Genomic DNA, 72,089 nt, shown 5'->3' with positions numbered 1-72,089 from the left:
TGTTCAATGAGTGATCCCCTTCAATCGTCCCAATCAGAAACCCTCTATTCCTCATCATCACCACCACTGTCTATGCTCCCGGGGGAAGTTTCTATCATATCCAAACATCTAATTGCTTCCATGGCATCCTAGTTCCTGTTGCGCTCTAAAATCAATTCCTCTGTTCAAAATTAAGTACATTTAATTCTAATTTGGATAGAAATACATTTCTGTCCCCCAATAAGCCGCAGAGCCATGTGCAAGTAGAATCCGACTTGTCAGTCACGTTATACATTTGGACGTTTGTGTTATTCCACTCCGACTCTGGTGGCCTGGTCACGCTTTAACAATGGCTGAGGGTTGACTGACTCTAAAACACATAAACCAATGTGGTGGAATGTGTCTCGTGTTGTGCAGGGATCCGACGTTGAGCTAGCGCGCCAAAGAGGTGTCATGTTATTTAATTACATGCAGCTCCCAGCTCCCGTCTGCCCACAGGGCCACTCCTTGCCTCACATCTGTTTTGATATGGTTACTTTTGCAGAGAAAATATGAATATGAGCTTTTGTTTGCACTACTTTAATTGGCCCTTAATTAATATTGTCATCCCAAGACCAGGCCTCAAATCAGACTGGCAAATTAAGGAGACAGTGTGTGTGTGGAATGCGGCTCCATTTCAACACAAACTGAAGTGGGAGAGGGCCGACGGAGGAGGTGAAATCCTCTCATTATGAGAACAGAATGAAATGGATCCCAGCTTCACGTGTGGTATTGCTAACATGACAAGACAACATCTGTTTTCGCAGAGTCTCCAGGCTCAGCCTCAGGACGGAATTATGTTTTATTTAGGAACTAATATTTCCTCCTCAGTGATGTTGGAGCTGGAGAGGAGGTTTCCTGTTGCAGAAATTGAAACCGTTACTTGTTGAAATGGAGAGTTACCTTGGCGATGGCCTTGTCTTCGTCATTATAGAATTTACTGAAAGATGAAACCGTATCCTATTGAGGGAAGTCAGTATTTGCTTGTTGGAGAAATACCTCTGTTACCCTTGCTCCTTTGCAATTATCCCATCCTGCAGTGAAAGGACAGGCAATATGTGGTGAAGCAGCGGTGGGAAAGAAAGACAGCGTAAACTCCAGTAAATGTCAGGTTTGTAAGTAACTCCACGAGCTTGATTTTGGGTCGATGGCGTCTCACTGCCACCTCACATTCTCATTTCCAGACACACAAAACCAGAAGTAGTCTCGAGGGCTGAGTGAACACCACATGAAGGCCGTCTTTGTCCTCTGTGGCCGTGCTAATGTAGCTCACTGACACTGGAGCAGTGGCCTGCAAACAGCAGAGTGTCACCCAGGAGGTGTCGGTACCAACGTGCCTGTGACTGACATCAGTCTTGATTTGTTTTTTTACCACCAGTTTGTATTTTCTTGTATGTGTGTTTGTGTGTATACATGACTGTGTGTTGAGTTGTTTGGATGTAGATGATTGTTCTTGATTCGTGGAAGCACGGGAACCGCTTTTGGCTCCGATCAACTCAGAGAGGAGAGGATTATGTTTTTGACACTCACCCTACATAGTTTAAAAACAGAACGCAGAGAAGGCACTTCCTTTGTCAACACAAATATGTAGACGTGGAGTTTTCTACTTATTTGTTTGCCACATCATGGCTCTTACTCGCGTGTGCTTACGCTTACACACACATACAAACTTGCCCTACTTGCCGGTGGAATCATTATTTCCTAAGTTGCATGTTGTCTTAGCGCTTTTACTATTTCAGTCCTGCCAGTGTCATGCCTCTATAAAGCTGTCAGTGTCACTGCTGGCCCCTGGAAGTCTGCGGGTTTAAATCCCTCTAAAGGTAACAAGCCAGTGTTTCTTTGGACCTGTTTTATCAGCTCAGGTGAACTGTCACCTTGCTGGGTCACCTGAACGCTCAAGGCATGTTAACAGGGTGTAACATAGCAGTCTTATAATCTGCTAATCACCTCTTGTAATAGCTTATTAAAGATGATTGTCTATAGCTAACACAAAGCCACAAAGGAGTGGGGAAACCTGAATTTGAAGGCAGGAAAACTGTGTCAGACATTCAAGTATGAATTAACATAACCACCCTCTGCTAAAATTTCCTACCTTGTTTCGGAGCTTGTAATAGACTCAGTCTGTACCACGTTCTATCGCCCATGTCTCAGTCTGCCATGTGGACATAAGGCTGGTGGGAACCACTTTTTCCAGAAGTCACGTGACATGTTTCCAGACTGTTGGCAATGCCAAACCAAACGGTCAACCAACATACAGTCTACCCAGTACATGCAGCTGGTTCAGGTCCAAAGCATTCTGGGACTGGATCCACCACAAGTGTTGCGTGAATGTCCGTGTGTGTTAATCTGTGTGTGTGGCACAGCCCGTGTGCTTGTCATAATGAGCTTGTCTGAACCACGCCAAATTCCAGTGTCCACATCCACCTATCCAGCAAACTGTAGTGCAGTACACACGTCCCAGCCGGGCCAAACCAAACAGCTGCTCACCCTCCTATTCTCCCTCTGCCTCGGAGCCGAAGCAGCAGACAGGCACGCTCCATCTCTCAGAGAATCCAGAGGCCAAATACCACAGCGCACCTTGCTCACAGCAGTTTACCACAATGTACCACAGTGTGCTGGAAGCTTCATTTGGGTACTTTGGCCATTTGTTGGACGGTTTTATGAAGTAGAAGTAACACAAGTGCATTTTGTGTTTCAGCTTTGCCATTGGTGGTACAAGCGGGAATCAAACCCCTTGTTTTTGTTGCTTTTGCAAGTTGTTAATTACATACAACAGTTCCGACATTTACCACAGTTCACTATCATGATTGTTAAAAACCCACTGCGGAGTAAACAAGCATCATTTGTGGTACACAGAGAATCCAAAAGCAACGTCTATTTGGTTTCTTCTTATCAGTGTTTCTGCTCATTTAGTCATGATTTTGATTGAGTGTTCCCAAACAACTTTAACTCCAATTTGGGATCGATTAATACTAAATATTTAATGAAACCAGTAGCATGCATATGAAGAGGTCAAAAGTTTGGGTTCTCTCCTCAGTTACGGGGGGGAGCACGGGACAACTCTGACCTCCCCAGAGAGCGCGCCAAACACCTGACCTTCCCACAACATCCAGTGGGAGTTCAGTTCGTAAGGATTTATGGGAGAAGGTGAGAGGCTCTGGCACCGGCTCTGCCCCATGACCGGCCCCTCAGGGGTCCCGCTCTCCCTTGTGTGTTGACAGTGTTACTGCGCATGTGGACCCCTGAATGATTGGCAGTGCTTTTCTCCCAATTGTTAGGAGCGCTATAACCCGTGGCCTGGCTACCAACAGGCTTTTCCGCTCGCAATATCTCACCCTTAAATGGATCTCTCAGGTATTGGGGCCTCTCAGCGTGTACCGCCACTGGGCTACAGGAGCCCCAGGACTTGGTTCATTAACTCTGCATTGATTGCTCGAGTTTGAAAACGTCCGGCAACAGCAGGTATAATGTGACTCTATGAAAATGCACCGGGAGTCCCCGAAGAGTAATTATGGCACAGAGAAGTAGGTTTGTAAAGGTTTAATGTGCCTTGTATAAAATCTGCATTTCTCCAGTCTGCAGAATTGTGAGAAGTCCTGTTTGAGTAACGATTGCTATTACTGCTCCACATGATCATAAAGGAAAGTGTTTATTTAGCTTTTATTTGGCATTGCCACTAACTTTTCTTCATTCGTCAAACATACAAAACTTCCCTCGTTCTGGGAAATGACACAGAAGTTTTCTATTCACAGTGAATAGAAAACTTTGCCTTTGCATTGCAGCTGAATCCTTTCTTATCTACCACAACAATGACAGAACTTGAGGTCATATTTCGGGATCGTTCCCCTGTTTAATGCTGGGTCAGGCCTGTCCAATATCCCAAGCCTGTGGAAAAGGGGCTTAGGTGTGATTGATGAAGGCCCTAATGTTGTGAGCCGTCCCAGGTGAGCGGGCCCTCAGAAGTGTAGTGCTTCAGGGTGCTGTGCGATAACATTGGAGCTGTCCTCCCTGCCACCATCCTGCTAGGAGCCTCATTCATCATGGGTATGGGATACTGTTCGCTTCACAGCAAGGCTCCAATATGATTCGACCCGTCTCTGAATGGGTTATGAAGGAAACGCAGGATTTGCGTTGCTGACGTGACTCAGCTTTCAAAAAAGCATTCATTTTCACATGATCTGAATTCAGTGACTTTAATACCTTCTGAATTCACGAGTGAGGTACTTTTTAAAAAGATGGCCTTACCCTATCAGCTCTCCTAAAACTAATTTCTCTTGATGTTCAGTAACAGTCACCTGAGACTGATGCAACTTCCCCAAACCCCTAATTCCTCTTACGTTAACGCTGTGATCAGAACAGCAGCGGCTCCTGTCCGCAGGAGACCGTCAAGATATCCCCGGCTAATTACATTTGGAGGAGTTGAGGTGTGCTTGCTCCTGCCACCTCCGTCTCCATTGCTCCTGATTCCTGAGAAAGCAGTCTGGTTTCCAGCTCCTGATGGGCTTTCTGGCAGATGAGACTGAAACTCTCACTGAGAAACCTCTGTTCCCAAATGCTTACGGAGAGGCAGGAATTTACTGTGACCTCCCGATTGTTTTTGATTGGTGTTGAGCAGTTTACCCAAGGTATTCCCATGTAGTAATTATTGTGTGAATAGACTTATTATGGGTTTAAAGCTGCTGCAAAGTCAAAGAAACCCCACAGAGTCCCCTGTTGCTTCAGAAACGCACCTTTTGGCTGCGATGTATCATGAAGAAAATGTTCTTTCGCAAACTGCTGACGTAGTATTGCTTTAACTGGTTTAATGTTTTCAACTGTTGGTTTATCTGCAGTTTATTTTAATATGTTAATTTCAATGAATTCATGTTTTCTGAAATGTTAATATATACAACACATATTGGGAAATGGTTTAAGCGATGATTCTCATGTTGACTCTACAAGTCCTCATGTTTATTTCCCTGTTGAAGGACTATTAAATGCACTATAACTATCTTTTACATATAATATTTATAATTATCTTATTAAAGGTTCAGTGTTCAAGCTTTAGTTGAAAGGGATCCTTTGGCAGAAATTTAATATAAAATAATCCTAGAGATGTTTTCACTAGTGTGTTTCATCCAAATTGTGAATATTGATGTTTTCTTTAAGCTAGAACAGCCCTTTTATATTTTATTATAGTTTTTAAAAATGTTTTTATTGGGAGCAGGTCCTCTTGAGGCCGCCATGTTTTTTACATTCCTTCAAACTGGATAAACTAAACACCCTTTTGAATATTTATGACAACTGAAGGCTACCACAGACTCTCTTTCATATTTGGAAGGAAAGGGGAGGGGAGATATTAAGTTGCAAGTTGCAACTTTATCACTAGATGGCACTAAATTCTACACACTGAACCTTTAATCTTGTATTAGAATGACGGACAGAGAACAAGCCAAGTCAGAGTCAAGCAAATTTACAGATGATTGCAATGGAGGTTTATAGTTTTTCTAAAACATGACTGACAAATGAAACCTTTAATTTGAATGTTATTTGTAAAAATCACATTTTGGCTTTGTGTAATGTAGACACAAAGGTATCTGATGCCCCTTATAGTCAGGCTCAATGTTTTTCATAATGTATTTATTTCATTGACAGGATGTTTGATTTTATTCATAAAAAGTCCAACATAAACACAGCTTTTTAAAGTTTGTTATTTATTGGTGCAACATGACACCAAAAACAAAAGAAGGAACAAATTATATAAAATAATATTTTAAAATCTATATATCAACAGGACCTTTACTACACAGTTTTAAATTCAATGTCCTGTACTAATAATCAACCCTCTCTCGATTAAACACATGGTCCTCGGTAAACAATGAGATGGCTGTTGGGTGTTGAAACATGTGTTGATCTTGGTGATGTATTTGGTTGCTGCAGGCCTTTGTAAGAACAGGACACATGTTCCATATTCCTCCCCTTTAATTAGGCCAGACTGGAAAAACTGACCACACTCCTTGTTGTTTCGGTGCACGCCTGTGGAAAGGTGTGCGGTGGGCCTGAAAAATTAATACATGCACGGCATCTCCCTACCTGCAAGATTTATAACCAAGTATGCTGGACACACCGCAGTGGTCAGACGTTAAAAAAACCATGAGAAACAAGGCTTAATTTGAACGTCTGACAGTCGGGGCTACCGAGCCAGTTACCACCAATAAACAAACACACTCCTTTTCTTTCACCGTTTGAAAGGTCTTGAAAATGAACCAAAATATTCCTCAGTGGTGAATGCCCAGGTTTGAATGAGGCAGCTTATGTTTAACCAGCATCTACAATTCACAAGAAAATATGACTAAATTTGTTCTGCATTTATTAACGGAGCAGATATTTAGAGAAAATGTCCGAATAAGTGGGTGGTTGTGTCATGTGGTCCTCACCAATTTAATGCCATGCTTGACAGGATAAGTGCTGGTGGTTCAATTGGGTTAGATATTTTTAAAGGAGAGATTCAATCAGGATAAAGATACCTGACTACCAACGATGTTCGCTTCCACTTTATACAGATAATAGAACGACAAGTTACTGTTATGAGAGTATAACGGCTTGAAACATGTCGAGAAGGAGTCGTGTTATTGTCAAGTGAGTCAACATAACAACAAAACACCTGAACGGACTTCCAGTAAAAACAGAGATGGGCAGGGTTTCCCGTCTCGGAACCATTTCTTTTTTTTTTCTATTAAAAGAAATGGTAAGAATGAGTCCATTTATGAGGCCCTTGCTCCCTGTTTGTTTTCCCTCGAAATTCAATGAGAGTCAAGTTGTTAGAGCAAACAAGAAAGGCTGTAAACGTGGAAAGTAACAGGCTGTGGTAAACGAAAACAAACGGGGCAGCAGGGAAGATGCCGTGTTGAGTCATTCATGTCTTCACAGAGATGACCACTGTTCTTCTCTGTTCTCACTTTCTCCAGTTAAGGTAGGAGTCATCAGCTGATGCGAATCCCTGAGCAAAGCCATGTGCGTGTAATGCTTCTTACTTTCTTCAAACTCTAGGTGTGGCTATGCTGACAGTTTATCAGCCACTGCAAATCCACTTACTCTGCCCCATAAGTGGCCAATACTAATAATAATAATAATAATAACACAAACAAAAAGAAAAATCATATAAGACTGTGATTTTTTAAGGATATTTAATGTAGTCTGCTCTTATTTCAGCTGAAGATTGTGGTATCAGTCTTTTCAACATAGATCAGCCACCTTAAGTAGCACATGTCTCTGGTTTACATGGGTTTCAAAATAAATCATAAGTAAAATTCACATACTAAGCAAAAATATCAAAGATCTTCGATGGGGGGGTTAACGGAGGAATGTCTGGATGAACGGATCTCTGCAGATGCTCTTGTCGATCACTTTTCTGTACATCTTTTAAAAACAGTTAATAAAGTTTGTGATTGTCGATTTGAAAAGGGGTTAATAAAATATATATATAATATTTCAGTTACTGTTCCGTTTCAGCCATGCTCTTGAGTTGTTATTGCTGTATTTTACTACTTTAATATAATTATCCTATCTTTTCCCTGATAATAACTGTTTTTGAATTACCTTTCTTATACTGTACTGATAGTTTCACAAATGTCTCTGCAACCTGCTGTTTTGCCCCGTTGATTTAAAACAGAGGAGTAGATAATTTTTTGATTCTAAATAGTAAAACAGTGAGTTTATGGGTCTTTCGCTCTGATGATTTGATGTTTCACAGCCTCATTATAATCCACAAACATAGAAAGGGACACATGTATTGGATTTCCTCAAATAGAGACGGCGCAGGGGAGAGCTTGCCAACTATGTCCACCAAGTACAAATGTTTATTTTAAAAGTGATGTTTGAATATTGTTTTATTTCCATACACTAGTAGACTTTGCCGTCCGCGGGCATGATAAGAGAATCTGCTGTATCCAAGTAAAACAAGCAAAAGACTGGCATAATTTATTTTTGAACATGACCATGGGATATCGGGCCGGCGCATGTGGAAAAATACCACAGGTAAATTCAAATCCAGGGTGTCACCTTTTGGGAAAGTTTTGGGATATTCAAGTTTACTTTTCATTATGTTTATACAGGATTTTGTTTCACGTGCAATAAAACACCATTTGGGGGTACTCCAATAAAATATGAATTTCTTGAATGTACATTGCAGTCTGCTGGCTCCACTAAAGCCCCGACTTGATGTACGGTTGTACACCTGGAGTGAGGCTTTTAAATCAAGCTGCTACTGCTGATCAGCTATTCGACATCAGACCCAAAAAAATTATTATTTTCATTAAATCTGAATTATGGATATTTTTAAACTAAAAGAATTTGGGAAAGAAATCCAGGCTTCGTAGAAAGGAAACACGGTTATAAGACGTCAGCACAATTGCATGCCAAAAGAAAATCCACTTCTCAACAATCTGATATTGAAATAATTATTCAAACTATCAATACATCTATAATCTTTAGGGACAATCTAAGTCCAAGGTGTAACATAGCTACTGAAATCAATCATTGCATCAGGCTGGTAAAAGGCTGAGTGTGAGTTATGAAAGTGGTCTTGTGTCTGAACGCCATGGGAGGGACAATTTTCTATTCCTCCTTAAGTAAATACTACATATGCAGTGGGTATTAGGCTCCATCACAATCCCTGGTTATTTGGCAGGCTGCTGCTAATGGAAGCATGGTCCTGAATGGACGTCACAAGCACAGGGCTGAACAAAGAGGCCCTTTCTGTGGGCCCGAAGGTGCTGAAAGGCAGGGTGAGGGTGGCAGGCCAGTATGGAGCGCCACTATCATGCTGGGCGTCGTATACTAAAGCTCACAGACAAAAGGGGAGACATGTTATCCCCCCACACCGATGCCTGGGACCTCTTCTGTAGGTTCAGGTCAGTTAAAGAGTGCTGTTGCATGAAAGGTTGGAGATGACGAGGTGAAGGACAACGGACACCCTCAATCATAGTTTTCAGTGATTATATGCGTCTGACATCTCATTAAACATTTGCACCAAAAAAAAAAAAAAAAAAACATCCCTGCACACTGCAGAGTTTCCTGGATTGAATGATTGGATTCCGAAGCAGACGCGGCAAAGCTTCATACCTCATTGATTCGCTCTGCCACAGTGTTTTTGCATCATATAACGTAATTCAGACCACATGTGCCCACACGTCCCCTCTTGAAAACGAAGCCATGAATGTCACAATCTTTCAAAACACGGGGTTTCTACAGTTTAAGACTTAAGAAATAGATGGGGAGGTGATTCATGAGTGGTCTGTAATACGTTTTTTAAAATTTTTGTTCCGTGACGAAATAAATAGTAAGAGAGCGCGGCAGCAGTTCATTATTTAAAGAATGCATTAGCGCAACTGTACATAATTTTGGTATAAGTTGATGTCTTCTCTTTTTCGATTTAACAGCCTTATCGTTCTTTTTGGGGGCCTCAATAGTTTCACTAACTGATATTGTTTTACGATAGATTACGCACATCATTAGCCTATATTCTACTTCAGCTCAACACAATATATTAACTTCTAAGTGATGCACAAATTTAATGTTTCTCCATGCTAAAGAATTTCTTAAATAAATCATTAACCTAAAACACATGGTCCCCTGTAACCTTCAGTAATTCCTCAATGGCTTTTTTCGATCTGCTGCATTTGAACTGATCTACAAAGAAACGTTTTCCTGCAAAAGTAAGAACATGAAGAAAATAGTTTTGTTACGAGGATGGTTTCTCTGTTCCTGCGCCGGCGAGATGCAGCTATGAGACATAAATCGTCAGGGAGCACGACCTTTCCCTGACCTTTCCCATAACCTGATTAACCCCAGTAACTGGAGTACAGTGGGCACGTAAAGGTGCCGACTTTCATAATCACTGTTATTACTTCACAGCAGGTGGTATGCCTCTTTCTAATTACTCTCCGTGTAGCAGTTGCGTGTGTGTGTGTCGGCGAGCGGCGGAGCAATGGGTGGCCGGTACAGTGTGGCACGGGTCCGAGGCCGTGGACGGGTAGGGGCTGAGCGCGCTAACCAAAGGAAACCCTCAGGGCCACGCGACAGGAGCCGTGGAGCCACTGAAGTGACCCCCCCCCCCCCCCCCCCCAGCCGCTGCATACAGTCCGCCTTTTACCTCCTGGTGTGTGCACAAAGAGGAACTTATACGAGTCCCTGGCCCTCTCCCTTTCACCACCTCCACCTCCAATCCACCCCCCCCCCGCCCCCCCTCCCTTTGGTAATGAGACGGAGTCGGGTCTTGCCACCGCGTAATGAAAAACCTGCGTCCATCGCCAAACAATCACAGCAGGCCAGGAAGGAGAGAGCATCTCGGACCAAGCCAGAGGAGGGTGGATGACCTGAGAGAGCAAAGTGGAGCACGGAATAAGTGTGTGTGTGTGTGTGTCATTGTTTGGATGATTTACATTATAATGTCATTGTGTATGCTACATATCTGAGGTAATATCACAATCTAAACTTACACTGACACTCAGTAGAGTGAAATACCAGCATGGCCCAACAGTCCCATTAAATTCACCAAAGTTGCACCAAAATGCTCATATATATCAGTCTCCTGAAAACGCCTGAGATTTTCATCAAGATCTATTAATTAGTTAAATCCCCAATTTGACCCCAGATCCAGTCCAAAGCTTCCTTGGTGGTTTTCCTCGCACACGCCCCATCCTTCCACAACGTTTCATGGAAATCTGTTCAGTAGTTTTTGTATAATCTCGCTGACAAACAAACAAACAAACAAACCAACTGGGAGTGAAGTTACAATCATCAAATACCAGGTGGGAAAGACAATTAATAAATAATTAATACATTAACAAATAGTAGCTGTTCGATACCTTGATATCTTGTCATCATCAAACTCACATCCCAGAGAGAAGCCACCCTCATCTTCCTCATCGCAGCCACACCTAAACCCCGACCCCCCCCCCCCCGATCCCTCTCTCATTGTGTCTGAGCCCCGGCAGCCACGTGTGCTGGATCTGTCACCAGCAGAGAGTACTGTAAAATGTTACGTTTCCTCTGGCAGGGTCTTTAACAACACAGGGGCATGCAGGCCACACACGGCTCCCACAGATCCAGCGATGAGAATAAATAAACCAGGGGAGCCATCCCTGACACCATGTGTGGCTCCATACAGTGCAGACTGGTGGGAAAACAAAGCTGCGTCAAGCCTGATTACCTCCTCGCCCTTTTTTTCTCAGGATGCGCTGTCACGGTCGTGTGTGGCGGACACAGAGGTTTCATCTTATCACCTCCCTGTTAGGTCATAATTGAGCTTCACCAAAACAGGAGAAATCATGTTGTTTTTTCATATTCATGACCAATTAAAATACAATGATTGACTGTATTTTTATGTTTTGGAATCTATTACATATTACAACATGTAGAACTTTTATTGTTATTGTATGATCAGTGTCAAACAGTGTCTTTGCCATAGGCCGTTTTGCATTTCCAGAGCCCGCCAGCTGCCTCTACAGGCCAGGTAACAGTTCACATTTCACTTGTGCTATACGCATGTTAACATTTAAAGTCTATTTTTGTTTTGTTTCATGCAAATAAGAACCATGATGTGTGTGTGCCGGGCTCCGAGCGCTGCCCGAACACGTGTATGACCTACGCTCACACTCTGAACCTGAATGCATCCCATGTAGACACAGTCTAATTGAGAAAAATCACAAATATGCACAATATTTTCTCAAGCGAGACGAGAATTCGGGGAGAAGACATCTGTCAGACCTCCCCTCCTTCCTCAGCACCCTGATAATTACCTCAATAAATTAGGGAGGAATTCAGAGCCGGGCCTCCAGGCTCCATTAAGGCTCCGAGCTGTTTGTCTGACGTGTTTATGACCAGACTAACCTTCGCAATACAAGGGTGTCCTCAGTCTTGAATGCGCAACAGGGAGTGTGATATTTATCTTGCAAATTGTGCAATGGAAAAGATCAAGTATCTACTTGGGCAGCTCGGGACGCTCAGCCCGACAGCGACTTCTGACCATAACTTCATTATCTTCACGAGGCGCTGGCGTGCGTGCCAATCAAGACGAATTGTTTATCCAAGAAAATCCCGTAAACACGCACCTGAGCTTAGCTCCTCTGCAGGTTCTCAGTGAACGTCGAGGTGCCGAGGAGCATTGGCCTTACAGTAATCCAGAGCAAAACAAGCCGTCGTCACCGGGATCGAGTGTGACACTTTTCTGCGGGTATACACTGAAACACACACGCATAAATCCATATTCCCAAAGCAGGATTGGCCTCCAAATTGCCCCCCTTGCCTGTGGTCTTTCTGTTTGTTGTCGTCCACAGCGGCTCATAGACTTTAAATAAACACAGCTTTGATAAGCCAGGGGCCAGACAGTAACCTCTGACCCACAGCAGTTCCGATCGGGGTGCTGGGGCATGAGGTTCACCAGGCGACACAAGCGGAGCTCTAAATTAGCGGCCCTTACTCGACAGAGGGAGGTTTATAAACACTGCGAGTGGATGAGGGAGAGCTGGTAGGAAATTGACTTTGTCCAGAGTGTGTTGACCGGGAAGAGAGCAGAGGTTAAGAGGAGCAGGGCCCCAGAGGAGGGCTGGGATGTTGGGATGATTTTCACACCCAGCGGAAGTTCTTATAATTAAAAATCCTTTAATAAATACACTGAAAAATGTGATAACATCAGTTCCCATTAACCACAGAACATATAGGTTGAAATTCTATATTTGAAATAGTGTCATAATTGCAGTTTTCCTGTGTATTCAAGTTTTCTCACATAATTTCAATAAACACAGTCATGTTACTGTGCTGCCGATGAATTCGGCTTCTGCTTCTTTTATTTGTTCCTACTCTCACTGAAGTTATTCTATCGCTCCTTCAAACTGTGTTTATATATACGCACTATATAAAATTAAATCTGTTTCCTAACATGTCCCAAGATAAATTCAGGAAAATAACTTCATATTGTATAAATATTTCCCTCCGCAGAATAAGGGCCCTCGGCTTATTTGTAGTGGACGTGGCCGCGGATGCAGCCAGCCAGAGGCGGTGGCCGTCTGAGGCCTCTTTGTAGGACGTCGAACATGCACCAAACCACAAATTATCATTGGAGCAGGACAGGCCTCCTGCACCATCGCCCGGCCCACCCGTGCCTCCCCCGAAAGCTCTGGATTTATGGCATGTGTCCAAATAAACACGTCTGAACGTAGGGTCAGAGAGAATCCGTGGGTGAATCAGATCTCACACCTGTATGAGGGATGGATGCTGCTGTCAGGACCACATGCTTTGTCAAATAAATCTCAAAAGAATAATACATATCACATGTAATTTAGCTGAAGTTTACAATAGGTGCGTTGGACCATGAGGGTACAAACCCAGAGCAGCAAGAATCATGTGAGTACATTAGCTCAAAAGACATCCTTTTTTTTACCAGAGTTGACAGTGATTATTAGACATCGTCTTCTTAACCAAGGTGTAGTCGGAAGAGACATGTCTTTAGTCTGCGGCAGAAGATCTGTGGACCTGATGCTGTCCTGATATCAATAGGGAGCTCGTCCCACCCTTTAGGAGCCAGGACAGCAAACAGTTGTGATTTTGTTGCGTGGCTAGATGTCCCTCGCAGTGAGTGAGCAGCAAGCTGATTGGCCAAGGCCGATCGAAGTGGACGTGCCAGGGTGGAAGGTTTAGACTGGTCCCTAATCTGTTCGCATCACGGTACGCGAGTATGACTGTTTTGAAATGGATACGGCGCTGTAGTGTGAGAGAACTCTTGGTTGGTTGATGTCGAGCTGCTGCATTCTGGGATAGCTGCAGCGGTCGGATGGCACCATCAGCCAGACCAGCTAAGAGGGAAGTGCATTAGTCTATGCTGCAGATGACAAGAGTCTGGACTAGATCCTGTGCTGCCTTCAGTGTGAGAAGCACAGATCATTCATGGACGCATGCCTTCAGTATCTCTCTCTGTCTCTCGTTCAGTATCCTCTCTGCACTTTCCTCAGCTTTCCACTGCTACTTCCAGTCCTCACCATGTCCTCGCTTAATTCCCACATTTTTCTTCATGGTAAATGAGGTGTGCTGTTGAGTAAACATTGCTCAGGAATGTTTACTTTTGTCTCTTGTATAATTTCTGCTCCGTACAGTAGTCACACTTATGCAGTGCCGAGTGGAAATCTTTCCAGCAGCTCCTCGTCATTTGTAACCATCCACCCGGGTGGGATTGCTCCTTTTAATATTCCCCTGTCTGTTGAAGTAATGAGTTGCATTTGTCCATCTACTGTGGAGATGAAGTGTTTTTGCAGGATTTGCCAAATGTTAATGACAGGATGTCTGAGTGTACTCTGTGTATTAATCACTGTTTATGTATTTGTGTAATTTATGGCGTACTGATCAGTAAGGTTGGAAGTTTAAAATAAAAAACGAACATAAAGAAGAAACAAAATTTATATAAATGAGTAAATATAGAAAATGAATTTGTTTGTATAAATAAAACTTACAATATGTAACTTCGGCAGCTAGGGGTCCCTCAGTCAAAACAATAACAAAAGACCTAGTTTAATGGGATCATGGGAGTTGTTGTCTTCACCACCAAGGCAGATGTGACTAAGGTGCAAATCATGTTCACGAATGAGGTAATGTATTAAAGTTGTATTCATGTTAGACAGCAAATGACAGTGAATAATCATAAAAGCTTTTGCCGCACAAGTTTCAACAGAAAAGGGCAAAGCCACAGGTAGAAAGAAGAAGAAATAAAAGACGACTAAAATTAATTCGCTGGGTTTGAACATTGTTGGAAACATTTTGGATAAAGGACACAAGCCCAACAAATATTTAATTTTTTTTTTTTTAAACAATTTAGAGAAGAATTGTTACATATTATATCTTTTTAATATTTGCATCCTAGTAGTAAAAACACGGGGCCAAGCACTGAGGATATACAGTTTTGAATATCCCTGACCAAAGCTCCACGAGGGGAAAAACCTCCCATTAGAAGGAATAAGGATGCATGGATATTTACGAGCCTACATCAACAGACAGTATTGTGTTTATCTATCAGGGGCAATAAATTGAAATACAAAATGTTCTGCCCCTGGTCTAAGGTTTGCTCTTTTTACAACAAACTGTGGAGCGGTGGTTTTGTTCCATGCACCGGCCTATATGCTTAAGATTTGCATGTGGTGTTGATGACGTCAGTAATTTTGTCATTCTGCTGACAAGTTATGATTTATGGCTTTCTCCCATGCAGCAAAATATTCCCTCGCTGTTTCTTTATTACATTTAAAGCCTATTACTGCATAATAGGGAGATTACAGCATAATAAATGCTTGGAAAGAGCTGTGGGTTGAGCTAATACAGCGTGTTTGATACTAATAAAGTAGCATTGGCTTATGGGTAAATGTTTATGTTATTTTACAGCTCGCTTTGACGAGGGAAAAAAAAGAATTCCATTAATGACCACAGTGATGAATGTGAGTTACTAGCTTGTATTGTGAGCAATGAACTTCACCCCCCTCGAGCTTCACACTTTTAAAATGTGGATTTCCCACTCGTACATTCATGCTTAAAAGAAAGTTTGTATTTTTAATGGAGGCCCCTTGTTTGTCAGTTTGAGTTTTTTAATTGCTCCCGGTTGAGTTGTACAGATTCTTGATGCCTCAGAGTGTCGAGAAAGACACATGAAACTGATTTAGGTATAAAAGGATGTAAGTTCGATATCAAATGGACGTTTAAGTCTCAGTAATCACCCGAACTGGACAACCTGCAATGCAGCAGCTTTTGTATATTTGCCCAGCGAGTGATTTGCAGAAAGACATCCTTGTAAAGGCCACCGGCACTGCTCTCGGAGGGCGCTCCCGGTGCTGACACGTCGCGTCCATCAACTCCCGCGCAGCTGTCAGCACAGAGCACACCATCCGCTGCCAGCCAGGTTCTCCTCAGCCGCATATGGTACAGTACGGAGTGGGGAGGACCGAGGAGACAGGTAACTATAGAGTGAGCGAAGATGCCCGTTAGCTGTTGACACACAGTGTTTGATTGCGCTTAAGTGAAGTGCTGAGGGATCATCTCCACCTGGGGAGGTAAATAAAATAAACTCTGTACGCAGCTACACGTGGATCCTGCTCGAGGATGTTTGTGGGGATACTGAGTATTTACGTGAAAGCATGTTTCTGTGTTGAGGGAGGGATGTTCGGTGGCAGAGTCGTCTCAGGCAAGAGCGTTAACGGGAAACAAGAACGCAAAAGCAACACAACAGAAACAGGATCACAACAGAAGGGAGAATAGTTACTTATTGCAGTCAAGTCATGGATGTAAGTCAATATACTCTGCTCATTTCATGGTGAAAGTCTGCTGTCATTCACTTTGATAGTTGTTGTGTTTCCATTGTGAAGCTTAAGCATTTGTGTTTTCTGTGAATCCGCTTGTGTGTGATGTCTAGTCAGGAAACAACAAACCTTGAATGAACCTGAAAATTGAAGCAATCAGATTCTTTTAAAAAGGATTTCAAAACAGAACCTTCTTTTTTAGTATAAAAAAAAAACAAAACAGTAACACGGTCTAAGAGCTGATGGGAACGCTGGAAGTGGAGCCCTATAAAACCCTGATGGAGAGATTGAGTTGTACAGTTGTCAGCACCAGATTGATGAGGGTCGGGGGAGCGTCCGTGTTGACGCTGAAGGGGTTAATGTCGGCTCTGAGGCCAGAGGGAAGACTTTACTGGGAATCCCATCACAGTTGCCAGTGGAGGAGTTGTTAGAAGTGTTCATTAATCATAGTCCTAATTTGTTTATACTCCACAGCCCTGACATCGAATGAATATTATTATAGTGACAGTGGTGGAGGTGGGAATCTCAGTGACTACAGTTGTCATTGTAGTGTGTTATTAAATGTCCAAGCGGGTTCCCCACTGTTACATGTGATGGCAAGTACAGACACGTGTCTGTGTGAACCCTTGATAAATGGACGATTTAAAGAGGCCAATTGCCAATTTCAAAATTATAAAGTATAAATTCTACAAAGAATCAGTAACTCGTGAATATTATTGAGTAATTTTAAGATGAAGTAATTCAATGCATTTTAAAAACATATCTGTCACGTTGTTTTCTACACAGACAAGCGTGTTATCAGTTATCAATATCACATTCTAGCTAAGAATGTTAATAGTTTTTGTCAGTTTAGACACAGAAGAGATTTGCATCAATTAGTTATAGTTATTAACTGTTTTGTTTCCAGTTAATAATGACGCTTTGCAAAGGAAAAGGAATCTAAGGACATAGGAACTGAACCAAGAAAAACACTCAGCATCTCCTCCTCTATTTGTTTTATTGATTTGCTTAGTTTAATGTTGTAAAGCCACAGCTCCATCCATCAGGAGAAATATACATTACATGCAGGGTCTGAGGAAACATCCTCTCCTTGGCCAAGTCTAATTAAAAGGGTCAGCAGGCAACATGTTTCACCAATGTCGGATTTGTTTTTCATTTAAATCTATTAAACATATTCAAACTAAACAAATCGAATAAACAGGGGTAGACATATTCAAAGAAAATTAAATAGGTATTGCTGTAACTTTAAGACATTTTTTTAAGGTCTTGAAAACTGGAAAGCCACATACAACTAATGTGTCTGTATGTCAACAGATGCAGATATGTAGTTTCTTCTAAAACTCAAAATAATGAAATATAGCGTTTTTATTCATACAATAATTGTAAATTTGTCTTATAAACACCATGTAACACAAATGCATGTGTTTATGGACTGTATAAGATAATCAATCCACACTAATTGGACCGGTTGACTTATTATTTTTGAGGTCTTCCTGGTACAAATAGCTGAAATTTAAGTTTAAAGAATTTATACCAAATGTAATATTGTTTGCTTATTTCCCAAATGTAGCTCACATTCACATAAATAGCCTTTTCACTTAAAGTTGTAATTTCTGGCGGGGAGGGTGGGGGGGGGGGGGGGGGAGTGAGGAAAGTGAAAGGCCGTATTGTCCGGCTTCACCAGTAACAGATAAGGCTAAAGGTTGCTATGGAAACTCGGCCACCTGGAGCCAGAGTCCAATTTGGGAAAAACCACAAAGTCAACATGAACGCGTGCTGCGCTCGGGAGAGAGGGAGAGAGAGAGAGAGAGAGAGAGAGAATGAGAAAAGGGTCGTGATTGTGCAGGCCATAATCAGAAGTCAAAATATATAAACTAAAAGACCTCTGGATTCGGTGACACATCATCATTAATTTCCATCATTTCAAGTAAACTATCAGTGTGGGGCGCGGGCAGAGAGGCACGATGACAAATTTACAGTATGTATAATGTGGGACTGTCACTAATGCAGAAACCGTATCCTTTTATTTATCCAAGGCAAGGCCCCGAAAGCTGCAGAGGTTACACGCTTCCCTTAAATGTTTTAAATCAACCACATCATTTGGAGGGGAGACATTAAGCTAATATCTCCGCAGTCTGCCACGAGCACTGAGGGGCTCTGTGTGACTGGCAGGGTGGAACACTGTGGAAACTGCAGAATAAGAATACGCTGTTTTACCTCCATTACCTTATACAAGAGTCAAAATGAGCTTTCATTCATATATGGGGGGGGATATATTTTTCGTCAGTTTTACAAAATCCATATGTATAGTATAAAATATCAATCGTTTAACATATGCTTTTAATTTCCCATCATTCATTTTAGCCACAGATTCCTATATGTTTCTATGTTTGTTTTTTCAATGTGTGTTTAGTATGTTTTGATGCTCTATGCGTGTGCATGCATTCTTGCTTGTACTTCATTGCCTCCCATCAAAGAAGATACTGTATCTCAATGGGAGTGTCCTGATTGAAAACAATTTATTAAAAAGACCAAAACTGTTGTACAAACAACCACAAACTTGTGTCACGATCCTGGTCGACTGCTGCAGGCGTGGCCTGTTGAGCTCTCATCACTTTACCAACGTAACATCCTCATTTTCTCACTTTTAACACTATAACACATGTAATTCACACCATTAGTATTCCCTTTAAAGAGAGCCAGGAACCTGGAGAGCAACTAGACTCCCACTTAGTCGGGCCAAAGTGATTTCCTTGGTTGCACTTCATGTCGCATGCTATAATTATTATAATAAACATAAATATTCTGCACTTATCTTTAATGAACCCGGCTTTTTTCTATAAGCTCTTTCTGCTCAATGATAATTGTAATCATAATCATAATAATTATAAACAGGATTCATAATTTAATCATACAATAAGGAGGTCTGACTACTTCCCGCTCATACACGATGTCATGCATTAAAATTGGTGGAAGAGAAACAAGAACAACTTCAATAGGCCGATGCAAAGGTTTGGCTTTAAAACTGTGCAAAGGTACAAATCCTCCCTTACATACTGTCTAATCCTCTGGGATATCATATTCAACATAAATGTATGTACAGTGTGTATAAACCTTTATAAACAGTGTATATTCATCAGATTAATAGTGTAAAATCCAATAAAGTTTTCTTTTACATTTACAGAAATGGGCCTCAAACAGATAATAAATAATATCTTCAGCCTCCGTGAGGTCAAAGATAATAAAATGTAATACCATTATAGCTATAACGTCTGACAAGAGCATAAAATACATTTACCATCTTGCTCCTCTCTCCATCATACCTGACCTGAAGCACGAGTGCAGACAAACAGTCGCAGTCATGAGGCATTCCACAAATGCTGTGGTAATGTCATTATCAGCACACGGACTGGGAATCAAGGGAAGAAAACAGCTCAGTAATTAAAAGCTCAATACGTAAGATAGAATAATAAATCAGGTCATGATTGTACACAGAGTCATCAGCTATTAGCCGACGTGAGAGGTTCTAATCCTTTCTTTGGTTTGTTGAAAGTAAAGAGATCAGCTTTTCACGACAAAGCCAAACAGAGCATCCACCAGGGGGGTTTGAACACAGCACTCCCTCCAGTGATTTGTCATATCACTTCTAACCAGAGGAAAAACAACATTTCCTGCGTTGACTTGTCGTTTGCTCACTGGTGTCATTTGAAAAGAGGGAAGCATGACGAACCAGCCACAGGTCAGGGGCGAATGCATTCATTTTCTTTTCTCATATCATTCTGGAGAAACGTCCCTCACCCTGGTGGTACCCGTCCAAGAACAACTGGTCTGGGGTCGCTGCCGAGCTGGAGTCTGACACAGTGATCACAGCTGGTGCTCGCGGTGAGGAAAGCTGCGGTTTTCGTGCTGAATATCTGAGAAATCCATTGTGAGCTTCACCTTCTCCGAGGCTGCACTTGACTGAATTATTTGCGGTGAGGAGGATGCGAGTGTGTCCCCAAAAGCTCCCTGTATATCTTAGCCTGGATGTCAGTATGGATTGGCCCCGCGTGCGCCAATCTGCCACATGGTTGAAACCACCGGTATTCAAGTTGTGACTGATCGGTGTCTGTGTTATTTTATCTGAACGGAGGGTAGGACGGGGAGATATGAGACGCTCGACACTTGTGAGATCCTACAAACCACACTCCAATGGAGTCATTGTGCATGACAGCTCTTACCTCATGCGTGCCTGCAGAGACCCACCACACAAATCTCCATGATGCTGAGATTGAGATGCAATGAGCACCTGTAACTTTGGAAAAAAAACGATATGTTTCTACCTGAAGAGCCACATTGTCACTCATGTTACCGTCCATCAGCTGGAGACCTGCCACCAATAACATCCCAGAGGCCCTTGAGAGCCATATCCCAAACTTTGAGGCGCGTTTTTTCCTCTTTTCAGAAAGAACTGCCTCATGACATGCTGCAGCAGGCAGGCTCACGCCAAAAACAAATCATACACATGACATGGAACATCCCTGTGTGTGTGTGTGTGTGGGTGTGAGGGCCGCCTGACATACGTGTGGCATGTTTTCGGGGAGCAAGCGCTGAGCTCGATGCGTGCGTGGGTTGTCATGACGTGTTTCGTGCTGCTCAGGACACATTGTAAACTCCATCAGTCACCCAATAAATCCTGCTGGAGGGAAAACACAACACAAGATATATGACTGTGTAATGACCGCGGGCCGAGGCGTAGGTGTAGCGGACTGGACTCAGCCTGAATGGGGTGTATGGGTTCAGCGAGAACGGGGTGTAATCCGCTGGGAGTGGGTTCAGCGTGGAGAGTACTGGGCTGCGGGGTGGGTTGGGGGGGGGTGGGGGGGGTAGACACAAGGCCCTAGTCACAAGGGGTTAATTGTAGGTGTTTAAAGAGCACATGTCGTTAAAGAGCCGGTGGGTGGAAAGAGTTCTATTTATACACGGCAGAGGTAATAAGGTGAAATTATTCTGTCCGACAGAGATGGGATGTGACCACAGCGGGCTGGTGGCGGCTCCCCTGCCCCGGCTCGGAGACTCCCGAGAATGTTTTCAGTCCAAATACGGGGGCTGAAACGTAAGATTGCTAATTAATTTTCATTTACATACAGCCGGCTGCGGTTTCCATCGCGCCCTGCAGCCCCGGCGCCCTGTCACTGCGGGCGATTGATTGACTAATTAATGATTCCCCAGATGCAACAATTAAACCGAAATTAACTTAATAGGCCTCCGACGGTATTATGCCACGGTAATGTTTTCATTACTCGTGTTTACATGATAATACATATAAACACAGGCGTGCACACAGAGAGCGAGGTATCACACGAGTGACCTGAAGGCTCTGAGCGGCCCTGATCCTTTCTCGGTTTCATTAGGGACGGTGTTATTGTATGACTCCATGATTAACACAAATCTGTATGTTTATGGCAGCGTGACTGAAATCTGAACCACAAATTTCAGATTGAGATGTTTGAGTTTGAATGAAGAAGGGCCTCAGAAACTAGACGTTTAGAAACAGATTTTTATATGAGAGCCCTTTAATCCCTGATTTAATACTGGTTGTGACAGATGTTGTAAATTTTTTCAATCATATCATCTTTCTCATTTGGTTTTGTCTTCTTTTGCTCTACGTTGTTTTATTCCTATGTATTTTGTTAAGCACCTTGTAGCTTTGTTTGGATAAGCGTTACTGATAAAAGTTTTATCATTATTGTATCATTGTAAGAATCTCTCTTGTGATTAAAAGCAGCTTTTATCGCTCCACTAGAGGGAGCAACTCCATAGGGATCCGATATAGAGGTCCCACATGATACAGTTTGATACTGCACCAGTCTCTCTCACACACACACACACACACACACACACACACACACACACTCACACATGTACACACTTGCCCTGAAGCAGCGAGACATGATGTAATTTCTAGATATTATCACAGGCTTTAGCACATGTAGTTTTCTTTTGAATTCCCAGGACTGGCTCCTCATCAAGGCAGGCATAATAAGGTTAATGTGCATGTCACACATTTAATGGATGAAAATAAGCATTGTGGGGTTTAAAATGACCACAATATGAGAGTTGGTCTAAGTTCCACAATTCCAACGAAATAATCTTAGTAAAAATGTAAGACTTAAGTTAAATGCTGAAACTTTATTTTAAAGTTTCTCTATTTAAACAGAACACAACATTGTACATATTTACGCATACCTTCATTTAATATTGTTTATATGTTAATAACTTAGGTATTTCCTTCATAGAAGAAACAACACACACGTTGTGCACTGGTCAGTGAGGTGTGGTCCCTGCCTGAGGATGTCCACAGGGAAGAGTTTGTGGTTTCCAGAAACTGATCACGGGGAAGGCGTAAGAAACCCAAGAAAAAAGGAAAACGCAAACTTAGCAACCTGCCAAAATCATCATGCAATTTTCTGGAGCACTCTAAAATGCCAAGGGAGGCCAGCTCTCCTTCCCTCGCTTGATAGTTTTCTTAAATGCTCAACTTCCTCTCAATCCCTGTTAAGCAGCAGTTTTTTTTTTTCCCCGTGTCAGCCAACTGATTTTGAAACATTTGGAGGGAGGAAAAAACGGTGAAGTAGCAAAACACGAGAGAGGAGTGAGGCTGTGATTAATAGATGCTTCCATAAATGAAATGTCTGTCATTCAGAGAGCGTTTTCCCCTGGTGCTCGGGTTACACGCACTGAAACGGCATTTGTCCGTATTATGGAGGGCCCGGTTTTTTACCCTTCCTGTCTGCCTGCTGCTAGAGGAGAGAGGCCAGAGTGCTATGGCATGACGGTCAGTGGCACCCACCCTGCGTTTCCATCGGCGCCTGCTGTCCGCGCCAAGGCTGAAAAAGGTGAGATGGCTGATATACACACTCGCAACACATGAGGCTGTCAGAAATCAGCGAGAGGCCACCTCTGTCTTCAGGAGGCAGAAATGTGGATTCAGTCTTATGGAAAAGCCGTAAAGATCCATTCTGCCTTTCTGAGGGACCGGGAGTTCTCAGTCAAGAGCTCGTACGACTCTGCTCTTTTGGCCAATTCGCTCGTAGCTCCAAACAGCAAATGACACATTACTCTGCAGCAGACAGGGAATAAATAAAGCTCATCAACATTGGGTGACACGCTGGCAGTTGGCTCGCTCGGCGTTGACAGTTAAAACGTCGCGAGCCGGACGCATATTTCACTATGTGTGCTTTTGATTTAGGCCCAAGCGGAGCGGCCCGCCGCAGGCAAACCCACACACAAACGGTGATTCACTGCCTTTGTGTAAATATTCTTTTTGGCTCTTGTCTTCTGGTTGTGTCTCTGTATTACTTTTCCAGAGAAAGGGTGACCTGCCTCGGCCGTGCGAGAGGCCTGTCAGGGCCTTCCTCGCTTCATTGATTCATTTTGGCTTCGCGGGGAAAAACAAAAAAACACGACTCCTCTTTCTCGACAGATAAATAGTTATGTTTTAATTACGCAGTTTGGACAGTTATTTGTCACCATGCTGAACTCTGATGATAAACACCGTCTTAAATCAAAATGAGCCCCAACTACAAATCCCAGCTATTACAAGAAGGTGTTAGAGATTTGAGCCTTTCCATTCTGTCACTCTCTGGGGTTATAACAAAGTGAAGCATCCAGTTTTGACAGCAGACAAAGTCTCATTTCAAAGTGTTCATTTGCTTTGAAGTGAGGCCGAGCAGACAAACAGAGCGATTAGAAGATTAAGAACACGATGACGCCAGCCGACCTTGTGCATCTGAGAAGCTGCTCGGTGTGAGGAAATCTGATATAGTACTGGCAAACATTTAATAACTGTGTACAGGTTCTTAGTCTGGGTCACATCCTGACAACTGTGAAGTCATTACGATCTTTGCAACAACTTAAGACAGCACTTAATTTCGGTCTTGGAAAGCAGAGCAGTTTTTTTTTTTTTTCTCTCCGTCTCCCAGTGTAATTCTAAGATGATGGTCAGACTAATAAATGTTTTAAGCTCATGGCATTTGTGGTGGACCGAAAATGAAACGTGAAAAAAACTGAAAGGACTAAAACTGAAAAAGAAGGAAACGTGACTGGTAAGCATGTGTGGCTCAGTCTTTACTGTTTTACAGCAAATGGAAACACTTGAACGCATCAGCAGATATTAAAGCACAATTTGAACCTTAAGAAAACACGACTTTTCAACATCCAAATCAAGCAGGTTGAGAGATCCGAGCTCTCGTTGCTATTGCAATCATCAGATTTGGCTAAAAACGTATAAAACCCTCCATTAGAGAATAATCATGTTATTCTGTGGATTCACTTAATTCAGAATCAGAATCAGAATTTAGGTGTGTCGCCAAGTCGGTATACACACGTACAAGGAATTTGCTGTGGTGTCTTATTGAAAGGATACATATAAAAAACAGTATAAAATATTATAAACACTAGAAACCAGAAAAAGGACCACATGAACAGTAGATATTCAAAGTTTGATGTATGCACGGTGTTGTTTGGCTTGAGCGTTTAATCCTGATGACTGCCAGGATTCTGGGATCATTTCTATCTTTATTTAGATATAAATATGTTAAGTTGAGTAAATGTCCTAGAGATAATGTTTTGTTTCTAGTGAGTCTAATACAGCCCTTGCCTCCGGCCCAACCTCGCATCCTTCAATTAAACCACATTTCATCAGCACCGACCCCAACAGAAGACATAGGACTGCGTTCATTTTGTTGTGAAAACCCGCCGGTGGCCTTTTGATGGGATTCCCAGCTCTGTCCGGGTGAGGCAGCTGCCGGAGAGATCACGGGCTGCGTTCGCACGGCACCCGCTGGGAGCCCCTGTGCATCATGGGAGAAGCTCTCCCAGATCATTTCCATAAATATGAGTAATGTGCCCCTTTTCCACTTTGGTGAGGGTCCCTCAGGGAGGACACGGGGATGAATGCTTGCGCCATGACATCTCCAGACCAATAAGTTATCCGCAAATGCGTTTCTGGATTCACAGAGATTTGTTTATTGACGTTTAGTAGCAATTACCAACATTTTAATGAGGACGGGATTCGACCCCCTGTCTGGTCACAACTTCCTTAAAAATAAAAAAAGCCATGGTTGAATGGGGTAAAGAGATAATAATTCAAAAGCATAAAAACTGTCATGGTTAGGCCTTCACTTGTTGCACGTTAACACACACAAGAGCACCTAGAGGCTGGTGAGACAAATTGTCCTCTTCCATCTGAGGACATCAGCTACTTACAACATTTTAGATCACTTGTTTTGTCCGTCACGTAAGAAAAGTTTCAAAACTCAGATCTAACATGTATGGTTTGCGTAATTTATGTCATGTATCGGAAAATATGTGGAAAATAAAAGGAGTTAAATAAAAACCTAAAAATACCACACAACACCCTGATGATATGTTAATATTGTTAATACACAGTACATCAAAATTGTCGGCTGGACCTAAACTCAATTGTAAAAGCATTGACTCAACATCCCCAAACTGTGGAGCTGCACAAACTTCAGTTATTTTCATTTCATTTCATTTGCTAGTACTTTCTCTCAGTTTTTTATTTTCTCTAAACAGTAATAAAGTACAGATACTTTACATCCCTGTGCCACGGTCCATTTAGTTTAAGACTGTCATCTATGTCGTCTTCTCAGTTTCTGTGAAGGTCGCACTGTAAGCCAATGTGTACCTGGCTTTAGGCACAATTAAATTCATGCAGGAAGGTCTGCATGGGTCAGCGGGCCGGCTCGTCCAGAATCAAAAGGGGCTCTATAAAACCCAATGCTTCTGCCAGTGTTGTCGTGAGGCAGTGAATAAGAGGAACGGTCATAACTTTTTATCATTGGATCGACAGTCAGACAGGAAGAGAACATAAAACAGTGAAAACACACGGCTATCTGAGGGCTCTGTGATGAAGGGTTCTTTTCTCTCACATATAACATGTGTTCGTTATGACAACACAACAAATCAAGTTTCTAAACTGCATTTAAAAATAACATTTCACTAAAACCATACTCCAGGGATAGAATTTGAGATCTCTCAGTTTTTGTGTGGTTGGAAAATATTTAATGCAAAAAAATGGTGAAAAACCATTGATACTGTTAAACTTACAGATATAGGATCACGAATGAACTGGACTTTAAAATCTTTGAAGAAATCATCTATTTCTGCCACAGGTTTAAATAAATCAAATCTAAAACATGTTTTATGTATTTCCAAAAGAGCTTAGAAGTTCACGTCCCCCTATTCCTCTTACAGCTGTTACAGATGTTTATTCCTGTGGGGATGGTAGGGCCAAAGGGCAGGACCTCCAGAGCTTGTGATGGTTTATGCCGACTAAACTGTATAAATCTAACCCTGGGACGCCAAAGTATTACAGTTGGTTTTAAGTTATTGTTCTGTGCAGTGTAATTTGCACTTCTGTGCTCACCGGCCTCTTCACGCGTCCCCTGTACCTCCACCCACACACACAGGCTGGAAGTTCAACTGGGCTCGGGACAGTAAATCAGACTCCTCTGAGGAAGCCATTTGTAAAAGCCTGACATCCGGCTTCCTTTTTTTTTCTGATTGCTGATTACACCTCAGAGTTTCTGAACGTAGCTTTGCTAGTCACCTCGGGACCAGGGCGGGACAAGGTTAAGAAACCTCCGAGCTGTAAATTAGGCCCATACATTATCTGTGGCCCCCAGATTTGATCCGCTGATCACCGTCTCCTCTCTGCAGTGGCCGACGTGAGCCTTCCTATCCTGGACATGATGAAAGAGAAGAGAGCTCCTAATGGCTTTACCAGCGTGCTGAATCTCTGCCTCGGCTTCTATTGAATCGCTGCTTATATTTCTTGCAGCTGGCGAATGGCAAACTAAGACACTGACCACAAACCAAACCAAAAAATCAGGATTATACTTTGAAATACTTTAAAATACTTCAAAATTGGGTATTTGTATGCATCACTGCCTTAATGGACACATAAATATTGTTGCATTCCCTCAGTTTTAATATTTTCAAGGACATTGCATCACATCACAAGCCGGGGTCAGAGTGGTTCCACGTCTTTTCCTTTTTTTTTGTTTTTCACTTCAAGGCAGTGGCCCTGCAGAGGTCAACTGTTAAGCGTGACATGCGAAGAACAAAACACAATGGTCCCGTGGCTGGTTTAAGACTTACGATCGACAAATGAACTGTATCGATGGCAACATAAATCAGATTGATTGAATTTTAATAGCGGCACCTCCTCCTCTTACACAGTTAAAGAAGAATCCACATGCTCACAATGTGCTTTGTGTGGGCCGGTCAGCTAACGTACCTGAGACAAGAGGAAGCTCCGTAGAGATAAGATGACGTGTGTTCAGGAAAATCTCAAAGAGCTGGTCCGGACTATTTATTAAAAAGATCCCAGCAGTGGCCGTTGAAAACATTACTCATACAGGAAAAATCTGTGCATCATAAAGCAAATTGTACGAAGATACAGGAAATTTTGCTTTTTCAATATTTCAACCTCTTTAAATACGCTTTTGAGATTATTTTATTTGGTATAAAGCATTAGAGTACATCAGAGTACCTGCATGAAAAAAACAGTCTAATGATAATCTGAGAAATGACCACAAAATTATGTTTGAATATATTGGAGAAACAAGTCGCATGTCAGAAATTATACTATAAGACTTGATAAGTGGAAGAAGTAACGTTTTAACATTGTTTTCATATATTAGACATGTAAAATGTTGGCTAATAGTTTTCCTTATTATTCTAAAACATTTGAATTGAACTGTTCGAGTCAAGAAGGCTCCTGTCGTTATGCATGCTTATATCTTTGTGGCAAAAACATGTTTTTTTCCAATTTTCTAAACATTGGGGACATAATTGCATAAACAGTTTGGGACTATTTTCTCCTCCACTTCACCAAAAACTCAAAGCTTCACGCTGGAGCTTGTCCTCCCTCATGCGTCCCGTCCGCGTCCAACTGTGAGCGTGTCGTAAAGAAAATAGGTAAAAGGCGTCTTTCACCAGTAATTGATAGGTGCTGGTTTTGGTTCAGTGGCCTGTGTCACTCTTGCCACTGTGCGTTAGGAATATATCAGAGCCGGAGCGCTGAGTGTGAGGGCGGGGAGACGGTGGAAACAAGTGTGTCATGACCAGAGAGAGTGGCACACATGCCCTGCTTGTCAGGATGACTAATAGCCCCGGGCCACAGGTCTCACTGTGGGGTGTTAACAATCAGCCAGGCCTCAGGTCGCAGCCTGACAGCCAGGCCACATGACCAGGATACAAGTTGGTCACCTGCACTTTGTATGGGCTTAACAGGCAGTTTGTCTCCCCGAGCTTTAATCAACTGCCTTCCACCTTTTTTTTCACTGTGGGAGTTAACATTGATTCGAGGTGTGACACTTCACACGCCGCACAAGTTTATTTAATGTTGTAACAACTCAAATTCAGGGATCACGATGAGGAAAAAATGTTTTTGTTAACGACAAGAAATGAAGTGAGCGACAAGTTCGTTAACACGCGGGATCAGATCCCAGTGCACGGATCAGTGAGTCTCTGAAACTGAAACTTCTTTATTTGACAGCTTGGCTCAGAAAGCAAGTGCATCAATTCAGAGTGACATTTACACTCCCACTCACCCATAGGCACTGGAAAGGGAGAAAGGTCCACTGCTCAACACACAACATTCAACATTTCTTGGTTGTTCTGCACACACACTGGTGCATTCAAAAATAAACTATAAATCTTTAACATTTTGTGTTATCTATTGTATGGCATGGTTAGATTATTGTGTAATATTTGCAATGGAGAAAACTGTCGTGCCCAGTAAATAGCTTGTAATAGGAGAAGTGAAATCACCCCACCGGTTGGATCACTTCGTCAGACGCCTTGTTAGACAAAGCTTTTCTGTCGACCTGCTTCCTGGACACGCTGAATTCCCTCTCGGTGAGTGTGACCGACTCTTTCTTCCCCCGAACCTGTTCTGTCGCTGTGCACGAGAGGAGAGACATCTTGACAGGAAAAAGCGGCCCGTGCGTCACAATCCCCCTAAAAATAAACCCCTCGGTAAAATAAACATTATTTGCGTTTGGGTTTCACCTGTTTCTTTTTTTACACTCTCTGTATCAAACTTTGGTTTGGTCACTGTCACAGATGTGCGGGTGCACACATGGTGTTTAGAGTGGAGGGGACACGTCAGCGCTGCACCGAGCTGCACCGGAGAGACCTCCTCCAGGCTGGGCCGTGCACGCTCACATTGGTTGTTTTATACAGGACACGCATCCGTTACCACACCTGCTGACATGAGAGATCCCTGCATCTGTCAACTGTTTCTTTTTCTTTAAAATCACTCGCTGAGACTTAGTATAATCACCAAAAACTCCACAAATGATTCCGGATAGAACTTTGAATAACAGTTTTTATACATTTTCTCTATATAAAGCTTTCATTTTCATTTAGATCCCACGTTTTTTTTAATCAGTGCTATAAATCACTTGAAAACTGGCAGCAACACAGCTGCTATTGGACACTCCTATACTTGAACATGCTGTTCTGTCACCGGCGGGTGTGTTGTACATGTTGTACCGGTAAATAAGCCCATCTAGTAAAAGACAATTAGATGAGATCTGGTTTCGAGTGTCGACCTCAGCGAAGTCATCTTAAACAAATACTGACATTCAGCCAACTTCTTTTTCTTCCGCCAACAACTGCACCTCACTTGCACATCAGTGTAACACTGGAGCTCAAGTTCGTTAAAGTGGTGTTAACAGCCAATTAGTCGTGAATAGAGGTGGCGGATTTTTATGTTTTCCAATGGCATTTTATTTTCCGGGTGAGTTAAGCTGTTTTTATACGGTGTGGGCAGACGGCCTTGCCCACCCTGTAAACAGCAGCGTAGAACGTGTCCGGATAATAAAATGAAAAGGACCACCAGAAATTTGTTGGGAATTGTAATTGTTTTTTCTGGAATCACCTTTGTGAATGGTGATTCTTTGGTCAAAGCAGGATGTTCTGGAAATGAAGTGCCAAGCGACATTAACAAAATGGACCTGTTTCAGCTGTCATTGCTTTTTAACCTTAACTTTAAATAAAGATTTCTTCATGAACTATTTGGTTTGATCAATATTATTTGCAACAAATATGATACATAGATTTTATGTAACTTACTCCAACATTGTGCAATGGAAACAGATTTGGTTTATTAATAAAGCTACTCAGTCTATTGGGATGTACATGTAAACAATATTTTTGTTAATGTTTAAAAGTGTGGATTAAGAAAGCTATATAATTTGTCAGTTGTGTCGATGAATATATTGGTGTAAAATTCCTGATTTATCTTTCAAATGTTCGGTCAGGTGACTTGTGTTTGGCTAAAATCTGGCATGATCGCCATGTTGTGTTAAAATCTAAATGATATGCAGATCATATTTCTCTCAAGGCAGTTGTTTTTGTGAGTCATGCGCAGTAATTGAGGGGAATATTTCTCCTCCAATCCAGAGACGTGACTGCCTTAGGTCTTGGCAACGTCCTGCAGATGCAGGCCCGGGAAAAACTCCGCTGAGCGCTCGTGATTAAGTGTCTTTATTTAAGCTCATGAACTCAAATGAGCAATCAGAGCCAAACCGAGGCTCCAAACTTCCTCAAACCCGACGTCGCTGCAAGCGCCAAAGAGCGTTACCGACCAACTATCTTCATTTGTCTTCTGGTGGCTGCAACCGCAAATCATACTTTAGATATTACATTACTTAAGTTGCAATTAAACAAAAATACACATGCTTTCTTTTAGGCGATATTAGCAAAACTCAAATGCACCCTTTCACTCAGGACTAATGCTGTTATACTTATTGTAGGACATATTGACAAAGGAATTACGCATAATTAAGGACGGTGTCTTATCGTGGGATAAAGTGTTTTCCCCTAAATTGACAGATCTGGGACATCCTGTCTCTTGGCCTCAATCCAGACGTCTGTCTCATTTCATTGTCAGTCTGTGCTGTCGCGGCTGCAGCTCTGCGTATAATCTACATAATGTTTGACGGCTGTTTACAAAATAACACAACATGTGAACTCATCGCTCCACGCCACACGTTATGTTGGATCTGAACTGTCACGACCTTTGGAGCAGCGGGGGAAAAGGAGCGTCATCGGAACAGGTCGGGAGACGAACATGACTGGATGATAAAGCATTGTTTTGTCTCCTGTGGTTTTCATGAATGAAATTAAGCTTCCTGTGCGCTGGCGGCCCGTTCTTGTCTCGACCTGTTCGACGCTGGAATGTCTCTCATTCTCTCCGCCCTGCTCACATCAGTTGACCCGATGAGCAGATTAAAGTGTTTCTCTTTAGTCTTCCTGTGATGTGCTATGTGTGGTCGATTTCAAGCAGCGCTGGAACCTTGTGATTCAACATCCAGCTGCGTGTTTTCATCCACCGTATTGTTTCTAAGTAAACAACTGGATGCTCCATTAAGCTGAGTAAATTACGATAAGCTTTCAAGGCAAGGCTGTCATGTGATTTTATCTGCCTCTGTGTGTGACACTCAGGTATGACACCAGCTGGGCGTGGAGGCCCGAGCGAGGGTGGCTGTGCAGACGTGCTAAAACACTATTTTTAGAAGCATTCACATGTATGAGGTCAGCTTTAAACACCACCCGCACCTCAGGGTGATTCAGTGGCACCGGGTTGTGAGAACCGGCCCCCGGCTGGTCAGTGATTGGACAACAGACAGACAGTTTGATGATCTGTCCTTTTTGACCCCCAGCTGTGTTTTTTTTAGCAGTATTAAGGAGGAACCTGCAGTTTTTTGTGACATGTATTCCACCAGAACTCACATATAAATGGGCAGATACAAACCGTGAATTCCCTGATGAGGCTCTGCAGAAGGCATTATCAGTAAGGAAATATAGGAAACGAAACTTAAAGCACATTGGAAATTGATGTAAAAAGAGGATAAGACAATTGAGTCCCTGAGATAATGTGAACATGGATAACCCCATAAACCTATCGTCTCCCTCTGGCCACTGTTTGTCACTGGTGCAGGGGCATGGAAAGGTGCACAAATATAACAATATAACATAACAATATAACATAACAATATAATATAGCAATAATAATAATAACAAGTGTACAATTCAAACCCATAGGTTCCAGAATTTCCACATAAGCACCATTGCACGTGGAGCTTATGAGGTAGAGATGCAGCAATTGCATACATGAACAATATGTTGCCTTGAGGATTGAAAAAAACGATTAAAAAAAGTAAAATTAGATTAGATTAGATTAGATTAGATTCAACTTTATTGTCATTGCACAGTACAAGTACTTATACAACGAAATGCAGTTTAGCGTCTAACCAGAAGTGCAAAAAAAAAGGAGTTAAAGTGCAGAGTATTGTGCGTATTTGAAATGTAAATAAAGAAGATATGTACAGTAGCAAATATATATGGAATAATACAGTATTGTGTGATATAAGAACTATGAGCAGTAATAACGGAAATAGTACAGTATTAACAGCTTTTGTATGATATAAGAACTATGAGCAGTAAGTAATATATCTGAAGTAGTACAGTGTTAACAGGTATTGTATGATATAATAACTTTAAGCAAGATAAATATATAAATATGAATATACTATAGGCAGGATAATACAGTAGTAAAAAAAAGTAATAGTGTAGTGCAAGTGTTCAAATGTTCAGTGGTTGGAGGAGGGTGTGTGGCCGGGGGGGGGGGGGGGGGGGCTGCTGCTATCACTGTGATCACATTTGTGAGTTCCTTAACCACAATCATCCAATATTTAATCATACACCTATTGGTATGAAATTAATTAAATCTGATTAATCAACTATTTTGCATAAATGAATGCACGTTTGTTAACATTTGTTTTTATTCCAATCTGTGTTTCCAGACATGTCAGTCAGGTATGCAGGAATGGTGTGAATGTGGCAGGAGAATGTGTTTTGCACGTCAGATTTTCTGTCTTTCTCTTGAAGGTCATCACAGATATGACATTCACAGAGTTTATGAGAACAAACGTGTGTCTTCCATCCTCTCAATGTTGTGTGAAGCTGAGATGCTGGGGGGGGGGGGGGGGGGGGGGGGGAATGCGCTCGTCTTGTTTCAGTGCGTCTGTCGCATCGGCACGTGCGCGTGGTCCTCTGCGCTGTCCTCGTGTCCCCGCCTGTCTCCTCTCTCCCCCCCCCCCCCCCCCGCAAAAGCGCGTGTGTGTCACAGCAGGTTCAAACAGCCAACACACTAACCTGTTTAACTCACTCGGCGCCTGAGCCACTGATGGGGGCCCTTCACCGCTGCTGGCCGGTCCAGCCCCTAAAACAAGCTGCAGGGCTGCAGCAGCGGTTAGGACCCAAACCAAGCTTCCATTCACCTCATAAACCCAGCTGTTTATTTTCAGAGGCATTAGAGGAAACACTCGACAGGGCTTATCAGATCCAAACAGTCGCACGTCTTTGTTATTTTACACACAGGCCTCCTCTCAGCTCGGCCTCATTTTCAGTAATTGTTTTCTTTCTTGCTTGGTAGAATAACACGGAGGGCTACATTTAACACAAGTGGTAAGGGAATCCGCTCGTGTAAACAAGGCAGATACAATGCACACTGGGATTTTATCTGAGCCTTTTCTGTTATTCCGTGTTTTTTAAGGGGCCGTGGCCGCGGCAAATATTGGAGCGCACGCGTATGTTGTGAGTGAAATTGGTGAAATGAAATACAGGCAATTGGATGCAAAGGCTGCAGCCCCCCCACCACCCCCCACCCCCTCCCCAAACCACCCATCGACCCATAGAGACCCCTTGTTTATCTCGATCACTACTTTACTAGACCTACTTTTGGTGAGTTTCAAATTTAAAAGATAACAGAAGGACATGCGCTGAGGAGAAATATTAATGGTTGAACCCTGAAATGTAATTATTATAGGAGCCATTTTTAACCAAACTGTTTGGTTTTGTCACAACAGAGCAGAACATGTTCCCTCAAGCCTTGGAAGTGTTGTGAACATAGCGTGGTGCGATGATCAGGACACTGTAGTACACACGGTCAACATGGTGGCAGTGTTGCACTGTCTTTGCTGCACCTGGAGTCCTCGGTGCCGCTCAGTACCAAGCAGCCGGAGACAATGCTGAGGACTGTGGAGCAGCCGCGTGGATCCGCCCGATGCACAAAGCCAGACAATCCACAGCTGTTTGAGTTTATAAAAAAATAACCACTGTGAGCTCTAATCATTTCTCCTCATAGAAAGAGACAGCTTTGGTCGGGAAATCAGTGAGTTTTGCAGCAAGCAGGAAATGTTTGCAGTCACTCATGACTGACAACGCGACCTCTGTTCTGCCGCGAGGTCCTCAGACGAGCCAGCACTACGGCCAAGTATCAAGGCAAACATCGTCCAAATCCCCCCCCCGCCCCCGCCCGGCCCACCTCCTCACGCTGCCAGCAGGAGCCCTCGTCGATGGGCCGAGCTCCACTCTTGCCAACTGCGCCATAAAATAAACACACAGTAAATCCAGCATGATTAACATTAATCATGATCACGTCACTGCTAATGCACCGGGCCGAGGGCCGTGCAGTGAAAACACACTGACTGAGACGCATGTCTGCACATGACGGGGACGGGGACGGGGGGGGGGGGGCTTACAGGAGTATACATACTGCGATAACGAATATAAAATCCACCCAATGCAAAATGAAAAAACTGTCGCGTCCTGAATGAGTTTCAGACGACGGATGACGGGACCCAGAGTGCACAAATCAACATAGGTGTTAGACACGGTAAACTTCACTTTATTTGCGTGACCCCTGTATCTGGAGTGAGCAGCACTTTGAAAACATGCAACTTTTCTGGGGGGGGGGGGGGGGGGGGGAAATTTCTCTTTTCTACTGTGGCAGTGCCAGACCCAGTTTGACTAAAGGGTCCCGCAAGGCCTGTAACTTATTGTGGAGGGTTGGATTTCAGCTAAAATTAGCCATCAGACCCAATTTATTACCCTGATTGAGGACTCTGAAAAATGCCAGTAACGGGGCTCCCCCATTATAAAAGCCCAGCCCTGAGTCGAAGATATAATGTTGCAGTTTAATTCAACCCGCATCACTTGTGAGGCAAACGTGTAAAAGTGGTAGTAATGGCTGCTTTGGTTTCCCTGAAGTATTGAACGAGCCGGAGACGCTTGGAAAAACAGCGAAATCCCCGACCGGTTTTATGGAGGTGGCAGAACAAGCGTCTTTCCTTAGAGGTGACTTGACTTATGAAAACCCACTGGAGGCTGTGACTTATGACACGACAGACCCGACTCCAACTGGCACAGTATCGCTCAGTTGGTTTTAAAACAAAATGCACCTCAAACAAGATATGCTCACGATTAGAGATATGCAATGTTTTACGTCATTTTATGTTCATAGTTTAAACAATTAAAAAACACGTGAAAAAAGCTTGCATAATATTAATGTTTAAGGGGAAGTCGTATCAGTTTATATTTGTAAATGATTTGATTATCTGCTGACCTCATGTGCACAGTTCTCCTGTGCTGGAAAAACTGTGAATGTTTTACATGTTAATTCGTTTTAACACAAATTCGTTATCTCTGTACCGATCTTTCTTTTGAACCAAACAGTGGCCACAGTGTTTCTCCGCAGGTTTGTACACAAGCTCTTCTGAAGACAAATGTCCCTTTGATTACAAAAAGCCGTTTCCTCCTCATTGTTTAAACACAGGTGTAGAGTCTGGTGCAAATGGCTGCGCCTCCTCCTCCTCCTCCTCCTCCTCCTCCTCCCTGCTCCCTCCCTGCGTCCTTTTCAAATAGGCCAAATGGTGCCTCTGCTGAGCACACTGAGGCAGGACCCTCCGGCAATTATCAGAGATTATTTGAGTACTGCATCCCCACCCCGCCACACACATACACTCCCTGTTCAGTTTTTCCACCCTCTGCACTCAAACAACTCGAGCAGTAGGCGATGTTACTAGTTAGCATTTTGGTAACAGGTCTGCAGCTTGACAGTGTGAGCACGCCAGGAAACTGTCCTGCCGCATTGCATGAGGAGAGACATCGCTCTGGCTCTGCACACGCAGGAGAATACGGGCCAGTCTCTCCTCGGCTAATGTCATGCACCAACATCGCAGCGTCCACAAACGAGCACAGAAATGTTGCTGTGGCGGCCGACGCTGAAATACATCAACGGCTTTCTGTGCTTTCCTTCGTTCTGCTCCGATTATGTGAAGAGGTTTTTGCTTTTCCAGGGGGGCAGCATGGATTCCTGTGCACGTCCGCGGTTGGCACAATTGCCCGTCTCGTTGGTGCAGACCCTGGCTCGTGCCACTGGCATCCTTCGGGGCCCACACCCAGTGCCGTGCTGCAGACTCCTCGCTACTGACATCCTCCACTCTGACCATGCGACTGCAAACACCAACGGAATGGACCACACACACATGTCTCTTATATTAATGAGCTGCGTGGTGCAGAGGTTTACATGCAGGAACACGCTTCTCCATGAATTCAGAGTCTAAACTTAACCCTAACTTCTTACTCCCCTAACCCTAACCCCCCAAATTCCAATCCCTGAGGCTGAAATTTTTACATATTTTAAAATACATTGAATAACATAATGGGGACACATGAACAGTTGGTCCCTTTAAGACAAATTAACATTTATTTTGCCATTTATTGATCCTCTGAGATGCACCTGTTGCAACCTTCAGTGCCAAATCCCAGCCTGGAGATGAACCCACTCCAACCACCAGATTGACCTGGTTGCCTTCTCTCTCTCTCTCTCTCCCCCCCCCCCCCCCTTACCTCTGTTTTTAACCCAGGCCTGTTACCCTGCTTTGGGAAAAACCCACAGAGAGCCCTGAAGAGGACACACAAAAAGCCTTGAAGGACTAATCTGTAAAGAGTCAGAAAGACACACTGGCCTCCAGCAGTACCTCTGCAGCGTCCCACTACAGAACTGGAGTAAATCAGTGTGGACGACCCAGGGATGCAGATGGTGCAGTGCTGCAGGAAGTGGGCTGTTTGTACTGCACGACAATGTGTACTTTGCCGGCATCCGCGGGCTGGAGTCGTGTGTGTATGGTGGCCAAGTCGCACAGTAGCTGACCACTCGGTGAAAGATGCCAGTTGACAGCTGGGGCCACACCAGTTGTTCTAAGTCCTTGCACTCAGGGCCAGAGCCTCATTCCTCACGGCCGCTAGTTACCCCTCTGTTCCCGCAAGAAAGCACTCAAATATCTCTGCCGTGTGGAAGTGTGAAAGGCTCCTTCGTGGCTTCTGTGAACTCGTGGACACTTGGAATCTCCAGACACGCGGCGCAGCGTCCTATCTTGATCATCGTCGCGACCTTTGACAGGAGCAGGCGTCTCCGTCTGTCAGTGTTTCAAGCACCTAATTAGTCCAAAGCCCAAGGCACCGATCCCTCACCGAAACAGAGTCGTCCAAGTTCATCGTGCTGCAAGACCTGCAGCTTTCCAAACACCCGCAGCACCAGGTCATCCTGTCTGCTGCTCTCTCCGGGCGAGAGGTCTCACTTGACGAGATTTACAACCTCAGGCAGAGTTGTCGGAGAGAGGCCGACGCAGAAGGAAGCACACGCAGGACGGTGTGCTATGTCAAAAGTATTTATCCAAGCAGAAATCCCCTGTTTTATTCATCATCATCAGCAGGTGCAACACATGGAAAACAGGGTCATGTACTTTTCCCCGCGCTCGCTCTCACTATCAGCTGATATGCACCGGCCCCGAGCGGCCATCGTGCCCTCCAGATGACTCCGCTGATTCATACTAGACCTCGGCAGCAGCTCCTCTTGCACTGGAGCTCGCGGCGCACAGTAAACAGCTTTGCCAATCCATCTAAATATTAGCAAAAGGAATGAAAGGGGGGACGGGATCAAAAACAGCGTGACTCAAAAGACCCTTTTCACGTGAGGCCGAGGCGGAGTGCGTCTCAGCTCGGAGGGAGCTGCCAGGCGGCGCGTGTTTTCTCACCAGCTTTAAATAAACAAGCCCGAGTCCAGATTTAATGAACAGGGAAAGCATGCCGATGAGAGAAATCAATTTATTTAAGGACTGATACCGCATGATAAATAGTGGGATCTTAGCTGCTGTTTACTTACACTTATTATACATATTTAGAAGTGCCCTTAACTGCGCAGTCGCCAAGAATTACCCAACAACACATTTACAGTAACTGGTGGAGTGTAATGGTTAGTTGTAAGTCAAAGAACTGGTTTTAATGATAAACCAGCTCAAGGGAAGCTGCAGATATTTAACTTGTGTTTGTTCTGTTTGACTTTCTAGGGCTAAACCCAAGGTGATTTCCCTTCTTCTGTCAGAGCAGCATTTGCATGATTGTGCTGTCAAACACATAAAAACACAACTCCCCAGCGCGAACGAACACTGTAATTTCCATAACCCGTTGAATTTGCGAGTTAATTAGATGAGTAATTGGTAAAATGTCCGATGAATAAGGACGGAGCAGTTAGAATGTAAACACGGTGGTGACAGAACAGCTATGAGCACAGTATGTTTTTTTTATGAGCTGGAACAAAAAAAATCTTTGTGAGAGAGTTGAAATACAAGTTACACTGGGTGAGCAGCGTTGAATCCCTGAATCATTAAAGCCTTTGTCCTGGAGTCGAGGGGGGGGGGGGGTGCTGCTGTGTGTCAGTGTTACATAGTATGGGAATGTGAGTATATTCACAAGTAGAAACTGCTGTATTGTCACTTAGACAAAATTCCCTGCTTCATGCTAAGGACTCCGCACTCCTGTGTACATGCACGTACTGCAGGGGGGTATAGGGGCGTACAGGGGCCGACGGGGGCATACTGGGGCATACAGGGGCCTACAGGGGCCTACAGGGGCATACAGGGGCCTAGAGGGGCATACAGGGGCCTACAGGGGCATACAGGGGCCTAGAGGGGCATACAGGGGCCTACAGGGGCGTACAGGGGGCGTACAGGGGCCTACAGGGGCATACAGGGGCCTACAGGGGCGTACAGGGGCGTACAGGGGCCTACAGGGGCATACAGGGGCCTACAGGGGCCGACACGGGCATACAGGGGCCGAATTTTCTTTGGAATCAGATGATGGAAACGTCCCTTTGAGATTCAAGTCCAGGTTGACATTGTTGCATCATCTGCACATTCATGTTGCCAATTTCCCGTTGTACCGCATCTCAAAGACGTTTTTTAGATTCCGAGCTGATCACTGGGGAGGTCACGTTGAATCCACTGTGAGGTTCTTGGAACCAGTTTTGCTTTTTGACATGGTGCATTAACAATCCGTGGCATTCAAACGCTGATGGCCTGGCGTGAACGGGCACGAATTCAAATCACTGCATCAGGCCGGACCTTTGGCCGAAGTCAGGCCTGGTCCACAGACTCATGCTGCAGATAGCAAATTCTCATCCATACGATGTACAGGCATCAGCGGAGATTCATCAGAGCTAGCACACTTTTTCCATAGTTGTAAGATTCATTAACTGAGGTACCGTTGTCTCTCTCTGTCTGATCTCTCTCATTGAAAAGGTGTTTCTGTCTGAGAAACCACTGCTCACTATAGATATTGTTTTGTGTATTGTCGCCTTACCCCTAAAACTAAGTCTGAATAACAGTTCTAGAGACCTGCATTAAAAAAGCCCCAGGCTATCAGCAGTGATCAGGTCCGCATGAAGTAAAGTTCCTGATCATTTTTTTAGTAAGCAGGTTAACAGGTGTTTAAACCGATTCTTGTGTGCATTGGAGAAATGGAAAAGACAGATACAAACTAATACAAGAGTCAAAATTAGAAAAATCAAAGCATGCAGTGTACAGTAAGAGTCCCAAAGCCCAAAATAATGTCTTCAAAAACCTTTTATTTAATTTACGTAACCTTTATTTAACCCAACACAGCCTTGAGATTAAAAGTCCTGCTGATATGACATGACAAAAGATGAAAAGAAATAATGTAAATATATTTATTGTGAGCTAAAGCCAGTAAAGGGGATCAGATCTTTCACCAGAAAACAAAGTGCCCAGACAGAAGAGCCGTTTTATGCCACGTCAGGGAAAAGAGAAATGTGCAAGAGAAATACAGCCATGTCAGTGATGATTTTTCAGGGGTCAGAAAGGAGAAGATATTATAAAGTGGAAAAGAAAACAACATCGTTCCATCGCGGTATCCATGACTGGCTGGCTTTCAGATCAGAGGTTGCAAAGCGTTCACAACCTCCATGCTTTTATCATCCCCGGCGAGAGCAGCCAGGACAGGGAGGATAAATGAGGAGGTGCACTCCGCTTCGGTGTCAGGTGGGTTTCAGGTTCCCACTCGCCGAAAATGTTTTTGGTGTTGACTTTCACCTTGTAGTTTGCCTCCTGCTCTCCGGGGCCTACTTATCATGTACAACAAGAGTGATTGATGACCTGGGGGAGTGAACATCAGTTTCAGGAGCCCATGCAGCAGCCGCCTCATAATTCTTTGACCACGTAGAGATTAAATTAAACTGGTACTTTATTTATTTCCTCTATCTTTTATATCTGTTCCTGAATTTGGAGGTGAGTCGGTGAGACAGTGTAGAAACAGGTGCAGGATTTGTTTGTCGCCCATGTTTGTCTATGTAAATACATGTCTGTTTTGCGTGCCACATGCTTTTTTCACATTTTTTGTTCTGTCTTTCTTTCCATTTTCAGGAAAAGAGAAGAGGTTCTGTTAATGTACAAACCCTCAGGTGTAATCATTTGTTAATGATCTCTAAAGCGTTATCGGTTAATGCTTTTCTTTCTAACACTGAAAACAGATAATCTGTGTTTTGTTTTTTGAATGGAGTATTCACTAGAAGTTACTTTGGCTGGTTTCTATGAATTCATAAACGTCACTGAAGATGAATGTTATGCATGAAAGCTTTGAAACAAGGGCACACATGGCATTATAAGTACAGCGTAAACATAGATAAGGTCCTTATTTCTTTTATTGCTAAGTAAATATGTCACGGTAATATGCTGATTTATGGTTTTGGGTTAATCCACACCAACAGTCAATAGGTATTTCCGTGCATCTGTCTACTATACCTTGGGCTGGATTATTTTTAATTTCCTTTATTACCATCTGAATTAATTACATAAATGTTAAGGTAGAACAAAACATATTGTGAATTTCCTTCTATAGTTCTATAGTTCTATAATATATACTGACATATATAATATGATCTATATTTCTGACAAGTGCCTCCTACTCAAAATTGACACTAAGCAGCCAAAATTATATACAGTAAAGTACTTTTTGTTTGACGATTACTTTGTAGGGAGATAAAAATACGCAGAACTTAAGGGAGACACAGAAAAGGCTCCAGGTCACATTCAAATGTAAAAAACTTGGTAGGTGATCAAGTCAATGCAGGCACAAGGCTTTTAGTAGCTGTTTGCTTCTATGCAAAGGGCCATATCCATCGCATGAGTTGGCAAATGTAGCCGATAACCACAGACACCGCTGTCCACCAGCTTTTGCATGACGGTTCAAACTGAATTAAACACACACAGTGGTGACATATACCGGGCAGGCAGGTCTGTAGCCAGGTCTGACTCTCCTGGGCTGTGCGGCTTTGATCCGTGGATTATGGTTTCATCATTTAAGATGAGCTCAGCTGCTCCTCTCTGATCCGTGGGGGCCCCTCAGATCTCACTGATATATTACCTGCCTGTCAGGATGTGCAGATCGTATCACCTGCGTGGCTCCCCAGCCTGGATTAGATTAAACCAACTCAGAAATGAAAGATTATACATTCTCTAAATAAGCAAAGTCATTTATATCAAGATTATCTCCCTGTCCACGGAACCCTTGCGGGAGACGGATTTCTAAATTGAAAAACACATGACTGCAGTGCTGTTACTCAATCGGTCAAATACATTTCAGACAAGTTGTTTATTTAAAGTAAATTATTAACTTTTTGCTGCTAAACAACTTACACATGATGATTTGAGATAAAAAATTAAACCTAAACCAGTCATTAATAGCAGTGATTATAAATAATATTAACAATTGTAGTAATTTTCGGTGTTATAAAGTTAATTTAAATAATGATACACTGTGGGTATTTTCATGGCCTTTTCATAAATGATCAGGCTCGAAGACAATATCTTCTTGGTGGAGGTAAAATTTAGCGAAAAGAATCACAAGAAAGTAACACAATGCAAATACCAAACAATAATGCACCTTCAAAATGCCACGGATTTGCCTGATCAAAATCTCAAGCCAATTACCAGCATCAAAGAACTACAAGTATTTTACGGGTCCTATTTTACAAGATTATCGCTACAGTAAAGTGAGCGTCCTGTGACAAAGTGTTTTTTACAAGGCACATTCCATTTTGAAAAGGAATGCCAACCGAGTGACCTGAAAATGAGGCGCTGTGCTCAGGTCTGACTTCACAGTGAAGTCACCCATCAGGTCTTTAATACCCTTCATCCATTGGTCCTTCTTTACAGGCTCCTCCTCCAAGAGCATGGCCGTGCGCCTAAACTCTTTTTTGCTGCTGCAGCGAAGGCCTGTTGATCAACAGTGTGGCTGCAGTGCAGCTCCGCCGATAACGCAATGAGGCGCACTACTTTGGCCAGACCAATAAAAGCTCCATTACGATAAAGATTAGACGGAAAAAGTCGTATGATTCAGATAGCGACGTCTGAACAGGATGCGGTTAATCATACACCACATGTCTTTCCATGACTTTGCTCTGCAGCACTACAAAAGAAACAGGAATAAGAGAAATAAATAAATGTGCAATTATATTGTAAAGAAAGCAAAAACCTCTTTAGTGCATTTCTGATTTTGTTGCATGGTTGGAAATGTGCAAAGTAACTTATGAAGTTCCTTTTCGTTTTCCTTTGTCCTGCACAGAGGAAGTGATTTCCCTGTTGTTTGTGCGTTTGCAGTGACTTGCATTGAACATGCGGCAAATCGCACAAGCAATTTCCCCCGTCGGACACCTGAGCACCGGGCTCCATCAAACAACCTTTGGTGCCCAGATAAACCGATGCTCCTCCACGTGAACCTCGGAGCTTTTGGTCTCCACCGCCTCTGATGAAATGACTGTTGCATTCCTGGCGAGGGTGAGTCAGATAAAGAAACAGTGTGGACGCACAGGCACATTTCTCTTTGGCTGCTCAGTCAAAGGGCTCTGCTCCGCTCCTGCTGCCGCTGCAGGGTTTTCTGAAGCGTGCTGGACTTTTGCACAAAGTTTACAATCACTATTCAGGGGAATTTTTTGGTGGGGATTTTAACTGCTGGATGGTTTTATTCACAAATATTTTATTTTGAATTAAAAAATTAACAATACTCAAAAAAACGCCCAAAGTTCCACAGGACATTTTTAGTTTTGTATTTGTTTTTTTTGCTACCACATGTAGGGACGCTATCGTATATTCTGATCAGCCGAGATGTCGATGATGGTGAAGCTGATGTTGAAGGAACACTTGCTTGTATAGTTAAAGTTTATTACAGAGAAGTCTTACAGGTCAGGACGGACTCTAGAAATCTGGAGACATTCACACGCCAATAGTGAAGCCCGATGTTGCAGGAGTCAAGCGCGCATTATATAAAGAGGTTTCGACCCAAGGCAAAACAACGTCCCACATCCCGTGGTTTAGCAGGACATGACTGCATGTTTCTGAGCATATAATATGTAAATTAAATGATGAATTCATAAAGACATGCCTCGTGCTTAAAGAGAAAAAAGCCATGTTCTATACTCATCCATTAACAGGTCAGAGATCATTCCCTAGGGGAGAGAAATGACGAGAAACACATAGAGGCGTTTCTGAGAATCTGAATCTTGGAGCTGCATGCTTAAACATGTGATTCTGTTTTTTACCTATGTTAAAGGGATCGTTTAGCAGAATATACTACAACACTTAAGGGGGATAAATGTATAAGAGGACTTCCCTGCCGGGCGTCACTCACAGCTTTCTCCTGGACCCGTGCTAACACAAGGTGTGTTTTCCTTTTTGTGTAATTAACATGTCAGCACAAGGACGGAGCCATTAATCTGCTCTGTTAGGCCCGAGAAGAAATTACTTTCAATATGATGTTTAGAAGTGTTACATTCGGTAAGTACAGACTTAATTTGATGTTTGATAATGTCAATTTAGAATGAGAACACATCAAGGACATAAAAAAAGATTTGTTCCTATGGGACAAAACATCTATTTGTTCGTATCAACATACTGTAAAACACTGAGTCTCCACCGTGCGGTTCTGTATGCAATGAAATATCCTGCACCACCAACACAAAGTGTACCTTCCCCACCACAGCTCTCAGACAATAATTACAGCCTTTTTCCTGTTGCACGTGTTTTACGTTTCCTCTTTCGGACGACGGCGCAACCAAGCATTCCTCCACAAGACCCACAAAGTTTACCCAAGTGTGGTTTGGAGGCGAAATCTATTATCCGAGCGTCTGCTGATCTGACGATAGAGGAACGAGGGGGGGGGGGGGGGGCTCAGAGAAAAGGGGGAGAACCAGCGACTCCCGAACGGCTGTAGGCGCAGCCAAAACACAAGTGTCTCATTAGTGACAAACACGGTGCTGAAGGAAAAACAAACACAGGCATCGGCGAGTCAAATATTTGCCCAGTCCTAGTGGATCGGTTGGTGATGCAGCCGGCGTCTCGTGACTCAGCCGCTCTCACGTACGCAGGTGGATGTCTCCGCACTGTAACGTCAACAGAATCCGCTTTGGATGGAGCCGCCGCCTCAGCCGAGACACACGGTCTGACCCAGCGTTTGCTTACAAGGCCGGCGTGCTGCGGATACACTGTGGCTTCCTCTGTGGCAACCGTCTCATTCGGGCCCGTTTTACAAGGGGGAAAGAAGAAAATTGTTAAATTCCGCCCGTGTTTGTTTTCTGCGCACTTTTAATCCACCGACAGTTTCCTGCCGCAAATCCTCCCCGTCCAACACATCACACGTTGAGAAAACAGCGAATTTCCCTACCGCTGCATGTGACTCAATAGAGATACTATTACCCAGACACTATAATTAAACTTGTGTTATGAATGTACACACCCGTCCATACATCTTCCTCTGTAAGTGTAAGTGGTGCAATTAGATCCCTCACCTGTCAACTCTGATTATCAGGGAAAGAACCTTTCGGGGGTGAGGATTTATCATTTGGTTTGATTTAATAATTTGTTTTAATACAGTTGAAACTAGAAATTAAAACATAACAGCTCTCAAACAGGGAAAGTGAATCATTTTCTCCAGCACTGACTGGACTCTACAGTGGAAGACATTTTTAGGGATCAGTGTGTTTTCTTTGAGCAAACATATGTCCTGTAAGTTTATATGAAGTGAGTCATTAAATGGAAAGGAAATACAATAATTTGCAGTTTGACATGCAATAGATTGAGGATTTGAAGGTTGCACAAATCTATGCAAACACAAACGTGCACGGAGAAGAAACAGCCGTGAAAAGTTCAGCTTCTCCTCTCTGATAGTCGTCCTCCAGACAGTAGCGCGGTGGGCAGGAGGCCAACGATCTCAGACACAGACGGTATTAGGCTGCCGTCTCAGCTAATACTCAGACAATACATCCTCCAGACAGCCACCGGTGATTCACTACATGGCTGCTTGACAGACACTTTAGTGTATGGTAGCAGATTGATGCATAATCAAGGGACGTGAGACCAGAACATGCAAACTTAACTATGAGGTTCTTAAAGCTGCAAAATGTAAAACGTTTGTCTTTGGGAAGATGTTTTCTAACTTGGGGGAAAAATCAATACTTTAAAAAAAAGAAACTGACACAAAGTGACGCACATCAACACACAGCATGAGAAGAGACGCAGAGAGAGCTATGCTGCTGTTTGTGCAAAACACAGAAACTGCCTGACACAGTGTTGAGTTAAAAACATAAAGACAATGCCACTTTGTCATTTTGCGACAACACAGGTGGGAAATAATCATTGCATTGATCCACTTTACTTTTTTTCAGCAGAATTGTGTTTGATTGTGTGAATTATTTGGCTTTTGGTGCCTTTATCCGCTATCAGAACTAGATATGGTCACAGGCATAGTGCATTCTGGGGGTCGAAGGTCAGATAAAACTCACAGTGATCTGCTGCTTTGTCGTGTTGCTCACAGGGATCCTCTCTGTTAAAACACATCTAGTTCCCATTCCGCCCCCCCGAGCACACAACGCACCCTCCCACTCGTTTGACCTCTGACAACCGGGGCCCCTGCGCCACAGACTATTGATTCCTTGGCATTGAACTTGAATCTCGGGGCCACGGAGGATACAATCAAAGAGGCATTGTCTCTCTCGAAGACAAATTGCAGACCAAACAATACTTGTTCACTTTCCCTCATTTCTCCATTCAAAGAACGAGCCACTTATCCTCAGCTGCCCTGGAACTTTTGGACCATTCAGTTCATGTGGAATGCATGCATTTCCTGTGTATAGAAGATGTCCTATTTACTCTGACGGATCACCGGATGATAACAATCTTTATACGCCCCCTGGCGTAACCCGACCAGTGTTGGTGGCAGGAAGTCACTGAAGTCCCTTGAATCTATTTGCATGGAACGGAGCAAATAGATTAATGACCTCTTACATCTGTATTATCACATAAAATCAAACAGGTTTTCACATTCACGTCTCTCATACGGATAGCTTTAAGAAAAATGTACAAATATAACGTTTCCTTATTCTTGCGCACAAGACCGAACTTCTTCAATCGTCCAAAGTCACTGGCTGCTTCTACTTACAAAGAGATTTCACTGTCATCACTCCTGGTAGCAACGTCGGCAGCAGCATGGCAGTGACTCAGAAGGACGTGACATAATTGCAAACATATTTTTTCAGCATGATTACAAGAGAGAGAGAAAAAAAAAACCCCAGAAAGAGTCTTAATGATTCCGGTGGAACAACAGTGTGAAAACATATCGTTTACTTTACCTGAAGCTCTTTTGAATCAAATTAGGAAAACGTCCTGTGACCTCTTCTCCTGGTGTAAACATGAGGCATCTGAGTTCCATTACAATGAAGACATTAAATAAACAGGAGCCCCGAAGAAACCAGGTGGATGGATGCTTCGTTAAAACGCGATGTTGTGAGTGGCTAATTAACAAGGGGGGGGGGGGGGGGGGCTCCCTTCTGCTTTGCCGACTGTAAATACACAAATTCAACGAATATGCTCCCTGATTGGTGCGAAAGTGGAACCACTAATCACTCTACTGTATTCAGGTGCTGAGCTGAAAAGTAAGGGGTGTGGGGGGGGTAACTTTACAATTTTTTTTAAATTTGAAATTTGATCCGATCACGCCATCAGTCAATCACAGCTTGTGTAAATTCTGAGCTTGCAGCCTTGAACAGATACAAAAATCGAAATGCTAGGAGAACTTTGCAGATTACAGCTTCCCTCTATAAGTATTGTTTCCCTCCTGCATATGCTCACAAAAAGGCTGCTACTGTTTAATGTCTGCCTTTCAAAGGAATATATTGTTTTTTCGTGTATACTCACTTATGTGTATGGATCAACCCGGGGATTGCCACTTGGTCACAGCCCAGATGACCATGGTTGGGAGGCTGATGCCACACGAATTCGGTCAAACTGGAGGAAAGCCCCAAGAATTTTTTTGTCTGGCATTGTCTGACTTTCCACTTACGAACGCTGCCAAATGTTTCCTCCTCCTTAAAGAGACCACAGGTATCGCGGTTGAGAGTTTAGCTCTGTCCCCACTGTGCACCCTCTGCCTCACACTTCTGTCTCACCGTGCTCAGCTGACACAAAGTGGTAGACATTTTTCCTCCCTCTCGGCTTGGCATCACTGGCCGCCCCCCTTGCCGTGCCAAGGCTCTTAAAACAGGCCGTCTCCCTTTACCTGATGTCGGGTTATTCCAGTTTAACCTGAGTGATTTCAGTCTTTGAGTATTTCCCCTCCTCTACGTCTTCTTCTCTGGTCGACCTCAGTGGAAATATCTCCGTCGATGCAGCGGTAGCCGACCTACCTTCCACGAGAATCTTCAACGGCCACCGTCACGAATTTGTTGCAAACAACGGCAGAAGCGAACGACTGAGCGGCCTAGTACGTCAGGGCCTTAAAGTTCACAGCGACCCGGTGGGGAATCAGCGAGGTTGTAACTCTGCAGAAGAGCCGACAGCCAACAACAAGTCTACTGGAGTCGCACCCCGGTCATGTATCTCTCCCTGTCGTTACAAATTGCAATTATACAATTGCGGTTATCTTTTTTTTTCTGATTGCTACTTGAGAAATTGTTCCTAAACCTGCGGTGTTTGATTGCTGTTGTATGTCGGCAGGTCGGACGCCAGGTAGACACAACTCGGGGGTAGATTGAGGGGAAGTTATTATGACAAAACTCATTCATCATGCAGGAGACCTAACAGTACAAACATTCAGACAAAACAGCATTGATCATATCAAAACGTCATAATAATCCCTGATAGATATAAAGATTAATCGACTCACGTTTGAGCCGTGATTCAACATGATGAAAGAGGTCACCTCAGAGATATTGGATTTCATGTAGATTACATGGATTGCATTTCCCTCCCCCCCCCCCCCCCCCCCTAATGTTTTCTCTCTACAGTGTGAAACAGCGGAGCGACAGTGATTCAACCTCTCATGTGTCAACCTTTCGCACACTTCCCTGTCCAAATAGCCAATCAGGATCCATTTAGGCAGCAGTGGCCTGGAACAGGAACTGACAGGCCTGGCTGAGGTGTTCTGCGCCACATGTGAGCCATGGAAGTCCTCAGCAGCCCTGGGTTGAAATCCATACTGGTGGTTCGCACAGACACTGCTGATTACCACACTGCCGGTGCAGACGTGCAGGACAAGGTTGTCATGTCTAATCGTCTAATGGACAGGGAGTGAAGTCACCCCGGTGATGAAGGTGATGAGGAAAACTTTGATTTCCTTCAGCCTTTGATTAATTTGTCAACACTGGTATTCTGTGACATGCATCTCTCTTTTTTTTCAAAATGTATGAATATTTGAACCCTCAAAACATCAAACAAATGGTCAAAGTCCGATAAATGTCAATCTGATACCGCAAATAAATACATTTTCTGTGCATTTGAATTGGTTACGGTAAAGCACTCTAGCAGCAGCACAGATAAGTGCACAATAACTAAAACCAGTCGCTTCTGTACAAGATAAATGCATCGTCCCCTAGCAACCAGGTTTTGTTATTTTGTTCTCCATTATTTTTATTTATCCTATGTAAACTTCAGGCCTCGTACCGCTGCTCTGCTGCCGGATCACCTTTCAGGAGGCCTGCAATTTCACTGTCCCGCCTCCACGCTCGGATTAGTTTGGTTTATACAAAACTGGCTCTGGGCTTTGTGAAACCGTTCAGACCACAATCATTGTTGAGGGCCCAATCAGACACTCAGAGCTCCCAGTGCCCTATTGCCTCCCTGGTTGTTTTTACACTTCACTGAGACTATTTACACATAAAGCAATATGATGTATTATGTTGTATTTGATATAATCAGAAATACTTTATGACAATATTGACCGAAATTGTCATTGTTTTGTGCTCAAAAAATTAAGTTGTCTACATCCGATTTGTATAGGTTAGATTGTATATCCTTCGTGTGAAATAATATTTCCTATAAACAGCAATGACAACTCATGATTTTACAATACCTCAGTTACTGAACCTGCTTCTGCCTACTATGCCGCATATGATGATTTGGAATAAGAATTAAAATAAAATTTCAACACGCAATCTGTCTTTGAATGTTTTTCGAAATGAGTGCACCACGGCCCGATGCCGGTTACCTCACCAGGACTCCAAACATGAGCTCTGACATGTAAACACATGAAGCGAAAGTTCAAGTCAACCTTTCGGGTAATGCATGGATTCGAAAAACAAAAACAAAACAAAAAGTAAACAAACGAGCCTCTCGTGTGTTTACTTTGTGAGCTCCCCCGCAATTTGTCTCAATTGCTCAGTCACATCACTGAAACTGTATATGTCCTGTCAAAACCGGGCAAAATATGACAGATCACCGCCGATTTGATTCATCTCGCATTTGGCATGTTTTGAACTTGTGTACTCTTTCCGTGGCGCCACACTAACTTGCCTAACATTTAATTAATTTCCTTTTTATTTACACTCAGCCTTTGCTTCCCTCTAAAAAACGTAAGCCTATGCATAAGTCTGTTTTTTTTAATTATCTTTGAATACCAATAAAACGCTCCCGCCAGGAAAACTTGGCCAGTGTTTGGTTTGCTCCGAGTCCAACACAACAGTCCCATAAAAACATAATCAATTTACATTCCATTCATTAGCACCTCGGGGCATTTTCAGACAACTCTGAGAGTTGCTTCAAATATTTGCAAAAGCACTTTTTACGTCTTGTAAGAGTTTCTTGTTTGATGTGGAATCTAGGACTCAGCAAACCTTTAATTGTACGCTGATGGTTTTTTAAAAAAAAAAAAAAACTTAAATTCCAAGAAGGTTTAGGAAAGGCTTCCCGGGAATTTTCTCTGCAGTATCCTCCGGGGTCTAAGTTGTTTATTGAAACCAAAAGCATGACTGTTTTTGCAAACTATCCACAATCCATCCATCATCCCAGAGCAAGTCCCCAAATTAGTCTTCTCCCAGCCAGGGATTTGAAGAGCGGGTGAACTTGACTTCTTTTACGCTCGGAGGGGATAGAGGTGTTCGGAGAGTTTGTGTTTGATGTTACACAGACACCGGGTGAACACCATCATCATCACATGCAGGGTAAATACAACCCTACTTGCTTCAGTGTAACATAAACACTAAAAAAATCGAATATCCAGCGAGGATAAAGAGTTGTGGCTGTTCCTAAATAGAAATGTGTCTTATTTAATCTAATGGAGTTCCAGGATCAGTTTTATTGTACATTTTCTTTAACAAATGAGATGGATGATAACTCGGGTTTAACTCTGCGGTGATACTGCCTCCCATTTAACCAGTATATGTGCCCTGGGATCGAAGTGCAACACTGGACTGCCCTGCTGAGGATCACCAGGCCTGAGGCAAGACAGGACAAAAACAAAAGAAAGGTCCTTATTTTCACGCTGTGCATTTCGTGTCGGATTGTGAGCGTGCTTCTTTTCCTTCGCCCGGGCTTCGTGCATTCTTTATAAATCAAGCCATCAGTGTGAGGACAGGTTGATGACGTCATTCACGGTCGATTTCCAGCAGCCGGCAGGGCTTTGATTAGGGCAGTAAATCTCCTCCTGTTTGTCCGTCCTCCTGAGTAAAAGGGCAGTTTAATGGTCAGCTCTCCATATGTTGCTGAATGTCCGTCGCCTCTTGCCGGGCTTCCTGGAGAGCCGTGTATATGCCAACACTGGAATTATAATTCAGCTCCTGGGAACATTTTGTACTGAGGTTGCCATTCACAAACTGTGGATTCAAACAAAATGAATTTACAAGCCGGCAAATGATCTGCAAGATTATTGATTCTTCAAATTACTGTGGTGTTAAGTTGAACAGTTTGATTAATTTCAACTCCAATATGTAAGAAGTGCAATGGGGTCTTATTAATTTACTTTCATATAATCTTAATTTGGTGTATGGTCCAAACTATAAAACTATATATGTTCATGTACTGCAGTTTTAATGGACAGATTAGCCACTCCTACCCTTTGTGTAGGACACAGTGAGGTGATTCAACTGTTACAATGTCTCTTAAAAAAGTGCAAAACAAATAAATCAATGTCATAAAGGGATTCAAAAATGACTTCCTGGCTGAGTATTAACCTTTGTATTCATTTGTTAAAGGTAAAAAGGTCATTGTAGGTTTCCTGCAGTATAAGCATTAAACACTTCCCACTGGTGAGTCAGAGAGGTCGTCAGCAGACGTCTTAAACTGAAGCAACCAATGGGCTGAGAGATCTGACGAGATCACTGCTATGGCCTGAGAGTCTAAGGAGCAGAGTGAGAACAAAGTCCAAAGTCAGGACTGTATCACTGTGCAACAAAGGAGAGGCACTGTCAATATGAAACTAACAGCGCGATCCCAGCACCACAGCAAACAGGCTGCAGCTCCATGTATACATGAATGATTACTGAGGTACCTCGAGAGTCACATTCGCCCAAACGGCCCCAAAAACCTGCACAGAATATAATGAATGTTCGGGTCTCATTACTCCAGTGTACACACAGAGACTAACATTGCATCCCAACATTCATTTGACTGTTGTCCGAGCTGTCGTTGCTCAGGAAGCCTATGGTCTTAAGTGCTCAGCTGGTAAACAAATCTGGGTTTATTAAATACACACTTGTCACTCTCCACTAGCCATGCATGGGGAAATTTATTTTGACAAACGTTGCCCCACTAGACTTAAGTGTCCCTGGCTGACGCCAATAGATAAATACCTCTGAATTAGGAAATGGATTGAATTTAGGCGAGGTATGCTTTTAAACCACGGATTGCTCCCTATCCCTGTGGCCTATCTAGGGTCAACAAACAGTCAATGAGTGACACTTCTAATTGCTTAATTCAATTGTCTTGCTTAAGTCTAAACGCTTGACTACTGTAATTTGGGGCTACACGGCTCAGAAAAAGAAAAGATTTATATGTATGAACATATGTATTCTAAAAGTGTTAATTCATCTGTTTTAAATGATAAATACAGGGAGAAAGAAAGGAAGACAGAGAAAAAGAAAGAAAGGAGAAAAAAGGAGAATGGAAAAAACAAATAAATCATGACATATGTTGTTCATTTTGTACATTCATCCATGCATGAGTGTGTTTATGCAGCAGACAGTGCCACATACAATACGCTGATGTGAGACTGTGAACATGCATTCAAATGCACTCGCGCTGGTGAAAAGGTCAGACGCAGTTAAAGGGAAATCTTTACTCATGTCTGGGCAAAGGTGCACATACATCACATTCATGTGACACTTTGCATACATTTACCATTATTGAGGTCAGGACACTGAAAATAGTCCCTTCACCATTGTGGCATCCAGAAGTTGTCAGTTGCCAGGATTTTTTAGGCCACACAGAGGGAGTCCCCCTTTTCATAGAGCCATCTGTCTGAGCGCTGTAATACAGCAGGGCGGCGGTGGCACAAGTGAGTTGTCCAACCTGCCAACCAGCGGCGGGTGATTGGGCAGCGGGAACAACAGTAACTCTGTGTGTTTGGGGTGCGTGTGGTGAAGCAGGAGTCAAGCCTAAACCAGTGCACGATTCGGCTGGTTGCACTATATTGGCAAAAGGCGTGAAGTGGCAATACAGTTTTGAGGAGAACTGAGGTTATTCTTTACTCAGCAAGATCCTCGCCTCTTACCGTCTCTCCAGCAAAGCAGGGCATTATGTGTTAGACCACAGAGTGTGGGGAGCAGCAGTGAGAGCTTCCAGACCTGAGGGAGACCTTGCCGGTTACCCTCAAACATACACATGCATACACACAGACACACACACATGCGGACGCCAAGTCTGTGGCAGGTCTTGCCATGTAAGGTACCTGTGGAATCGTGGCCTTTGAGGCTAGACAAAAACACACTGGAAAGAGGGGAAAGATAATAATAGCAGGAGTGTATTTCATTTATTTTGCACTGCTTTGGCAGTTTTGCTAAATTGATCCTAAACTTCTCAGCTCCTGTTACAGATTCGGTGTTTTAATGGCGCTGGACTTTGTCACAGCTGACACGGCTCTGTAAAAAGAAGAAAAATGTAATAAATTTTTGTTTGGGTTCCCTTTACTTTTGCTCTGGTAACCGATGCCATATGGCCAGTGTCACATGTAATCTTTGCTTTAGGTCCACAGAGCGCAGCCAGGTAGGTGGACAGCCTGACAGGAGGTTTGCAGTGAAATAAAGGAATTTAATATTATTTACATTTAAAACAGGCCCAGCAGGTCCTCATGTAAGTCAAACAACAAGCAAGGGTTGTTTGCATTTCATATGGAGCTGTATACGTGTGTGTGTGTGTGGGGGTGAGTGGGTGTGTTGGTGTGCTTTTGTTTGGCAACACTGACTTGACTTTCTGAGCGGAACTCAATAATTAATTAAGAATTCTTTTATATTTTGTGCCCTCTTTGTTTCCTATTGGTTTTCCCTCTTTCATTTTGTCTGCAATCAACTCTTAACATCTCTCCCTGTTTTGTTCTCTCTTGTGGGCTGAGTCATTTCCATAACAACAGAGTCAGGCACAAAAAAGCCCATGGGCATGTGACAGTTGTGGGATGGGGGGGCACATGGACCGGGAGCGAGGGCGAGAGGGAGAGAGGGAGAGAGGGAGAGGGAGAGGGAGAGAGAGAGAGAGAGAGAGAGAGAGAGAGAGAGACCTTGCCCATGCTAATATCTGCAGCTGGGCCTTTGGTTTTGTTCTCTATGCAGCTGGGCTGGATGAGAGAGCCTGGATTCCAACACACCCCCATCGGCATAAATCTTGCCATGCTTGAGGCTGCAAACACTGCAACAATGCGACTGGGTCATTCTCTGCCAAGTCGGCTGGCTCTGCGCACACACACACACACACAAGCACGTACATGCTCACAAATAAATTGTTGTTGTGTGGGTTGTTTGTAGCTTCTTTTTTTTTTGGGGGGGGGGGCGTGATGCATATATTAATCATTTATCATCTGCTCTGTTATCTGACTGAGGCTAAATGAAAGCCCAGACGAGGCTAATTATTCCTTTCAGTCTCATTGACATTGTCTAACAAGACCAGACAAGATTGTGTCATGTGCAGGGGTCAAGTCTAAGATTCATTTTGATGATCTCCTGTCACCTTGTCTTGCCGTGTCGAGGTCGTCCCTTTCCAGGATAATCACAAGTTATTCCATGTCCTTGCAAGTCTGCAGTTGTCGAGCAAAGTTCTCTTGTGTGTTTTTTTTTAAAATAGGGACAAACAGACACTAAACACACTCCGAGACTGGGACAATCAGATGTGCCTCCTAACCTCTGACACATTCAGTGCCCACAAGACGGCTCCATTATAACAGCAGAATGCAGCCCAGCTGAACGGGCATGGATTTAGACAAAGTGACGCTCAGCCACAGTAACAAACTTGTTCTCAAAACATTTGCTTTCAGCGTATCATTAATAACGCCATAAAGAGCTCTTTATATCCGAGTGGACAGTGTGACTTTTTGGAGTCAACTTTGACGAGATGAATGTGTGTGGCGAGCTTGAATGCTTCGCAGCTGGGCGTGAGCCGGGGCGCTGGTGACAGCGGGTACCAGGGCACAAATCCCATGGCAGAAAGGGCATCTTTGTTTGGCCCAGGTGCTCTCTGGATGCACTGCCCTCACATCCTGTGCAGTCTCATTCATTATGCATGAGCCGTACATTTAAAATCATGAGCTTCCTGTCAAAAGCCAGAAAGGGCCGGCCTGGCCAAGTGGGCTTTCTGTTGCTTCAGAGGGAGAATAGAAGCGTAACATTTTCAAGGCATTGAAAAGTCTAAAGTGAAGCCCATTGTGCTGTGGGCAAGCGTTTTAGAGCACATCATAGCTCCAACTTTCCAAGATACAACAAGGTCTCATAAGGCGGTCAATTCTGTCAGCTCCCTGGACATGGACTTTCACAGTTGCCTGCCTCCTCAGCAGGCGCCGCTCGGACCACATGAGTCTGTATTGTCTGAGTGACATGTCATGTGTTGTGTGCAGATTTTGGGAACAGTTTGTCATCAGTTGGTGCCACACTGAATAAGAATGCCGAGTCCACTCCTCTCATGTGCCCCTCTGCTCCCATGAGAAGATGTGGCTCAGTAATTACTGGAGGATTACAATAATCTACGTTTGGAAGCGTAACCTCCCCCTTGCCTTTGTGGCTCAGCACGAGATGAATCCAGTACAATTAAGCCATTTTGTTTCACTGCATGACTGTTCATTAGCATTATCTACACCAGTGGCTTCAGATCTCAGACAGGGTCCCCCTCAGGTTCTCATCATTGCATCAGTTCCCTTGGTTACAGCTCAGTCTCCCAGAGTCTGGGGTCAGGGGGGATCAACGCCTAATGATGTGATCATACTACAAGAGTTGCCCCTTGCACGTATCAGAACTATCTCAACAGAGGTCTCTCTCACACTGTCATAGTTATCCCCATTCTGTGCTACCAACATTTGAGAATGGTATAAATCACTTTTTAGGGCTGTCTTTCATGTGATGCATATTGAATCCATTAATGTCTGCGCTTTATAATCTAAAGCCAGTTAGCCATAGACCAGTGGGGTGCAGCTCCTCTGGTTAAAGGGATCACAACCCTGAGCAGCAGCCATAGCCTGAAGCAGATCTTTCCACTGGCCAACCAGTCAATATGACCAGGGTCTGGGCAAATGGCCTGGGCAGCAGCACTGCAGGTGGGGGCATTAACCATTCAAGAGACACTTCTGCTGACTGTCTGGGGATGGAGTCTGGGGACGGAGCAGACCGCGTGGCTTCCTCGGGGCTTGAAATGATCATCTGCTGCAACTCAGCACAGCTTGACCCAAACAGGATTTGGAGAGTGAAACCTCTTTATCAGGGCTTACGAGGATGAGACCATATACCCGCTTTAGCAGATCCCAGAGTTCTGATCCTGAGAGAAATTCTCATAAAAATAATGACATTACAAAATAATAGGGTTGTCAGTTCAGTGTTGCATGCCATTCAAATTTAAATCTACGTCATTGTCTTGCCAGTCCTCAAAGTACTTCAAATAATTGGACATGGTTTGATTTCCCTGAATTTCCAACCAGTAGGTACAAGTATTTGTATATATATATGTTTATCTTGTTGTTTGTTTGTTGGACTTTACAGGACGTTGGCCTTAGCCTGGTGGTAAGCAAGCCGTATCCTGATTCCTGTCACCCCTCATCTTAGGCCAAATCTGAGGCCAACCACAGAATATTGGCTGGTGATGAAAGGTAGGATATACCACCCACTGTTAGTTTGAGATTTAATCATGAGCTGCTCATACCACGGGCAGCAGCCTGAACAAATCCTGTTTGTTTACAGTAATAAAATAAATTGCAAGTTTAATGCTCTACATGATACTTAGGAACATTTAATTCCAGATAACTTCTTCAGGAATGCTACACGCACAAACACACACACACACACACACACACACATTCACACACACACACACACACACAACCTTGTCTCCAAGACCTCAGGGGACTTTATATCGACTTATATTAATTTGCTGGAGACTAATTTACCAACTTGCTGGACCCTAACCTAAGTCTAAAATGCTAATATGGGTATGTTTTAACTGTCAAACAGTTTGAGGTCCCTACAAAATGACTAATACCTGCATCACACACACACAAATGCCCAGTTGGCCTTAACAAAATAACAAACTCACACAAAATAAACCTCTAATAAATACCTTTCAGCTCACAGCAGGGTGTGTCGATATTTGATTGAGCTTCCAAGTTTGATTTCCATTTACTATCCTGACAAGCTGTCATATTAAATATGTTATTGGTATATACTGAGATCACCCATTAGTGAAATGGAAAAATTCATTTGGCGGCAAAGCAGATTCCAGTGTGAGGTCAGTGTCTGAGGGCCAGGGTCTGGATCGTTAGCAGCCTGCTGTGGGTCCGTCTGTGCCCGTCCCACAGTATAAGCCAGCTATCCTCAGGCTGCCACAGGCAAGACATCCAGTCATAAGACTCAACAAGAATGGCATCAGTCACACTTTAATGGATCCTGGATTATTGTCCCTCCACCCCCACAGAGCCCACTGGTGGGTGGTTGGCTCCGCTACGGTCTCCAGGTCCTGCCTACGTTCTCCCTTGTGACCCTTGCCTGTGGGTATTCTCAGCAGGATCGCCACTAACCAGAGGGTCAGAGCCTTCTGGGCCCTGCAGCCCAGCAGGCTCAATTTTGTCAAATTAGTAACCAATCTCACATCTTGTTCTTTGAGAGGACCTATAATCACCCTGACAGCAGCGAGGGACCAGTATTGCTGAATGCAGGTGGACAGACAAGAACAAAAGCACTCCCACTTCATCCTGCTGATAACATTCTTTCACTCCGAGATTGGGAGGAAGTGGCTCAGGATGTTTTTTTGCATCCACATGAAGATAATCATTTGGTCTCAAATTCTCTATATACAGTAACAACAAGCTGATGCTGTTGAAACACAATTAGTTATATCAGCGATATTATTCTTATAACTTCAGGAATTTGAGTGTAGAGTTAGAAATGAACACGTTATATGTTATTAATGCCGCCATGACATTCAAATCCACACAAGTGTTTTTTTGTTATTGAAATTGCCGAGTCTATTTAACTTATCACAACTCTCACAAGAATTTGAAAACTTTTGATAACTTACGACAGACGAACCCTCACAGGCAATGACCCGAAATAAAGTGCTTTTAAAGGGAATAAATGTGACAGAAAATGACGTTGTTGTGACTCATTCTGCAGAAAATGTGTTTCTAAAAGCGAACAGACCTCGGTGCAGGGGTCAGAAAAATAACCTTGCAGTGTGATCGGAGCTGCTCAATAAACTAAGAACAATTAACTTCTGTAAAGGCAGCCTCTCAGACCAAGAGTTTGCTATCTGATCATTGGTACCACTTAGTGGGAACCTGCTGAGACCTCTGTTTATGCATTAACTGGGCAGCAATAATGAGCACTGGCCTCTCACCGTGCATGAGTCAAATCAAATTCCCTTGCCAATTAGAAGGAGATTTACACGAGGCCCTGTAGCACAGAGGCTAATCTTCTTGGGCGATCTACGGTGTTCTTGCACTAAAACGGCCTCTTATATTCTCATGGACCACTGGTGCTAGCTCTCGTGGTGGGATTTGTTTCTGTTTTCATATGTTTCTGCAGGATTGGGAGGCTGGAGCCAGTCTGTGTGTGAGCATCCTGCTTGTGGAACAGACCTGGCAAATGGCCCACTCAGGACATTTGACCCTGTGGATTTTTCTCTTTTCTGTGAGTTTTTTTTGGAGCTAGCACTTTTCCTTTAGCAAGGGCTAAAAAGCTCAAAAGGGTGGAAAGTAAAATATTTTCATAAGTCTCCTGGACGCCAGGTTGCATAAAAGGTTCCACAGGCGTTTGCATCAGGGCCTGGACTGTCGAGACCACAGATTCTGTTTTTGTTGCCATAAAACTGCCCTTTCCGAAAAAGTACATATATGTATATTCCATTTGCTTCACACTTGTAAATTTAAATGACCTGAGAAATCAAGTTTGCTTCCCAAAGAAAAACATGAAGCTAAATATATGAGGCATATGAATGTAAAGATTTACCCATGGACTAATAAGTTGGTGTGTTTTGGGCGACTTGGAGTTCAGTGAGCATACAAATGTATCTTATCCAAGATATCTCTCACCAGATTAGACCTTGAATGGTAGAAATTGTTGCACTTGCACAGTATTCATGAGGACTATATATAAAAACATATGTGTAGTTTTTATATTTATTTAAATCAATTTTAGGATTTTAATAATTTAAAGTATTTTACTGAGGCTGAGGCTGATCTTTCGTCATGGTTTTGTTCTGGTATAGTGGATGTGACCTCAGGAGAGAAGGTTAAGTCTGGGCTCAGTATCACAGGAGGTTTGAGAGCGTACCTATCTTGCTGTCCTAATAGCCATGGGCAGAACATAATTTGACACTATGGAAAACAGAGGGAAGCCCCTCAAAGACCAGAAAGACCTCCCGTGTGTAATGATGCAGAGTACATTTCACAAAGTTATCCTTTGGTGGTGGTGGACGGGGGTGTGGGGGGGGGGTTAGGCCAGGTTCCTGTCAGGACTCCCCCCCTCCCCCCTTCCCGCTTTGGTTGATAGTGGTGATTACAGGCCAGTTTGTTGGGGTTGTCTGGTCGCAGTAATTGCAGGTTAGTTGTCCATCACTCCATGGTCTGCTGGCAGTGAAGAGAAAGGAGAACACAGAGCGGTGAAAAGAAAGGATCCATTTAATCAGCTGGGTGAAAAAGATGGACGTGTGAGCGGGCTCCTCTCCTAGCCATACTTGCGGAAAAATTTGCATTTCTATTAAACAATGAAATAAGCTATCATAGCGCCTTGGCATTTGCACTTTTAACATAACTTAGAAAATACTTCTTACCCAGAATCTCTTATTTTATTCCTTGTCTAAAATAAGTGTCCTTGAGAGAACAATTTAGCCATCAATCAATGGATTAATGAGGCTCACTGGCTACCTAAAAGTAAAAACAAAAAATTGTTCCAATGATATTTTAGGGTGTGGAGTTATATAAGGCTGTTTATAACTCAGAGCTTTATTCGCTGCTGGGGCTTTCAGAGGTGGCTACGCTGCCACTAGGGAGCTACATAGATTGGAAAAGCTATGAATATCCTTTCACCACATTCCCAGCCTTTTACAGAAAACCACAATATGGACTCAAACTTGTCAGCGCGCGGTATGCTCTGGAGGTACGGCCTGCGTCAGGTATGGAACCAAACAGTAACACGGTAATAAAATGTTCATTCATTTTCTCCCGCAGATGTTTTCTTTTCGTGGTATGTCCTGCCTTCACGACTTTATCAGTGTCCAGGATTAAGTCTGTTTGCTTATGGACAAGAATGCTATTAGCAGAGTCACCCTCACAGATCAATGCTAGCATATCATTTGCAGTCGCCCAAGAGCAAACATGTTTTCCTTTCGAGCAGATAGGCAAGGAATGTCAAATACTGTCTGCACATGTTGGATTAGCGTTACGTAAGAGGAGAAAACTCATTATTTCCCATGTAGTTGGAAACCGAAATTCATCATGAGGTTGCCTAATTTGTAGAAACAAAGCCAAAGAGTTGTTTTTTTCACCCCACCCCAGTTCTCATCCCACTGTTCCAGGTAAACAATAGGTAAGGGACCCCCTGCCTGTTTGCCAGGTGACCTTATCACAGGGCCGCCAGCCGGCCCTCACTCACACAAACAAAAGACGGCCCAAAGAAAATGCCAGTGCCGGTTCTCACAGTCACCCCGATAATATCTCCGTCCCCCTAGCCTCACACGCATTGACATTGAGCAGCCCAACAGATAGAGTTGCAAATGGCCACTTCTATGAGTCAAAGCAGGCGAGGGTGGGACACTGGACATCCCCCCAGCGGACGCCTTGTTCTCCCATTAATTGATCGCTACTTGATCTTCGATGGTGATTCACGGGTACTCTCTAGGGCAGGCCACCAGTCTCTGTGATATGTGTGGGAACTGTGTGAAGGCCACGAAGGTGCACCTGCTAAATGGCCGTTTCGGCCTATTCCCCCAGCACCCTTCCCATTGTTAGGGATTTATATTCAGTTTCCTTCTCAGATGGCTGCACAGTGGAGGGCTACTGAAGTGGGCTACTCTCTTTTCAGAAAAGAGGGGATGCTTAAAAGATAGACTCGCCAAGGTGGGGAGCATTGAAAGAGAAACACAGGAAGAACTGGGATAGATGCAGATACCAAGAGGGTCTCATGACACGCAGCGGTGATGTCAGAGGTTTTGCTGGACTTAACGCTTTGCGTAGCAGGCCAGATGTTTTCAAGCATGCAAGTCACTGAAGTTTAATAGGTAAGAAAAACACAATAAGGAATGTGGGGTAGAGACACCGAGCAGTATCTTTCAGTGGAAGGAGGATCACAAGCCAACAATTAGGCTTAATGACAGCCTGATGTCCTGTGGCCTGCTGATTGACCCATGACCCTCATTTAAATGGGGGCTGTAATAAGGGACATTACTCTGTCAGTGTGGGGTCTCATTCGACAGAGGATGGCAAGATGAAAGGTGCCCACTGAAGTGTGGGCTGCAGGTGAGATGGCAGTAGTGTAATGATGTGTAACAACAAAACAGAAGCTGAAGCAGGTTGTAATGTGGAGACACACACACACACACACACACACAAATTAATACAACTTTTGCCTCTGATTCAAGAGTTTGGCTCAGTTTCAAGGAGGGTTCTTTCTTGGCCAATGTTCCACATAGTTATCAGCAAATCTGACCAAAAAAAAATCAAACAAAAATAACAAACAAATATATGGACAGGGAATAAAAGATGTAATTAATCGTCTTGCCAACAAGGGTCCTCCTATAGAGAGACTATACAAAATATGTTAGATTAACTCTTTTATTGTGTTCTCAGTGAATCTATTATAGATTTTAATATTTCTCTCTTCTTAACCGTTCTGCAGGTCCATATCATCACTGTGTCATACTCACGACTGCTCTCAGCTGAGGCTGTTTCCCGCTGACACGCCGCTGCAGTGATCTTCAGAGAGAAGATAGAGAGGCGGGGGAGTGGTGGGGGGGGGGGGAGCAAAGCGTTGTGGGGGGAGGTCGAAAAAAAAAGAAGAAGCCGGAATTACCAAATTTAAATAAAGTCAACTTTCCGGCCATCTGGCCAGTGTTTAGGATAGAGGGGGAAGCCTTGAAGGCTGGTCGAGCTGGAGAGAGAGAGCTTCATGTTTGATGCTCAGTATCCAAACGTCTTAGTGCTACAAAATCCATGATGTTCCCTTTAAGAGCACAGAACCTTCAGTCTTAAGCGTGTATCAGTAAAAACAACAAATACCAACTTCTGCGACCTCCAACACTGACAACTTTTCCCTATTGACAAAATATGTTCAGCCACACAGTGGAAATCATTATTGAACGGTTATTTGTAAAGGTTGTAACGATTAAAAACAATTTCAACTCGATTGACTAGCGATGAGGTTCGGTCCCCACTAGTGCACTGCAGATTGATGAGTCAATCATTGGACAGCCTGGAGTCGGTGTAAGTGGATCTACAGACACGCATCATGGCCCAAGAAAAGTAGCACATGGGCCTGTGAGAGGAAATCACCTCACTTGGATCCAGAAGAAGGTGACCATCAGGACATATCCCTAAAGCAAGCGGTCTAAAATTAAGGACAAAACAAAGTGTCAGGCAATGATTGATCAGTCTGCGGTGTTTTGTCAAAATTCAGTCATCTTTGCAGCCCCACCCCCAGGCACTTCCTATAATCAAAGGCCATGCCCACCCATGGCTAATTAGACATTAAGCAAACGTCAAGAGGGGCTGATTTAAAGCAGCCACCCTAGACCTGAGAAAAACAAAGGGAGCGGAGCAGGGAAATGGGAGAGATCCAGATCAATATTGAGCGGCACTTTTGTTTGCTAAAATGCCATAGAGGCTGAAATAAATCAGATAGAGGAGGGAGAGAAGGGCCGGCGATTGCGTTCTCACGGTTCCCCGGGCACTGCACTGAGAATAGGCACACCTGGCCTAACAAAGCCCAGGAAGAGGGGAGGGATGAGCATGCGTGGAGGCATGCTCCCACAGAAGCACACAAACACACACACAGAGACACATAGATACAATGTATCTGACTACTACCAGTATAAGATTAAATAAACAAGAGAGTATTTATAAGCGTTTTCTATGAAGGCCATCTGCAGACTCATCCGAAGCAACAGTATAGGCAGCGCTTAAAAAACATTGAGGGAAAGATTACTGAGGATTTATGTGTTTTGAGACGCTCCTGTGAAGCCTGGGTCAGGAACAGTAAAATATCTATTGCCAGCCAGTGAAACTTTATTTTCCAGCTGGGAGAATGTACCGTCTCTCACAAGGGCATCTGCAACTTAAGTACCAAAGACACAAACTCACTCTGTTCCTTATAAAAGCTAAACGAAACCGTCCCCTGAGGATTTGTAATCGTGAAAAATACAGAGGACAGTTAAAGATACCATGTAGTTTTCAACCACGAGTAGTGCCACAGAGCAATGATTCGTTTTTTTGTTGTGGTTTAATGGTATCCTGCTGATCCACAGGTGGCTGCAGTGCAAACACACTGCAACTGCTGGCATCTTAACATGGGTGTAAACAATGCAGATTTAAGAATAAAACTAAAATCCTGGTAGGAAACACTGATTTTAGAAGGAAACTTTGTTTCCAAGAGTCTTCATCGGAGCTTTAAAGTCGTAATACTCACTTAGCTCATCCACTGTCTAAAGGTCAATTCGACAAAATCAAAAACAGAAAAAGGATTTTTGCTCCAAAGCAGAAGGCAAAGTAAATCTATTCATACAGTTAATTCAAAGGCTGTTTCTAATGAAATACTGCTACTTGCTAAATGTTTCACTGTTAAACCTTGGCAGAACGATTTTTTTGTGTGTGTGTCGTCGTCAAGGACACATCAACATATAACTAAATCAATTTCTGAATCTAAAAAGCTCCACCAGTCCAACCAACTTGACTTTTTACGTGTGCTGGGTTTGGAGCCCACACACTACGACCTGTTGGCGCACGGCGCTGACACTGATGTTCTCGTCATGACTGGACTTTTGCCATCCTGTAGTTTTTTTCTGTCACTTTCAGACCAACAAAGCAATCACTTTCCTGGACTTACAGGGTTTCCTGTCTAATGGCACTTTCTTCCCTCCCTCCCGACCGGCCCTCGCTCCGCAGCATCTGCGGCGCGGTTCCCCCTGTAAATCACACTGTCACTTCTCACACTCAGCACCTCTGGAGCAGCGAGCGCCCGAGCTGGTTTCAATTTGAGCCCCTGCGCAAAGTTAATAAGTTTGAGATAAATTCAGCTGGCCTGGCTGGAGCTGATTTGGAGTGGTGTACGCTTTCGTCCCCCTGATTAGCCCTGGTCCCAAACTTCATTGGCAAAGCACAAAGAGAGAGTCTGTTTCACGCTGACCCCTAATGCAGTGTGACCCCACGTGAAGAGAAGCCTGTTATCATTGCTATTTAGAGTTCAGGTTACAGGTGAGCCAGGTACTAAAAAAGATAATAGAGACATAGCGTAGGCTGAATGCGTGCAGTGGGGGTTCACCGAGGAAGAATTATCGAGAGCATCCAGTTCAGTGAATCTTCACCTCGCAGGGCAGAAAACAAGCAGTGTCCTGGTTTGATCTCGAAATGTTCACAATCACAAAAATAAGGTGGCACGGGAGAAATTGACAAGTCACACAAATCAGCTTTGTACTGGGAGTGAAATCATTCATAGTGGATAATAGGGGCCTGCCACACATAAGTGCCAGTGCCGCTTTGTAAAATAAACCTCACATGCAGCTAATATTCATCCGTGGTAACCTTTGGCAACTGGCGTGATGTTGGTAAGCACCCGCTTGGCCGTCATTAACCAGCTGGAAGTGACTAGAGCCCTTTCTGCTTCCCACCACATGATTGGAGGCAACCCCCAGTAACCTAACGCAGGGGCCAATTATAGATAATTTAAGACTTAAGCAATTTGGACAGATTTCTGGAAATTACTGTAGAGGTCTTGTTGCTGTCGCCGAACAGAAATGAGAGTGGGATATTTTGACAGGTTTTTACCACAAGCCAGTTCTCGGATACACAAAGGCAGAGGTTACATGGTGCCTAATATCCATGTGTTGATTGGGGCCAAAGTCAGGGGGTTAAGCAAGGTCTAGTTAGCCGTGTTCTGAATTACCACAGAGAAGGTTAAGCAAAACAACAGGCCTCCATCCCACCTGTCCACCAATTACTGCTACATAAACACGATGCTCGGTCTGCTGCATGCACACGCATAAGATAAATTTGCCTAGGTGGTCGGACTTCCCCAATTAAGGAATCTGACAACTTGAGACTGAAAAATGCTCAGTTTGAGCCAAATATCATAAAACCCTGGAGCGGTGACCAGTCTGGGCACGCTTTCCAGAGTCAACTGCTAGTGACATTAATCATTACAACTATATTTCATGGTCAAGTTGTTAAGTAAAAGACATATTTTGCAAAGCAGAGAACTGGAAGCAAGGGAAGAAAAATCTGAATTGTCTTTACTCTAGTACGCATCTGTCCCTCTGAAGCCGGACCCTTTCCCCTGCTGTCTTTGGCCTCTGTGACCCGGCTGTGTTAACAGGTGGATGCACCCGTGTTTGCCGCCCGTCTCATAGTGTTTGCCCACGATGGTCGGACAGGAAGCTGGCCAGACTGCGGTCATTCTGAGCCAGCGCTCAAACCTCTCGGCTAAGTGTGAGGAAGACTCGGTGACATCACTGTTGTGGGGATAGTCTTCAGACGAATAAGGCCAGAGGGAGGAGACTTGCTGAGAATCTATTTCTGGCTCTGCTTATATACACACACACCATCTTCAATAAGAAACACTTTGTCTATCTAAATATATGATTAAAAGAGTAAAATACCTTGGACATATACATCTAGAGAGAGAGAACTAAAGTATTAGTACTCAGTAAGTATGCCAAACTACCTGCTTATGGGTTCTGTGAACATAGGAAATCTCTGTTTCCTGCTGCACATGGGTCAAACTAACGTTAAAAACAGAGCCCATTGCGGTATCTACCCCCGATGTTGTGTTAAACCATGCAGACTGAACCCGGTCTGATATTCTCACTGCCTGGTCCAGGTGTGTATGAGGGACTTGCTGTTCTGTGGACCACAAATATCCATGAATGGTCACTTCTCATCTACAACTGCGATGGTCATTTATTCGAGCCTAAGCATTTGAGTAAATGTGCATATGTGTGAATGCATGCAATTGTGTGTGGTCTTATTCACATCACACATACGTGCCCCCAGCCCCCCCACCCCCACTGCTGGGGCCGCTACCACTTCACCCAGAGACACAATTAAGAGCCGTGGCCGGAAAGCAGGGCCGAGCGGGTGGACGCTGAGACGAGACAGACTCGCCGGGGCAGTTCCTTTCCTTCCTCGTCTCCAAAGGCCACTTGGCACGATGCAGACGGCCCGAAATGTCAGGGCCAAGCAAAAGCGCAATCTGTCTCATCACAGTCGGCTGACTGCAGGACCCGGAGCAATCCCAACTCGTAGCATCTCTCTGCTTGCTTTGCACTGAGCCGTGCAGGCTCCAACACAGGGAAATAGGAGGGCCTGATCATTCACAGCGGTTGAGGCGGTCTGTGCGTAGAACTCATGGGACATTGCCACTGATAAATTTCACCACTGTGGGCCAGTTTTCCTTGAAAGGCAGTGAGAAAAGTGCTCCTCTCAAAGTCCCTGCAGGCCTGGGAGCTGCATGCTGAGTAATTACCAACAGATGCCTCTTCTGTCTTTAGTTCCACGTCCAAATTGGAAACATTAGTCCATTGCTAGACTTAATAACGGAAATATATGTTTCACTGATTAATAATCCAACTCCATATTATTCTGAGCTACGGAGTAATCATACAAAATTAATTTGAGCTGTCAATAAGTGCAACATCGTCCCCCCATTGTGAGATCTAAAGGAAATAACAGTTCCTGCTGACATTAAAAAAAATTGACAACCGGTGTCCTCTGTCAACAAACTGAGACAAATCGCTTCTTAAATGTCTATACCCGAGTCCCTGGGGTCGAATGACAGTCCTGACTACATATAAAGAGCTATATTTAGGAGAGTGTCTTGTATTGCCTCTAGCACCATATTAACCCCTGACCTCTAACTACGCACTAAGCTCCTGGTGGTTTACAGCTGGGACAGCTACTCTACGCACCGAGTCTGGTGATCATTTATCTGTTGGACAGTCCTAATACATGCACATTAACACGAGCCAAGGAAGAGATGATCTATCAACAGATGAGCGGGTTGAAGCTGATTTATTTTGTTTTTAGTAACCAAGTGCAAAGAGTGGATTTTCAAGTGACGTCTCACAAACGCCCCGGTTCAGATGGTTAACGGGTGGATTTCAGCATGCTCCTCCGCCCCTCAAATTGACGTGACAGTTTCGGAGGCCCTCTGTTTTCCAAGCTCGGAGTGTGTACTCAGAACAAACAGATTTGCTACTTAGAAATGCAAGTGCGTGAGAGGGCCGCGTCTCATTGGGTTTTTCGAGGGTGCCACGATTCAGGGCTTTGAGCCTCTCTGATACGAGGGGGTCAAGTGTTTGTTTAGCCTTCACCTTTGATGTAGTGAGCAAGTCACACTAGCCTTTTACCCAACATGCAATAATGGCCGGGTCTAGGTAAATACAATTATAAAGCAATGTGCGGTACATTTAAATTTACCCTCATGAAAAACAATCGTTAATTCCAAAAATACCAACATTTCCATGCGTCTTTATTGCTACGAGTGTCTAATTGGTTGCTGGTGTTTGACACCCAGGTGACAGGTGTTTGTATTTCCCTTCCTGAAACCCAGGGTAGGTTTATTTAGGTTTTCACACGCAGGCTCCATCCACAACGCCTGCTCCATCCTATGGAACAGGAGGAAGGCATCAGTCGTGTGACTCACATTTCGAAGGCGGGCAGCCCGGGCCGCAGCTGAGGTCCTGGATGTAACTTAGCTCCTTGCCTCCCTAACCCCCAGCTGTAAAATGACACAACTCCACAAGTAGCTCCTCGGCAGCCATCAAACCCCCAAGTGCCTGTTAAAGCTCACTGGCTCCCCCCTCAGCCCCCCCCCCCCCCCCCCCTTCTTATAAAACCACGGAGCCATAAAACCGCTGCAGGGCTCGTACTAACTTTCTGTGAGTCCTCTGTGTCGCGACAACTGGACAGCTCATACATTAAGATGTTTTATGATAATATTCTGAACTTGATCGCTTCAATTGGAAATTTATGAATAATCTGCTGGATCAGAGGTCAGAACTCGGACGGTGGAATTCTCCAAAAGTAGATGCTGAGTCCCTCTATATGTTATTTACATAAGTAGAAGAATATTAACAATCCAGCAATAATATATGTCGAAAACCTATCAGAGACGCTGTGTTTAATATGTGTCAATCAGCTGAACTGAATGTGACTGAGCACTTTTACGTTCACCGGCTTCCAGGAAGAACACATCACCCGCCTCAGAAGCAGTGCTGAGGAGTTGGCTGTCGGACCAAGGAGCCCCTCCCGGTCAAAACCCCGCCCCCTCCCTCTCAGCATTCTCACTCCACCCTTCTCCTTTTTTACGAAAAAGTTAAATCCAAGTCTTGGCAGCTGCTTTTCGACCTATTTACGGGGTGAAATGGAAAAAAACTATTGGCGAGATCAAACCGCAAGTGACAAGGATGACAAGAACACGATGTTGTTTTCAGGCAAATCCTTTCGCAAGCAGCCAGGTGCAGGATCTACTCAGGAAGGCTGCCTGAAAAAAAGCAATATAATAACATACAATGTTCAATTGCAAGCCATTAGTTCTACAACGGCATCCTACAGGTTTTATGCCGTGTAAAATTATGCATATTTAAAACGCTAAATATGCAAACGGTTTAACACAGGGAAAGCTGCTGACTTTTGCATCTCACACAGCTTCATGGAAACAATTACTTCCTGGCAAATGCGGATTCGTTGGCAGATCTCTTCCTGAGTGTGTGTGCGCCAGTGCACGTTCGCATGTGTGTAGTTCCACTTGAGCACAAAGAGAATAATTGCCACTGAAACGTCACTAGGTTTTCATTTGACAAGTGTGCTGTGCATCCGCCAAGCAACAACTGGACGCAGGCGGAGAAACCACTGCCAAGCGCATGCATTACAAGTCAAACCTCTCCGCTCGGGGGACGCTTGCAAGGCTGGAAATTAGCTGAGAGAGTGGTGTAAAAGTTGCAAAGGCGGGAGCGTCTCATTGTCTGCCACTCCATGCTGATTCAACAAAACACAGCTCAGTAATTCAGATTAAGGAAGCGGCTACACGCAGTAATGGCGCGTGATGCTCGAGGGAACAGAGGGGACGGTCTGTGTTAAAACCTGCGCAAATACAAATAAAAAACGAGCGTAGATATAAAGCTAAAGGTTATAGTCACCCCAAGGAAGCGTAAAATCCTCATAAAATAAAGTTCTTTAATGCATGAAGATGTAATAAATATCCCTTTCAGTGTTTTTACTGGACATATTAACTTCACAAGTGGCTGCTATGACCACATCCATACACACCTCCTTATGCAGTGGCCTTTCTTTGTGCTTTTAATGATTCAAGCATGCGGGATGAGAACAACACTTGGAATTTATGGTAATGACAAAAAGCAACCGGCAAAGATGGAAAAAAGAAAAGGACGAGAGATCTCATCACCGCACGAGCAGATAAAATAAATAACATTCGGCATAAAATGTCAAACAAATCATATCCCAAGTGAAATTATTTCAAGGATACTTGTGTTTAAATGTCAAACTTAACAACAGTACCTAAGGAAACACGGGCGTGCACCGAAGTCCAAGGCTGATGATGTTATACATTATTAAAGTCTGCGATTCTGTGAGTGGAAAAATTAAGATTATTACATTCTTCTACTTATTTAGCAATCACATCTCAGGTCATGGAAAACGTGTGTTGTACATATATATCATTCAGTTTAAAATTCACACCGGTGGCCTCCAGCTCTGACACACACCTGGCAGCGCAGAATATTCCTCATGTTTTCTCGTCTGCACCACGCCGTCTGCAACCGGGCGAGGAATACTAAAAGGGCGTCCTCAGACGAACTCTGACCTGGTTCCTGAAACGTAGAGTGGAGGGCCTCTCTGCTCTGCATGTTTAATGAGAGCGGCTGACAAAGTGAATCTAAGTGTCTGCTGAGGGAAGGAACGCGAGGCTGGCGGAGTGGGTGCGGGCGGGTTAGGGAAAAAAGAAATTAGCTACCGGGGGCCTGTTCTCTGTTGGCTCTAAGTGAATCTGATTGGCTGGAGAGGGATGTAATTGAGTTCAATCAAGTCAACAACAGCGGTGAGCATTTACTCTTTCTCGTGCTCGATAAAAGAAATTAACCCTGTCAACAAGTGGTGGAAATACACCTTGCGTTTTAAAAGTGAGACCTTGTGTGAGTGAGAGAAACAACATAAGCCGAGTATCCTGAGGAATGAGGTTGATATTGGTTAATTCAGCCGATCCGGATTCACATGCAATGCCCAAATTCTGTGCTGATGTACACAGTGCGTCTTGGGCTGCTATAATCTGTCAGGACTCAAGTGAGCCTGAGAGAGCTGAGCTTGACCCAAACCTGGCATATTACCAAGGAGCCAAGTCAACGTGATCGAACACGATCCGAGCCAAAATATGATTCTGTTAGCGTGCCCTTTAGGGTGTCATAGTGGATGGTAAGGATGTAGGGGATGGACTGGTGGACACATGTGTAGCATTTTACATTCAAGCAGAAGACAGGAGTTAGCTCTGCCTCACAGACCTGTATTCATCTTTTTATTTTTAACTTTTAAAACTACGATTTATACGTTTGGCAAATCGTCATCCAAACTTCTTTGTTCAACTTTGACCCACTGTGTTACTGGTGTAATAATAAATAAATATAGACATTACAGAAGCACTAACTTTTGGTCGGTTTGGTATCTTCACATCCAAGCATCAGCTAATCGGCCAATGGTGTTGGCTTGTTCACAGCATGTACGATTGTCTAACCGCTCTTTCTTTCTTCACACGACACGTTTTTACGTTAAAGTAATACAACTGATAAAAAAACAAAAGAGTTCTAAAACACATTATTTGACCTTAAGTGTGTTTTTTCTTTTGGCCATAACAACATTTTATCCTTAGCTTATTGTGAAAACACCGATTTTTTTTAAACATTGGCATCGCAAAGTGCTGTCGTTGAATCTCCTCCAGAGTTCTGTGGAATCGTGAAGTTTCAGGTTTCTGGTATGGTGACAGATGTTGCCACTCCTTAGTCCAACTAAGTTTAGTTTAATCACCCAGGCTGGTCTTTGCCATTCACAGATTGCTTAATCAGTGTATGGGAAGCATTGCTTTCAAACTTAACATGCATGTTTTCTTGGCAGCAGGGTCCCAACGGTCTGTCTTCAGGCATCACAGTACAAGTGCAGCGGTAACTTCACTGACCCGTCTCAGCCAGGCAGCCCGTGCACACACATCTGTTGCTGGTTTGAGGAATATTGTACTCTTTCATAAGCAATCCCACACATTTTGCAGAGGATAAGCAATAATTGGTGAGACAACTGTAAAATGGTGATCAGTTGCCGAGCGTTATAGGAACC

Source organism: Platichthys flesus, chromosome 16 (genome assembly GCF_949316205.1).
Source record: "Platichthys flesus chromosome 16, fPlaFle2.1, whole genome shotgun sequence".
In the NCBI taxonomy this organism is placed as follows: domain Eukaryota; kingdom Metazoa; phylum Chordata; class Actinopteri; order Pleuronectiformes; family Pleuronectidae; genus Platichthys; species Platichthys flesus.
The sequence above is the reverse complement of the archived record's forward strand: the minus strand, read 5'-3'. Positions refer to the sequence as shown.